Consider the following 60,948-nt stretch of genomic DNA (forward strand, 5'->3'; position numbering starts at 1 on the left):
TGCCGATCCATCATCCAGCTTTTCAACTTGACATTAAAACAGCACACAATCCAAACACAGCTATCATGCAATCTTCCTACTTTGCACCATGAAACTTGTAAATTTAGACATCAATGGTCAGACAACACGCATGCAAAAACTGAACAGCATTTGGGCAAGAGAATGGTGCTAGCAAGCATGAGAGTGACTATTTCATGCACCACAAAAGAAATTTGAGGTATCAAAGACAGAGCTGAGTCATTACAAGAAGATCATAAGCAAGGAAATCAAGGAGATCCGATCATATCAAGCATGCTAACTTCGGCAAGATATTCTGCAATTCATAGTTACAATGCTGCCGCAACTTTCTGCTGCAATTCTTGGCTAACCCAAACATTACTATTGACTCAATCAGCGACAACTTAGAATGAAATAACAAGTTCACCACACATGCTTTCCATTTTTACCATGAAGCCTTAGGCATTAACATATGAGAAACCGGAGGAAATCATTCAACTTTAGCAGATTTCTGAAACTTATCTGATGCCTTAACACTTAGCAAACTCATGCGGCAGCAACAAATTTTAACAACAAAGCAACAAGGATTCACCTCCAAGTTTATTATCAAGACATGGTTGAAACACACAAAAGAAAAGACATCTGAACTGGGGGGAAAAGCTTGCCCAGACATGTTCATCTCATAGTTACAAATTTCTGAACTTTCCATCAAACCGACGGCATAACAGACCAACCCAACAACTTGGAGCAAAATAAAAAAGAGTTCATCAAACATTAACCATCAGATTTTGTTTCTCAAATCAAGATTAACAACGGATTTTTAACACAACACCCAATCCATCGGACTACTAAGGCAGCAAAACAACAACGTATGTTCATAAACAAAACGTAGCAGAAATTTCAGGCCGATTCAATGAAAGTCTGGTTTGTGAGAGAAGTAAAAAAACAAAAAGGAATTACCTTTGACGTCTTTTGGAGCAGATTTCTCCCTTCCTCCCTCTCAACAAGCCCCAGCCATCAGAAACCTTCAGAATTTTCACTCAACCGTAGCTGTCATTTCTTCCAAAAATCTTCCCTGTAGCTTCCTCGCCTTCCTCCTATTCGTTTCAGTTTCTGTCCAACACCTCCGCCGCTATCTCTCTTTGGCCAGCTCTTGGCGTTGCTCTTTTATTTTTCTTCTTAGCTTTTCCTTACAGCCCTTCGCCCTGTTCTCCCTCTCTTGCTCAGATTTTCTCTTGTTCAATCCCCCGCTGCCCTCCTCTCTGTTTTTCTTTTCTGTTTTTCCGATCTCCAGCCCTCACTCAATGCCTCTCTCCATCTCCCCCCCTCTCTCCTAAACTCTCTTGTTTGCGGCTGCCAATCCCTTCTATTTATATCAAGCACTCAACCCTAAAAACCTCAGCCACTTCCTCTGAAATTTGCAGCTAAGGAGCTCCCCAAAGTTCACTTGCAAGCTGCGGCAAAAACGCAGCCTTCATGCTGCGCGTTTTTTTTTTTTTTTTTTTGTTTTGTTTTGTTTTTGTTTTGTTTTGTTTTGTTTTGTTTTTTTTTTTTAAACTTAATAAATACATAATATAAATAATAATAATAACAAAATGACAAAAACCATGTAATAATAATAAGAATGAAAACAAATAAATAATAAAAAAAACAAACTAAATAAATAAAAACAACAAAAATGTCCATTTTTCAATTTTTCTTCATTTTTCCTTTTTTCTTTTTCTCTTTTTTCAAAATAACTTAATAAAAATAACTGAAGTGCAAAAAGGTTGAATGTAAAGAAATAAACATATTTTTGTGAACAAATTTTCTTTTTTTCCTTTCTTTTCCATTGTTTTTTTTCAAGAAAACTAAAAACCTATTTTTCGAATGTTTTTGCTTTTTCTCTCCAGCAACTCTATGCTAACTTAAAATTTAAAAACTAAGACTAAAAGTAAATAAAACTAAAAAAACAAACAAGAATAAATGACAAATGAAATAGATCAACTAAAAGGGCCAAAAATGAACTAAAATAAAATACCACTAAAAATGAGAAACAAACAATAACGAACTAGGATGCAAACAATCTAAAACACACAAAATCATAAAATAGATGCCACATACAAATTATTCAAAAATTTGGTGTCTACAGTTTGCCCCTCTTTGTCTGGGTTTTGAAAAAACTTGAGACAAAGAAGTAGACACCAAATACTTACCTGTGTTATTCGGCTGCAGAAGATTCCAACGAACAGGAATTCTAATACGGGACTGACCCGAACATGAAAAATAAAACGGGACTGACCCGAGCAGGAATTTAAAACGGGACTGACCCGAACAGGAATTTTGAAATCGGGACTGACCCGAACAGGAATTTAAAATTGGGATAGGCCCGAACGGAAATTTAAAAAGGGACTTCACTGGGAAGGTTTAAACAATAAATTGAGTTTTTACCTCGGGGTAGTTCAAATTTTGTACCAAGAGGGAGATTTGATCTCTGTGGCTGAACAAAATGAAATACGCATTAGTGGGACTGACCCCTGGCTAGCGGCGAATGCAGATGAAAGGCACACTAGTGGGACAAACCCAACGGCTAGCGGCGATGAAAATGAAAGGCTCACCAGTGGGACAAACCCAACGGCTGGTGGCAAACGTAATCAAAAGGCACACTAGTGGGACAAACCCAACGGCTAGCGGCGATGAAGATGAAAGGCTCACCAGTGGGACAAACCCAACGGCTGGTGGCAAATGCAATTAAAAGGCACACTAGTGGGACAAACCCAACGGCTAGCGGCGATGAAAATGAAAGGCTCACCAGTGGGACAAACCCAACGGCTGGTGGCAAATGTAATCAAAAGGCACACTAGTGGGACAAACCCAACGGCTAGCGGCGATGAAAATGAAAGGCTCACCAGTGGGACAAACCCAACAGCTGGTGGCAAATGTAATCAAAAGGCACACTAGTGGGACAAACCCAACAGCTGGTGGCAAATGTAATCAAAAGGCACACTAGTGGGACAAACCCAACGGCTAGCGGCGATGAAAATGAAAGGCTCACCAGTGGGACAAACCCAACGGCTGGTGGCAAATGCAATTAAAAGGCACACTAGTGGGACAAACCCAACGGCTAGCGGCGATGAAGATGCAAGGCTCACCAGTGGGACAAACCCAACGGCTAGTGGCAAATGTAATCAAAAGGCACACTAGTGGGACAACCCAACGGCTAGCGGCGATGAAAATGAAAGGCTCACCAGTGGGACAAACCCAACGGCTGGTGGCAAATGTAATCAAAAGGCACACTAGTGGGACAAACCCAACGGCTAGCGGCGATGAAAATGAAAGGCTCACCAGTGGGACAAACCCAACGGCTGGTGGCAAATGCAATTAAAAGGCACACTAGTGGGACAAACCCAACGGCTAGCGGCGATGAAGATGCAAGGCTCACCAGTGGGACAAACCCAACGGCTGGTGGCAAATGTAATCAAAAGGCACACTAGTGGGACAAACCCAACGGCTAGCGGCGATGAAAATGAAAGGCTCACCAGTGGGACAAACCCAACGGCTGGTGGCAAATGCAATTAAAAGGCACACTAGTGGGACAAACCCAACTCCAGTAGCAATAAAATGCTTTTGACAATCGGACAGTGGGATAAAACCCGAGCCTGCCGAGGTCGGAGGGATAAAACCCGTGCCCAACGAAAGTAAAAGCGGTCAGTGGGATAAAACCCGAGCCTGCCGAGGTCGGAGGGATAAAACCCGTGCCCAACGAAAATAAAAGCGGTCAGTGGGAAATAAAAGCGGTCAGTGGGATAAAACCCGAGCCTGCCGTGATGAACTTGATTTGATTTTTGACTTTGATTTTTGATTTTTGATTTTTTTTTCTTTTTTGTTGTTTTTTTTTCTTTTTTCTGATTTTTCCCTTTTGATTTTTTCTCTTTCCTTTCGGATTTTTCCGAGAGAATTTTTCAAACTAATTTGCCCCAGTGTCGGGTCCATTTTTCCCTCCTTCTTCTTGCTTCTCTTTGCAGTATCGGCCTTCCGCCTCATTGGATGCTTTTCGTCATTTTGAACCATGAATACCTGTACAAGGGGTTCATCAAAATATGACATGCATTCAAATCTCTTATTTGGAAAGAACAGCGTGATTGGTTTGACATCCTCAAATGTATTACAAAAATTTTTGCCCCAGTGTGGGCTATTTTGCAAAATCTCTCACATGAAAATTTGCCCCAGTGTAGGTCTATTTAATTGCAAAAAATTTGTTTGAATGACTCTCCATTTATTTGAACAAAGTAAGCAATTGCCTTTCCTAACATAGCATGTGAAGAAAATTGAAATGTCTTGCTTAAACTCATATAGCGAATTTCATGATGAATTTTTCAAAATAATGCCAAATTACGAAAGATTTCTTCCCCACTTTAGCATCAATGCTTTAGGTAATGGGTCACCATTTCTTGTTGGTTCATCTGTCAGGACCAATGATCTGATTTTTGAGGGGGTTAAGGGAAATGAGAAGACGAGATTTGTTTGGTTCTTGTGCCCAAATTTGTAATTCCTTCAATGCCACATCTTAGTGAAAGCAAAGAGTTTGTCACCCTTATTTTTCAAGAAAACTTAGTCAACATACAAGCTTTCTAGGCATGTAACGTATGGGCAGAAGTGATAGCTAAACATGTGGAAACGGGCTATACCCTTATGATCACAAATGATTTGATGAATTTCTTATGAGCATGATCCTCACTTTGGATTGTCATGAAGGAATAAGTCAACGATGGACTTTGTTAGCTTGTAATGTGGCTTGAAAACGATAGCTAAAGAATAAAACTTTCAAGGACATAGCGCTGAAGATCGCATTTTCCCAAAATTGCCCCTATTTTGAACTCGAAGATTCTGAACTTTGTTCGATCACTCAATAGGGACTTCACCATCGAATCCTTTGTATTTCATTTTTCCTTTTTGCTTTTCCGTTTTCTTTTCTTTGATCTGGTGGGTTTTCCATGGTGAGTAGCGTCAACCTCATACTCAAGCAATTCAGAAATACAGCTAAACTTTTCCGGCATCAGAAATTTTCTTGACAGGGCCATCGCAAAGAACAGAAATCAGGACTTTCGGCTTTTGTAATGGGGTCAGGTGGGGTGTTTAGAAAAGTTAAGGGTTGAAGGCAGATTTTAAGAATGGTTTGAAGAATCTGAGATCGCATTGTTGTGTCAACCCTATTTTAGGGTTAAATCAAAATTTGCCCCAGTTTATGCTCAATTGAGGCTTTTTCTCTTTCATTTTCTTTATTCTTTTGATTTTTCGGCTTTCTGCCATTCTTTTGAACTTTCACAAAATTTGCCCCAGTTTACTTTTGAACTGAGGTTCTCTTTTCTTCTTTTGTCTTTTGATTTTGTGACTTTTCACTTTTTCACTTCTTGAAATTTTCCTTTTCAACTAAAACTTGTCCCAGTGTGGGGTTTGCGATTCTCAGGGGTTGCCAAATGAAATATTTTATTCTGAAGGCTCAAAAGGGAAAACTAGGGATAGAATGTCCGATTGGAAAAGAAGATGGCCTGACTTGTATTCCGTTCCTTACAATAACTCTGAAAGGAAACTTTCGTTAATGCGAAAATTTTTTTTTTTTGCATGTATCTGAATTACTGACTGAGGAAGACCCTTGTTCATCCATATTTGTGAGACATAGGCGATCCACGTGGACAAAACTCTTCCTTTTTTCCAAAAATTGGAACCCAAATGGAATCAAATTTCCCCAATTCGCGGTTCCCTTTCCTCTTTTCCTTTTTTTCCTCTCTTTTTTTTTTAATTCCCCAATCTCCTTCCCCAATGTGGGGTGCGATCATATGTGCACTCGAAAAGAACCACCAATTTTTAGCTCAAATGAGGATGCAAGGGGTAAATTGTGTTTGGGTTGTAGAAACGATGGCCAAAGTATCATTCTTACGCTCCATGACAACCAAAGTAGCGAATCTTATTGAAAATCCATTTGAAAACTTTCCAATGTAAGGTAGTGATCATTAAGGCTCTTATTTGAAACGAATTTATTCTTTCAAAGGCTCAAAGGGGAGAGCAACTGATAAAATCTGTATGGATAGAGAAATGAACGCTTGAAGTATCATTCTAAATTTTCAAAACAAACAAGAACAATGCACATTTTGCTTTCACTTAGATGTGAATTGAATCCAATTAGACACCATGGACATTTTTCCAAGCAAAGGTTGCCCCAATTTGCAATTTTATCAATCAATGTGACTGATTTTATTTTGGGGTCAATAGAAGTGACAAAAATATGAATTGTACAGTGAAGGAGAAAAGGTATCTCATTGGGTCTTTTGAGTGACTACTCTTATTTTTTGAGCACGTTTATTGTGTAACTCAGATCCCCAATCTAGTGTACGCGAGGATTTTAGAAAGCATACACTTGTGAATTTTCAGGCTGGAGGTTGAAAAAATCTTAATTTGGTCTTATTTTCTTAAAATTCATCATGAAATCTCCAATGAGCAAAGAATGAAATGTACATGAATATACACAAAACAATAATTGTCCAAAAATTTTATTGTTGAAAAAATTTGAAACAAAATTTCTCGTTCAATTATGATACAGATGAGAAGAGAAACTTGTAAAGAGCTCAAAATATACACTTTTGTCTCCTTTTCTCTTTGGAACAAAATGTATTAACAAATCAAATATACAAAATTTTCCTTTAGAAATAATTACAAAATCTCTCAGATGCTTTAGCGTAGAGCTTCCAGATAGATCTTTTATGTTTTCATTGTAGGATCTGCCCAAGAATCAAATAACACTTGTAATCTTCAAACTTTATTGGATTAAAATTATCATTAGATATAGAAGAATATTTTCGTCTTATTGAAACATTTTTATGAATGCAGGGGAGGGGAAAAACAAAAGAAAAATACCCAGAGTTAGTAGGCAAAACTGCAAAACCGGTATGCATGTCTTATGGGGGAACCCTTTTTGTGCCAAGGGTAGGCCTAACATGAAAATGCAATCCTCTAGGGTAGGCACTATACAATACCTGATGGATCCAATCAGCTTATGGAGTGAAAAATAATTTTGAAAAATTTGGTCAATTGGAATGAGAAGAGACGTTTGTCAAAATGAGGACATCGTCCGAAGGGATTGATCACTTTTGATCGATGCAAGAATTTGCAAAAACGCACGGGTTTGACCTTGACGAACTTCCTATCGAAGAGATTGGAATTCGTTGACCAAATTTTTCAGTGAAGCACGGGTCAAGATCCCAACTGATCAAATGGCTGGATGCAATGGATGGTTTTCTCAAAAATCGACTAAATTTCCCAATTTGAAATTGACATTGAAACCCTGATTGGTCAAATGGGTTGAACGAAATTGACCATTTATTTAAAAATCGACCGGATTACCCTAAAAGGGAAACGGGTCAAATGAATTAAATGAAATTAAAAACTTACTCAAAATTGACCAAATCATCCTTAAAAAGGAATTTGATCGATTGAAATTGAGAATTTTATTCAAAACAAACCGGATCGCCCTAAAAGGGTAAACTGGTCAAATGAATCGGACGAAATTGATGATTTATCGAAAATCTACAAAATTGCCCTAACTAATCAAATGAATTGAATGAAATTGGTGATTTATTCAAAGAACGACCAGATTGCCCTAAAAATGGGTGAATCAGCCAAATGAAATGAAGATTTATTCAAAAATCGATCGGATCACCCAAAAAGGGTAAATTAGTCAAATGAATTGATTGAAATTGATGATTTATTCAAAAATCGATCAAATCACCCAAAAAGGGTAAATTAGTCAAATGAATTGACGATTTATTCAAAATCGACCGGATGACCCTAAAAAGGGTAAATTGGTCAAACGACCCTAAAAAGGGTAAATTGGTCAAATGACCCTAAAAAGGGTAATTTGGTCAAATGATTTGATGATTTATGCAAAAACCGACCCAATCACCCTAAAAGGGTAAATTGGTCCAATGAATTGAATGAAACTGATAGTTTATTCAAAAGTCAACCGAATGACCCTAAAAAGGGTAAATTGGTCAAAAGATGGTTTATTCAAGATTGATTATGAATTGACAAAATGAATCGATTGAATCGGTTGGCCATTGGTGGTTTCAGAAAATTAGTTTATGAGCCTTCTAAAATCACGATTTGGCCTCAATTTATTCATCGTCTCAACAGGAGGAATCATTTGTGAATTTTTTTCAAATTAATGTCCTTTTACGCAAGGGAATTTTACCAATTTTGATAAAATGGCCAAAAAGTGATTATTAGACGCTCATATTCCAAAAAATCACTCTTATGAAGACAATCGGATCCTACCTTACCTCGTGCACTACCCCTTTGGATGATACAAAATGTAAACGTGCAAGTCTCTTTGGATTAAGTATCCGAGACACAAGGCGGTTTATTCCTAACACGGGATCCCCTGAGTGGCATTCCCTTTCTAGGGTTTAATGCATGATGCCAGTTTATTAAAGCGATGTAAATATGTGACAAATACGGCCTAAAGGACATAAATAATGTATCGGGGGGAAAAGGTCTAAAAAAAATGAAATGTATTTATTGAAAATTAAGTGTAATAGCTGAAATTTAAACATGTGAGCTATCTAGTGGGTAAGTCGCTAAAAGAGTGCCAAAGAGGCCTCTTATTGCTAAGGCACATGAATGCAAGCCAAGAAAACAAAAAGAATGGTTAGTGCAATTGATAGTACACATAACACATTGGGAGCAATTAAGAAAAGAAATACAATGAAAGCAATAAAAGGGGTGGAACCCCTTCCCTCGTGCCTAATGTGCTTAAAAGAGGGTGAGGCTGACTCTAACCTAGGAAAATTCTAACATGGATGCATGAGGCTGGGGGCTCGCTAATGCAACTAGACTCGATAAGGTTAAAAAGGTCCCCAAGCCTTCAGACCTAAAGACCAAGGGTCATCACTCCCAAGGCCTTCGATCGGTGGCTCGAGTGATCCCTTAGGTAGCGCTATGGGCGCAGCGCACACCAGCCGCCTACCCAAGGCGATCGATCCTAATCCTACAAGGCGGTGTGGGAAACGCCCACGAAAAATAAAATAAAAAGGGATAACAATAAGTAAACGTGCACGTATGAAGTGTTCCCTATTTTGAGGGAAGGGGTTGAGAACCACGCGAGGCTCTAAAGGTGGCACACACCCCCCCAAATGCAATGCAAGCGCGAGATAAGCAAGTAAACATACATCCAATCAACCAATCATTCATTCGTGAGCGAGGGGGTAGTTTGAGATGCGAGTGAGGCAAAATCCTAAAAAGAAAAAAATGCAACCCTAAAACACCCAAATGTGATATATGAAAAGGTTAAAAGAAGAAAAAGGTTGATTAAATCAAATTTGCTCGGACTCTCGAATGTCCCCAGTGGAGTCGCCAACTGTCGCGCCCCATTTTTTTTTTGAAAAAATAAATAAATGTTAAAAAAAATGTATTTTTGATTTAATTTGTGATTGGAAAATGAATTGTGATTTAAAAGAAAAATGGGTCTAAATGGGGGTTTGAAAATGCGACGATTTGACCCAAAGTTATAGTTTAAAAAGGGTTTTTGAAAAAATGGGAGTCGCCACTTGGTAATGAGTTAAGGTGTACCAAGTCACCTAAAAAATGTATTTTTAAAGAAAAATAGGGAAAAGTAGTGAGAAACCCTTTTTAAACGACTCCTAATCTACGTAAACCAATGAAAAAGGTTCGGGAGTCACATTTGACAAAGGGGAAGGCAAGGATAAAATCCAAGGCACCCCTTTGACCTAGCCAAGGCTAGTTGCATGATTTAATCAAAGATTTTCTTGTTTTAACCAAAGAATTTATTACATTTGGATGCACTACATGAATGCAAAAAGAAGGAAAAAATGCAAACCTAAATTCTAAAATGTCTCTTGTAAGGTTTTTGGTCCCAACCACATGAATTGTGGCGGCCAATAAAGGAAAACCTTATAGAGGTCGATTAATGCAAATGATGGCTAAAGTGCAAGTGTGCAAGTGTATAAAAAGGTGAACGTGTGAAATTGTATAAAAAATCCAAGTGTTTGTGTGCAAGTGTATGAAAAGGTGCATGTGTGAAATTGTATGAAAAATCCAAGTGTTTGTGTGCAAGTGTGTGAAAATAGAATAATGGATATATAAGGTAAAGTGGAATTCCATTTGTGAGGTGAAAATGAGCGCGTGATAGGAAAAATGTAGTGAGAAAGTATGGTTTTGAGAAATGTGAAAAAATGTGGTTAAAAGAGTATGGAAGTGATAAAAATGAAAGTATGACCCTAGGGGAATGCAACAAGTCGGGTACGGGGATGACGCCTAATTCTTCGACTTTGATTTTCCCTCGGATTAGAAGGCGAAACTAGCGTGCTAAGGCTATCAAGTAGCCACACTCGCTCGTTTCCCTTATCGGAAGGGGATTTTCACGCAAATGAACCCTAACTAGCATGAGATGCAAGTCCTAAAGTGAAGGGGAAGGGGTTTGAGGAACATACCAAATGATAAACTAAGGAAAAATGCGTGATATGTGGTGATCATGCACTTAATGAAAAAGGAAAAAAAACCTATTGGGTCTAGCATTGGACTAGCCCATCCTATGAATTCCGACTAGCGTTGGACTAGTGGAAACGATAAAAGAAGCCACAACTAGCGTTGGACTAGTGTGGTGACGTACATTCATCCATTCCATTCATTCATGGTTATGAAAGCAAGTAGACATGCCAAAACGCTCGTAAACACGTAGCACGTAGCACTTAGCATGCTCGACTAGATGCAAGAGCCTACTAAAGCAATTTAACATGTAACAACAAAAGCAAGCAACCAAGGGGAAGGGGAAATGGACCAGATGCTCTACGAGCCCTATCTATTACAAGCCAAGAGGTGTACACATACCCCATTAAAAAGAATAACTTAATGAAAGCAAAAAGTAAATGACATACATAAAAGAAATTAAGGAAAGGCTAAGAAAGCAAAGTAGACATGTGTTTCTCACGTAGCACGTTGGTTCACATAGGAGAGGCACAAAAAGGGATAAAAGAAAATATACCGCCCTTGAAATGAAGCTCTAAATGGAGTGAAATCACTTATTTATCCTCCAAAATAAAAGAAATGGTCAAGGTACCAATTTATTTGAAGAGATTAAAGAAAATAGGCAAACAAGAGCTCGTTCGGTCATAAAGCCCCCAAAGTCATGGCTTAAGTGCAATTGACAAAGCATGGTAGTTAATTTGAAGCAAAGCAAGCAATGAAGTTTCAAAATTAAAACTACCAAGGACTAAATTGAGGAGATTATTCAATTGATTGGGTCCTAGTGGAATAAGGGGGATCTTGAGGGTTTAAAATGCAATTTTCTTTTGGTTCTCATGCATGCATACGTAGAAGATCCATTTTTCTACACCATTTCTGCCGTGAATTTCCTTCCATTTCATCATGCAAATATGTTCATCAAATGCCAGGATTTCTACTATCAATCATTGACTAAACATGCAATGAAACAAGAATTGAAGCTGACCCTCAAGGGTAAAAATTAAACAGCAAAAGAAGGAAAAAGAAAAAGATGCAGCAGGTCTCTCTGCAATTCAAAGAGCCCAGCCACAATCTTCATTTCTTAGTTGTAGGCTTTAGCCTCAAGTGCCGATCCATCATCCAGCTTTTCAACTTGACATTAAAACAGCACACAATCCAAACACAGCTATCATGCAATCTTCCTACTTTGCACCATGAAACTTGTAAATTTAGACATCAATGGTCAGACAACACGCATGCAAAAACTGAACAGCATTTGGGCAAGAGAATGGTGCTAGCAAGCATGAGAGTGACTATTTCATGCACCACAAAAGAAATTTGAGGTATCAAAGACAGAGCTGAGTCATTACAAGAAGATCATAAGCAAGGAAATCAAGGAGATCCGATCATATCAAGCATGCTAACTTCGGCAAGATATTCTGCAATTCATAGTTACAATGCTGCCGCAACTTTCTGCTGCAATTCTTGGCTAACCCAAACATTACTATTGACTCAATCAGCGACAACTTAGAATGAAATAACAAGTTCACCACACATGCTTTCCATTTTTACCATGAAGCCTTAGGCATTAACATATGAGAAACCGGAGGAAATCATTCAACTTTAGCAGATTTCTGAAACTTATCTGATGCCTTAACACTTAGCAAACTCATGCGGCAGCAACAAATTTTAACAACAAAGCAACAAGGATTCACCTCCAAGTTTATTATCAAGACATGGTTGAAACACACAAAAGAAAAGACATCTGAACTGGGGGGAAAAGCTTGCCCAGACATGTTCATCTCATAGTTACAAATTTCTGAACTTTCCATCAAACCGACGGCATAACAGACCAACCCAACAACTTGGAGCAAAATAAAAAAGAGTTCATCAAACATTAACCATCAGATTTTGTTTCTCAAATCAAGATTAACAACGGATTTTTAACACAACACCCAATCCATCGGACTACTAAGGCAGCAAAACAACAACGTATGTTCATAAACAAAACGTAGCAGAAATTTCAGGCCGATTCAATGAAAGTCTGGTTTGTGAGAGAAGTAAAAAAACAAAAAGGAATTACCTTTGACGTCTTTTGGAGCAGATTTCTCCCTTCCTCCCTCTCAACAAGCCCCAGCCATCAGAAACCTTCAGAATTTTCACTCAACCGTAGCTGTCATTTCTTCCAAAAATCTTCCCTGTAGCTTCCTCGCCTTCCTCCTATTCGTTTCAGTTTCTGTCCAACACCTCCGCCGCTATCTCTCTTTGGCCAGCTCTTGGCGTTGCTCTTTTATTTTTCTTCTTAGCTTTTCCTTACAGCCCTTCGCCCTGTTCTCCCTCTCTTGCTCAGATTTTCTCTTGTTCAATCCCCCGCTGCCCTCCTCTCTGTTTTTCTTTTCTGTTTTTCCGATCTCCAGCCCTCACTCAATGCCTCTCTCCATCTCCCCCCCTCTCTCCTAAACTCTCTTGTTTGCGGCTGCCAATCCCTTCTATTTATATCAAGCACTCAACCCTAAAAACCTCAGCCACTTCCTCTGAAATTTGCAGCTAAGGAGCTCCCCAAAGTTCACTTGCAAGCTGCGGCAAAAACGCAGCCTTCATGCTGCGCGTTTTTTTTTTTTTTTTTTTGTTTTGTTTTGTTTTTGTTTTGTTTTGTTTTGTTTTGTTTTTTTTTTTTAAACTTAATAAATACATAATATAAATAATAATAATAACAAAATGACAAAAACCATGTAATAATAATAAGAATGAAAACAAATAAATAATAAAAAAAACAAACTAAATAAATAAAAACAACAAAAATGTCCATTTTTCAATTTTTCTTCATTTTTCCTTTTTTCTTTTTCTCTTTTTTCAAAATAACTTAATAAAAATAACTGAAGTGCAAAAAGGTTGAATGTAAAGAAATAAACATATTTTTGTGAACAAATTTTCTTTTTTTCCTTTCTTTTCCATTGTTTTTTTTCAAGAAAACTAAAAACCTATTTTTCGAATGTTTTTGCTTTTTCTCTCCAGCAACTCTATGCTAACTTAAAATTTAAAAACTAAGACTAAAAGTAAATAAAACTAAAAAAACAAACAAGAATAAATGACAAATGAAATAGATCAACTAAAAGGGCCAAAAATGAACTAAAATAAAATACCACTAAAAATGAGAAACAAACAATAACGAACTAGGATGCAAACAATCTAAAACACACAAAATCATAAAATAGATGCCACATACAAATTATTCAAAAATTTGGTGTCTACAGTTTGCCCCTCTTTGTCTGGGTTTTGAAAAAACTTGAGACAAAGAAGTAGACACCAAATACTTACCTGTGTTATTCGGCTGCAGAAGATTCCAACGAACAGGAATTCTAATACGGGACTGACCCGAACATGAAAAATAAAACGGGACTGACCCGAGCAGGAATTTAAAACGGGACTGACCCGAACAGGAATTTTGAAATCGGGACTGACCCGAACAGGAATTTAAAATTGGGATAGGCCCGAACGGAAATTTAAAAAGGGACTTCACTGGGAAGGTTTAAACAATAAATTGAGTTTTTACCTCGGGGTAGTTCAAATTTTGTACCAAGAGGGAGATTTGATCTCTGTGGCTGAACAAAATGAAATACGCATTAGTGGGACTGACCCCTGGCTAGCGGCGAATGCAGATGAAAGGCACACTAGTGGGACAAACCCAACGGCTAGCGGCGATGAAAATGAAAGGCTCACCAGTGGGACAAACCCAACGGCTGGTGGCAAACGTAATCAAAAGGCACACTAGTGGGACAAACCCAACGGCTAGCGGCGATGAAGATGAAAGGCTCACCAGTGGGACAAACCCAACGGCTGGTGGCAAATGCAATTAAAAGGCACACTAGTGGGACAAACCCAACGGCTAGCGGCGATGAAAATGAAAGGCTCACCAGTGGGACAAACCCAACGGCTGGTGGCAAATGTAATCAAAAGGCACACTAGTGGGACAAACCCAACGGCTAGCGGCGATGAAAATGAAAGGCTCACCAGTGGGACAAACCCAACAGCTGGTGGCAAATGTAATCAAAAGGCACACTAGTGGGACAAACCCAACAGCTGGTGGCAAATGTAATCAAAAGGCACACTAGTGGGACAAACCCAACGGCTAGCGGCGATGAAAATGAAAGGCTCACCAGTGGGACAAACCCAACGGCTGGTGGCAAATGCAATTAAAAGGCACACTAGTGGGACAAACCCAACGGCTAGCGGCGATGAAGATGCAAGGCTCACCAGTGGGACAAACCCAACGGCTAGTGGCAAATGTAATCAAAAGGCACACTAGTGGGACAAGCCCAACGGCTAGCGGCGATGAAGATGCAAGGCTCACCAGTGGGACAAACCCAACGGCTGGTGGCAAATGTAATCAAAAGGCACACTAGTGGGACAAACCCAACGGCTAGCGGCGATGAAAATGAAAGGCTCACCAGTGGGACAAACCCAACGGCTGGTGGCAAATGCAATTAAAAGGCACACTAGTGGGACAAACCCAACGGCTAGCGGCGATGAAGATGCAAGGCTCACCAGTGGGACAAACCCAACGGCTGGTGGCAAATGCAATCAAAAGGCACACTAGTGGGACAAACCCAACGGCTAGCGGCGATGAAGATGAAAGGCTCACCAGTGGGACAAACCCAACGGCTGGTGGCAAATGCAATTAAAAGGCACACTAGTGGGACAAACCCAACTCCAGTAGCAATAAAATGCTTTTGACAATCGGACAGTGGGATAAAACCCGAGCCTGCCGAGGTCGGAGGGATAAAACCCGTGCCCAACGAAAGTAAAAGCGGTCAGTGGGATAAAACCCGAGCCTGCCGAGGTCGGAGGGATAAAACCCGTGCCCAACGAAAATAAAAGCGGTCAGTGGGAAATAAAAGCGGTCAGTGGGATAAAACCCGAGCCTGCCGTGATGAACTTGATTTGATTTTTGACTTTGATTTTTGATTTTTGATTTTTTTTTCTTTTTTGTTGTTTTTTTTTCTTTTTTCTGATTTTTCCCTTTTGATTTTTTCTCTTTCCTTTCGGATTTTTCCGAGAGAATTTTTCAAACTAATTTGCCCCAGTGTCGGGTCCATTTTTCCCTCCTTCTTCTTGCTTCTCTTTGCAGTATCGGCCTTCCGCCTCATTGGATGCTTTTCGTCATTTTGAACCATGAATACCTGTACAAGGGGTTCATCAAAATATGACATGCATTCAAATCTCTTATTTGGAAAGAACAGCGTGATTGGTTTGACATCCTCAAATGTATTACAAAAATTTTTGCCCCAGTGTGGGCTATTTTGCAAAATCTCTCACATGAAAATTTGCCCCAGTGTAGGTCTATTTAATTGCAAAAAATTTGTTTGAATGACTCTCCATTTATTTGAACAAAGTAAGCAATTGCCTTTCCTAACATAGCATGTGAAGAAAATTGAAATGTCTTGCTTAAACTCATATAGCGAATTTCATGATGAATTTTTCAAAATAATGCCAAATTACGAAAGATTTCTTCCCCACTTTAGCATCAATGCTTTAGGTAATGGGTCACCATTTCTTGTTGGTTCATCTGTCAGGACCAATGATCTGATTTTTGAGGGGGTTAAGGGAAATGAGAAGACGAGATTTGTTTGGTTCTTGTGCCCAAATTTGTAATTCCTTCAATGCCACATCTTAGTGAAAGCAAAGAGTTTGTCACCCTTATTTTTCAAGAAAACTTAGTCAACATACAAGCTTTCTAGGCATGTAACGTATGGGCAGAAGTGATAGCTAAACATGTGGAAACGGGCTATACCCTTATGATCACAAATGATTTGATGAATTTCTTATGAGCATGATCCTCACTTTGGATTGTCATGAAGGAATAAGTCAACGATGGACTTTGTTAGCTTGTAATGTGGCTTGAAAACGATAGCTAAAGAATAAAACTTTCAAGGACATAGCGCTGAAGATCGCATTTTCCCAAAATTGCCCCTATTTTGAACTCGAAGATTCTGAACTTTGTTCGATCACTCAATAGGGACTTCACCATCGAATCCTTTGTATTTCATTTTTCCTTTTTGCTTTTCCGTTTTCTTTTCTTTGATCTGGTGGGTTTTCCATGGTGAGTAGCGTCAACCTCATACTCAAGCAATTCAGAAATACAGCTAAACTTTTCCGGCATCAGAAATTTTCTTGACAGGGCCATCGCAAAGAACAGAAATCAGGACTTTCGGCTTTTGTAATGGGGTCAGGTGGGGTGTTTAGAAAAGTTAAGGGTTGAAGGCAGATTTTAAGAATGGTTTGAAGAATCTGAGATCGCATTGTTGTGTCAACCCTATTTTAGGGTTAAATCAAAATTTGCCCCAGTTTATGCTCAATTGAGGCTTTTTCTCTTTCATTTTCTTTATTCTTTTGATTTTTCGGCTTTCTGCCATTCTTTTGAACTTTCACAAAATTTGCCCCAGTTTACTTTTGAACTGAGGTTCTCTTTTCTTCTTTTGTCTTTTGATTTTGTGACTTTTCACTTTTTCACTTCTTGAAATTTTCCTTTTCAACTAAAACTTGTCCCAGTGTGGGGTTTGCGATTCTCAGGGGTTGCCAAATGAAATATTTTATTCTGAAGGCTCAAAAGGGAAAACTAGGGATAGAATGTCCGATTGGAAAAGAAGATGGCCTGACTTGTATTCCGTTCCTTACAATAACTCTGAAAGGAAACTTTCGTTAATGCGAAAATTTTTTTTTTTTGCATGTATCTGAATTACTGACTGAGGAAGACCCTTGTTCATCCATATTTGTGAGACATAGGCGATCCACGTGGACAAAACTCTTCCTTTTTTCCAAAAATTGGAACCCAAATGGAATCAAATTTCCCCAATTCGCGGTTCCCTTTCCTCTTTTCCTTTTTTTCCTCTCTTTTTTTTTTTAATTCCCCAATCTCCTTCCCCAATGTGGGGTGCGATCATATGTGCACTCGAAAAGAACCACCAATTTTTAGCTCAAATGAGGATGCAAGGGGTAAATTGTGTTTGGGTTGTAGAAACGATGGCCAAAGTATCATTCTTACGCTCCATGACAACCAAAGTAGCGAATCTTATTGAAAATCCATTTGAAAACTTTCCAATGTAAGGTAGTGATCATTAAGGCTCTTATTTGAAACGAATTTATTCTTTCAAAGGCTCAAAGGGGAGAGCAACTGATAAAATCTGTATGGATAGAGAAATGAACGCTTGAAGTATCATTCTAAATTTTCAAAACAAACAAGAACAATGCACATTTTGCTTTCACTTAGATGTGAATTGAATCCAATTAGACACCATGGACATTTTTCCAAGCAAAGGTTGCCCCAATTTGCAATTTTATCAATCAATGTGACTGATTTTATTTTGGGGTCAATAGAAGTGACAAAAATATGAATTGTACAGTGAAGGAGAAAAGGTATCTCATTGGGTCTTTTGAGTGACTACTCTTATTTTTTGAGCACGTTTATTGTGTAACTCAGATCCCCAATCTAGTGTACGCGAGGATTTTAGAAAGCATACACTTGTGAATTTTCAGGCTGGAGGTTGAAAAAATCTTAATTTGGTCTTATTTTCTTAAAATTCATCATGAAATCTCCAATGAGCAAAGAATGAAATGTACATGAATATACACAAAACAATAATTGTCCAAAAATTTTATTGTTGAAAAAATTTGAAACAAAATTTCTCGTTCAATTATGATACAGATGAGAAGAGAAACTTGTAAAGAGCTCAAAATATACACTTTTGTCTCCTTTTCTCTTTGGAACAAAATGTATTAACAAATCAAATATACAAAATTTTCCTTTAGAAATAATTACAAAATCTCTCAGATGCTTTAGCGTAGAGCTTCCAGATAGATCTTTTATGTTTTCATTGTAGGATCTGCCCAAGAATCAAATAACACTTGTAATCTTCAAACTTTATTGGATTAAAATTATCATTAGATATAGAAGAATATTTTCGTCTTATTGAAACATTTTTATGAATGCAGGGGAGGGGAAAAACAAAAGAAAAATACCCAGAGTTAGTAGGCAAAACTGCAAAACCGGTATGCATGTCTTATGGGGGAACCCTTTTTGTGCCAAGGGTAGGCCTAACATGAAAATGCAATCCTCTAGGGTAGGCACTATACAATACCTGATGGATCCAATCAGCTTATGGAGTGAAAAATAATTTTGAAAAATTTGGTCAATTGGAATGAGAAGAGACGTTTGTCAAAATGAGGACATCGTCCGAAGGGATTGATCACTTTTGATCGATGCAAGAATTTGCAAAAACGCACGGGTTTGACCTTGACGAACTTCCTATCGAAGAGATTGGAATTCGTTGACCAAATTTTTCAGTGAAGCACGGGTCAAGATCCCAACTGATCAAATGGCTGGATGCAATGGATGGTTTTCTCAAAAATCGACTAAATTTCCCAATTTGAAATTGACATTGAAACCCTGATTGGTCAAATGGGTTGAACGAAATTGACCATTTATTTAAAAATCGACCGGATTACCCTAAAAGGGAAACGGGTCAAATGAATTAAATGAAATTAAAAACTTACTCAAAATTGACCAAATCATCCTTAAAAAGGAATTTGATCGATTGAAATTGAGAATTTTATTCAAAACAAACCGGATCGCCCTAAAAGGGTAAACTGGTCAAATGAATCGGACGAAATTGATGATTTATCGAAAATCTACAAAATTGCCCTAACTAATCAAATGAATTGAATGAAATTGGTGATTTATTCAAAGAACGACCAGATTGCCCTAAAAATGGGTGAATCAGCCAAATGAAATGAAGATTTATTCAAAAATCGATCGGATCACCCAAAAAGGGTAAATTAGTCAAATGAATTGATTGAAATTGATGATTTATTCAAAAATCGATCAAATCACCCAAAAAGGGTAAATTAGTCAAATGAATTGACGATTTATTCAAAATCGACCGGATGACCCTAAAAAGGGTAAATTGGTCAAACGACCCTAAAAAGGGTAAATTGGTCAAATGACCCTAAAAAGGGTAATTTGGTCAAATGATTTGATGATTTATGCAAAAACCGACCCAATCACCCTAAAAGGGTAAATTGGTCCAATGAATTGAATGAAACTGATAGTTTATTCAAAAGTCAACCGAATGACCCTAAAAAGGGTAAATTGGTCAAAAGATGGTTTATTCAAGATTGATTATGAATTGACAAAATGAATCGATTGAATCGGTTGGCCATTGGTGGTTTCAGAAAATTAGTTTATGAGCCTTCTAAAATCACGATTTGGCCTCAATTTATTCATCGTCTCAACAGGAGGAATCATTTGTGAATTTTTTTCAAATTAATGTCCTTTTACGCAAGGGAATTTTACCAATTTTGATAAAATGGCCAAAAAGTGATTATTAGACGCTCATATTCCAAAAAATCACTCTTATGAAGACAATCGGATCCTACCTTACCTCGTGCACTACCCCTTTGGATGATACAAAATGTAAACGTGCAAGTCTCTTTGGATTAAGTATCCGAGACACAAGGCGGTTTATTCCTAACACGGGATCCCCTGAGTGGCATTCCCTTTCTAGGGTTTAATGCATGATGCCAGTTTATTAAAGCGATGTAAATATGTGACAAATACGGCCTAAAGGACATAAATAATGTATCGGGGGGAAAAGGTCTAAAAAAAATGAAATGTATTTATTGAAAATTAAGTGTAATAGCTGAAATTTAAACATGTGAGCTATCTAGTGGGTAAGTCGCTAAAAGAGTGCCAAAGAGGCCTCTTATTGCTAAGGCACATGAATGCAAGCCAAGAAAACAAAAAGAATGGTTAGTGCAATTGATAGTACACATAACACATTGGGAGCAATTAAGAAAAGAAATACAATGAAAGCAATAAAAGGGGTGGAACCCCTTCCCTCGTGCCTAATGTGCTTAAAAGAGGGTGAGGCTGACTCTAACCTAGGAAAATTCTAACATGGATGCATGAGGCTGGGGGCTCGCTAATGCAACTAGACTCGATAAGGTTAAAAAGGTCCCCAAGCCTTCAGACCTAAAGACCAAGGGTCATCACTCCCAAGGCCTTCGATCGGTGGCTCGAGTGATCCCTTAGGTAGCGCTATGGGCGCAGCGCACACCAGCCGCCTACCCAAGGCGATCGATCCTAATCCTACAAGGCGGTGTGGGAAACGCCCACGAAAAATAAAATAAAAAGGGATAACAATAAGTAAACGTGCACGTATGAAGTGTTCCCTATTTTGAGGGAAGGGGTTGAGAACCACGCGAGGCTCTAAAGGTGGCACACACCCCCCCAAATGCAATGCAAGCGCGAGATAAGCAAGTAAACATACATCCAATCAACCAATCATTCATTCGTGAGCGAGGGGGTAGTTTGAGATGCGAGTGAGGCAAAATCCTAAAAAGAAAAAAATGCAACCCTAAAACACCCAAATGTGATATATGAAAAGGTTAAAAGAAGAAAAAGGTTGATTAAATCAAATTTGCTCGGACTCTCGAATGTCCCCAGTGGAGTCGCCAACTGTCGCGCCCCATTTTTTTTTTGAAAAAATAAATAAATGTTAAAAAAAATGTATTTTTGATTTAATTTGTGATTGGAAAATGAATTGTGATTTAAAAGAAAAATGGGTCTAAATGGGGGTTTGAAAATGCGACGATTTGACCCAAAGTTATAGTTTAAAAAGGGTTTTTGAAAAAATGGGAGTCGCCACTTGGTAATGAGTTAAGGTGTACCAAGTCACCTAAAAAATGTATTTTTAAAGAAAAATAGGGAAAAGTAGTGAGAAACCCTTTTTAAACGACTCCTAATCTACGTAAACCAATGAAAAAGGTTCGGGAGTCACATTTGACAAAGGGGAAGGCAAGGATAAAATCCAAGGCACCCCTTTGACCTAGCCAAGGCTAGTTGCATGATTTAATCAAAGATTTTCTTGTTTTAACCAAAGAATTTATTACATTTGGATGCACTACATGAATGCAAAAAGAAGGAAAAAATGCAAACCTAAATTCTAAAATGTCTCTTGTAAGGTTTTTGGTCCCAACCACATGAATTGTGGCGGCCAATAAAGGAAAACCTTATAGAGGTCGATTAATGCAAATGATGGCTAAAGTGCAAGTGTGCAAGTGTATAAAAAGGTGAACGTGTGAAATTGTATAAAAAATCCAAGTGTTTGTGTGCAAGTGTATGAAAAGGTGCATGTGTGAAATTGTATGAAAAATCCAAGTGTTTGTGTGCAAGTGTGTGAAAATAGAATAATGGATATATAAGGTAAAGTGGAATTCCATTTGTGAGGTGAAAATGAGCGCGTGATAGGAAAAATGTAGTGAGAAAGTATGGTTTTGAGAAATGTGAAAAAATGTGGTTAAAAGAGTATGGAAGTGATAAAAATGAAAGTATGACCCTAGGGGAATGCAACAAGTCGGGTACGGGGATGACGCCTAATTCTTCGACTTTGATTTTCCCTCGGATTAGAAGGCGAAACTAGCGTGCTAAGGCTATCAAGTAGCCACACTCGCTCGTTTCCCTTATCGGAAGGGGATTTTCACGCAAATGAACCCTAACTAGCATGAGATGCAAGTCCTAAAGTGAAGGGGAAGGGGTTTGAGGAACATACCAAATGATAAACTAAGGAAAAATGCGTGATATGTGGTGATCATGCACTTAATGAAAAAGGAAAAAAAACCTATTGGGTCTAGCATTGGACTAGCCCATCCTATGAATTCCGACTAGCGTTGGACTAGTGGAAACGATAAAAGAAGCCACAACTAGCGTTGGACTAGTGTGGTGACGTACATTCATCCATTCCATTCATTCATGGTTATGAAAGCAAGTAGACATGCCAAAACGCTCGTAAACACGTAGCACGTAGCACTTAGCATGCTCGACTAGATGCAAGAGCCTACTAAAGCAATTTAACATGTAACAACAAAAGCAAGCAACCAAGGGGAAGGGGAAATGGACCAGATGCTCTACGAGCCCTATCTATTACAAGCCAAGAGGTGTACACATACCCCATTAAAAAGAATAACTTAATGAAAGCAAAAAGTAAATGACATACATAAAAGAAATTAAGGAAAGGCTAAGAAAGCAAAGTAGACATGTGTTTCTCACGTAGCACGTTGGTTCACATAGGAGAGGCACAAAAAGGGATAAAAGAAAATATACCGCCCTTGAAATGAAGCTCTAAATGGAGTGAAATCACTTATTTATCCTCCAAAATAAAAGAAATGGTCAAGGTACCAATTTATTTGAAGAGATTAAAGAAAATAGGCAAACAAGAGCTCGTTCGGTCATAAAGCCCCCAAAGTCATGGCTTAAGTGCAATTGACAAAGCATGGTAGTTAATTTGAAGCAAAGCAAGCAATGAAGTTTCAAAATTAAAACTACCAAGGACTAAATTGAGGAGATTATTCAATTGATTGGGTCCTAGTGGAATAAGGGGGATCTTGAGGGTTTAAAATGCAATTTTCTTTTGGTTCTCATGCATGCATACGTAGAAGATCCATTTTTCTACACCATTTCTGCCGTGAATTTCCTTCCATTTCATCATGCAAATATGTTCATCAAATGCCAGGATTTCTACTATCAATCATTGACTAAACATGCAATGAAACAAGAATTGAAGCTGACCCTCAAGGGTAAAAATTAAACAGCAAAAGAAGGAAAAAGAAAAAGATGCAGCAGGTCTCTCTGCAATTCAAAGAGCCCAGCCACAATCTTCATTTCTTAGTTGTAGGCTTTAGCCTCAAGTGCCGATCCATCATCCAGCTTTTCAACTTGACATTAAAACAGCACACAATCCAAACACAGCTATCATGCAATCTTCCTACTTTGCACCATGAAACTTGTAAATTTAGACATCAATGGTCAGACAACACGCATGCAAAAACTGAACAGCATTTGGGCAAGAGAATGGTGCTAGCAAGCATGAGAGTGACTATTTCATGCACCACAAAAGAAATTTGAGGTATCAAAGACAGAGCTGAGTCATTACAAGAAGATCATAAGCAAGGAAATCAAGGAGATCCGATCATATCAAGCATGCTAACTTCGGCAAGATATTCTGCAATTCATAGTTACAATGCTGCCGCAACTTTCTGCTGCAATTCTTGGCTAACCCAAACATTACTATTGACTCAATCAGCGACAACTTAGAATGAAATAACAAGTTCACCACACATGCTTTCCATTTTTACCATGAAGCCTTAGGCATTAACATATGAGAAACCGGAGGAAATCATTCAACTTTAGCAGATTTCTGAAACTTATCTGATGCCTTAACACTTAGCAAACTCATGCGGCAGCAACAAATTTTAACAGCAAAGCAACAAGGATTCACCTCCAAGTTTATTATCAAGACATGGTTGAAACACACAAAAGAAAAGACATCTGAACTGGGGGGAAAAGCTTGCCCAGACATGTTCATCTCATAGTTACAAATTTCTGAACTTTCCATCAAACCGACGGCATAACAGACCAACCCAACAACTTGGAGCAAAATAAAAAAGAGTTCATCAAACATTAACCATCAGATTTTGTTTCTCAAATCAAGATTAACAACGGATTTTTAACACAACACCCAATCCATCGGACTACTAAGGCAGCAAAACAACAACGTATGTTCATAAACAAAACGTAGCAGAAATTTCAGGCCGATTCAATGAAAGTCTGGTTTGTGAGAGAAGTAAAAAAACAAAAAGGAATTACCTTTGACGTCTTTTGGAGCAGATTTCTCCCTTCCTCCCTCTCAACAAGCCCCAGCCATCAGAAACCTTCAGAATTTTCACTCAACCGTAGCTGTCATTTCTTCCAAAAATCTTCCCTGTAGCTTCCTCGCCTTCCTCCTATTCGTTTCAGTTTCTGTCCAACACCTCCGCCGCTATCTCTCTTTGGCCAGCTCTTGGCGTTGCTCTTTTATTTTTCTTCTTAGCTTTTCCTTACAGCCCTTCGCCCTGTTCTCCCTCTCTTGCTCAGATTTTCTCTTGTTCAATCCCCCGCTGCCCTCCTCTCTGTTTTTCTTTTCTGTTTTTCCGATCTCCAGCCCTCACTCAATGCCTCTCTCCATCTCCCCCCCTCTCTCCTAAACTCTCTTGTTTGCGGCTGCCAATCCCTTCTATTTATATCAAGCACTCAACCCTAAAAACCTCAGCCACTTCCTCTGAAATTTGCAGCTAAGGAGCTCCCCAAAGTTCACTTGCAAGCTGCGGCAAAAACGCAGCCTTCATGCTGCGCGTTTTTTTTTTTTTTTTTTTTTTTTGTTTTGTTTTTGTTTTGTTTTGTTTTGTTTTGTTTTTTTTTTTTAAACTTAATAAATACATAATATAAATAATAATAATAACAAAATGACAAAAACCATGTAATAATAATAAGAATGAAAACAAATAAATAATAAAAAAAACAAACTAAATAAATAAAAACAACAAAAATGTCCATTTTTCAATTTTTCTTCATTTTTCCTTTTTTCTTTTTCTCTTTTTTCAAAATAACTTAATAAAAATAACTGAAGTGCAAAAAGGTTGAATGTAAAGAAATAAACATATTTTTGTGAACAAATTTTCTTTTTTTCCTTTCTTTTCCATTGTTTTTTTTCAAGAAAACTAAAAACCTATTTTTCGAATGTTTTTGCTTTTTCTCTCCAGCAACTCTATGCTAACTTAAAATTTAAAAACTAAGACTAAAAGTAAATAAAACTAAAAAAACAAACAAGAATAAATGACAAATGAAATAGATCAACTAAAAGGGCCAAAAATGAACTAAAATAAAATACCACTAAAAATGAGAAACAAACAATAACGAACTAGGATGCAAACAATCTAAAACACACAAAATCATAAAATAGATGCCACATACAAATTATTCAAAAATTTGGTGTCTACAGTTTGCCCCTCTTTGTCTGGGTTTTGAAAAAACTTGAGACAAAGAAGTAGACACCAAATACTTACCTGTGTTATTCGGCTGCAGAAGATTCCAACGAACAGGAATTCTAATACGGGACTGACCCGAACATGAAAAATAAAACGGGACTGACCCGAGCAGGAATTTAAAACGGGACTGACCCGAACAGGAATTTTGAAATCGGGACTGACCCGAACAGGAATTTAAAATTGGGATAGGCCCGAACGGAAATTTAAAAAGGGACTTCACTGGGAAGGTTTAAACAATAAATTGAGTTTTTACCTCGGGGTAGTTCAAATTTTGTACCAAGAGGGAGATTTGATCTCTGTGGCTGAACAAAATGAAATACGCATTAGTGGGACTGACCCCTGGCTAGCGGCGAATGCAGATGAAAGGCACACTAGTGGGACAAACCCAACGGCTAGCGGCGATGAAAATGAAAGGCTCACCAGTGGGACAAACCCAACGGCTGGTGGCAAACGTAATCAAAAGGCACACTAGTGGGACAAACCCAACGGCTAGCGGCGATGATGAAAGGCTCACCAGTGGGACAAACCCAACGGCTGGTGGCAAATGCAATTAAAAGGCACACTAGTGGGACAAACCCAACGGCTAGCGGCGATGAAAATGAAAGGCTCACCAGTGGACAAACCCAACGGCTGGTGGCAAATGTAATCAAAAGGCACACTAGTGGGACAAACCCAACGGCTAGCGGCGATGAAAATGAAAGGCTCACCAGTGGGACAAACCCAACGGCTGGTGGCAAATGTAATCAAAAGGCACACTAGTGGGACAAACCCAACGGCTAGCGGCGATGAAAATGAAAGGCTCACCAGTGGGACAAACCCAACAGCTGGTGGCAAATGTAATCAAAAGGCACACTAGTGGGACAAACCCAACAGCTGGTGGCAAATGTAATCAAAAGGCACACTAGTGGGACAAACCCAACGGCTAGCGGCGATGAAAATGAAAGGCTCACCAGTGGGACAAACCCAACGGCTGGTGGCAAATGCAATTAAAAGGCACACTAGTGGGACAAGCCCAACGGCTAGCGGCGATGAAGATGCAAGGCTCACCAGTGGGACAAACCCAACGGCTGGTGGCAAATGTAATCAAAAGGCACACTAGTGGGACAAACCCAACGGCTAGCGGCGATGAAACAAGGCTCACCAGTGGGACAAACCCAACGGCTGGTGGCAAATGCAAAAGGCACACTAGTGGGACAAACCCAACGGCTAGCGGCGATGAAAGGCTCACCAGTGGGACAAACCCAACGGCTGGTGGCAAATGCAATTAAAAGGCACACTAGTGGGACAAACCCAACTCCAGTAGCAATAAAATGCTTTTGACAATCGGACAGTGGGATAAAACCCGAGCCTGCCGAGGTCGGAGGGATAAAACCCGTGCCCAACGAAAGTAAAAGCGGTCAGTGGGATAAAACCCGAGCCTGCCGAGGTCGGAGGGATAAAACCCGTGCCCAACGAAAATAAAAGCGGTCAGTGGGAAATAAAAGCGGTCAGTGGGATAAAACCCGAGCCTGCCGTGATGAACTTGATTTGATTTTTGACTTTGATTTTTGATTTTTGATTTTTTTTTCTTTTTTGTTGTTTTTTTTTCTTTTTTCTGATTTTTCCCTTTTGATTTTTTCTCTTTCCTTTCGGATTTTTCCGAGAGAATTTTTCAAACTAATTTGCCCCAGTGTCGGGTCCATTTTTCCCTCCTTCTTCTTGCTTCTCTTTGCAGTATCGGCCTTCCGCCTCATTGGATGCTTTTCGTCATTTTGAACCATGAATACCTGTACAAGGGGTTCATCAAAATATGACATGCATTCAAATCTCTTATTTGGAAAGAACAGCGTGATTGGTTTGACATCCTCAAATGTATTACAAAAATTTTTGCCCCAGTGTGGGCTATTTTGCAAAATCTCTCACATGAAAATTTGCCCCAGTGTAGGTCTATTTAATTGCAAAAAATTTGTTTGAATGACTCTCCATTTATTTGAACAAAGTAAGCAATTGCCTTTCCTAACATAGCATGTGAAGAAAATTGAAATGTCTTGCTTAAACTCATATAGCGAATTTCATGATGAATTTTTCAAAATAATGCCAAATTACGAAAGATTTCTTCCCCACTTTAGCATCAATGCTTTAGGTAATGGGTCACCATTTCTTGTTGGTTCATCTGTCAGGACCAATGATCTGATTTTTGAGGGGGTTAAGGGAAATGAGAAGACGAGATTTGTTTGGTTCTTGTGCCCAAATTTGTAATTCCTTCAATGCCACATCTTAGTGAAAGCAAAGAGTTTGTCACCCTTATTTTTCAAGAAAACTTAGTCAACATACAAGCTTTCTAGGCATGTAACGTATGGGCAGAAGTGATAGCTAAACATGTGGAAACGGGCTATACCCTTATGATCACAAATGATTTGATGAATTTCTTATGAGCATGATCCTCACTTTGGATTGTCATGAAGGAATAAGTCAACGATGGACTTTGTTAGCTTGTAATGTGGCTTGAAAACGATAGCTAAAGAATAAAACTTTCAAGGACATAGCGCTGAAGATCGCATTTTCCCAAAATTGCCCCTATTTTGAACTCGAAGATTCTGAACTTTGTTCGATCACTCAATAGGGACTTCACCATCGAATCCTTTGTATTTCATTTTTCCTTTTTGCTTTTCCGTTTTCTTTTCTTTGATCTGGTGGGTTTTCCATGGTGAGTAGCGTCAACCTCATACTCAAGCAATTCAGAAATACAGCTAAACTTTTCCGGCATCAGAAATTTTCTTGACAGGGCCATCGCAAAGAACAGAAATCAGGACTTTCGGCTTTTGTAATGGGGTCAGGTGGGGTGTTTAGAAAAGTTAAGGGTTGAAGGCAGATTTTAAGAATGGTTTGAAGAATCTGAGATCGCATTGTTGTGTCAACCCTATTTTAGGGTTAAATCAAAATTTGCCCCAGTTTATGCTCAATTGAGGCTTTTTCTCTTTCATTTTCTTTATTCTTTTGATTTTTCGGCTTTCTGCCATTCTTTTGAACTTTCACAAAATTTGCCCCAGTTTACTTTTGAACTGAGGTTCTCTTTTCTTCTTTTGTCTTTTGATTTTGTGACTTTTCACTTTTTCACTTCTTGAAATTTTCCTTTTCAACTAAAACTTGTCCCAGTGTGGGGTTTGCGATTCTCAGGGGTTGCCAAATGAAATATTTTATTCTGAAGGCTCAAAAGGGAAAACTAGGGATAGAATGTCCGATTGGAAAAGAAGATGGCCTGACTTGTATTCCGTTCCTTACAATAACTCTGAAAGGAAACTTTCGTTAATGCGAAAATTTTTTTTTTTTGCATGTATCTGAATTACTGACTGAGGAAGACCCTTGTTCATCCATATTTGTGAGACATAGGCGATCCACGTGGACAAAACTCTTCCTTTTTTCCAAAAATTGGAACCCAAATGGAATCAAATTTCCCCAATTCGCGGTTCCCTTTCCTCTTTTCCTTTTTTTCCTCTCTTTTTTTTTTAATTCCCCAATCTCCTTCCCCAATGTGGGGTGCGATCATATGTGCACTCGAAAAGAACCACCAATTTTTAGCTCAAATGAGGATGCAAGGGGTAAATTGTGTTTGGGTTGTAGAAACGATGGCCAAAGTATCATTCTTACGCTCCATGACAACCAAAGTAGCGAATCTTATTGAAAATCCATTTGAAAACTTTCCAATGTAAGGTAGTGATCATTAAGGCTCTTATTTGAAACGAATTTATTCTTTCAAAGGCTCAAAGGGGAGAGCAACTGATAAAATCTGTATGGATAGAGAAATGAACGCTTGAAGTATCATTCTAAATTTTCAAAACAAACAAGAACAATGCACATTTTGCTTTCACTTAGATGTGAATTGAATCCAATTAGACACCATGGACATTTTTCCAAGCAAAGGTTGCCCCAATTTGCAATTTTATCAATCAATGTGACTGATTTTATTTTGGGGTCAATAGAAGTGACAAAAATATGAATTGTACAGTGAAGGAGAAAAGGTATCTCATTGGGTCTTTTGAGTGACTACTCTTATTTTTTGAGCACGTTTATTGTGTAACTCAGATCCCCAATCTAGTGTACGCGAGGATTTTAGAAAGCATACACTTGTGAATTTTCAGGCTGGAGGTTGAAAAAATCTTAATTTGGTCTTATTTTCTTAAAATTCATCATGAAATCTCCAATGAGCAAAGAATGAAATGTACATGAATATACACAAAACAATAATTGTCCAAAAATTTTATTGTTGAAAAAATTTGAAACAAAATTTCTCGTTCAATTATGATACAGATGAGAAGAGAAACTTGTAAAGAGCTCAAAATATACACTTTTGTCTCCTTTTCTCTTTGGAACAAAATGTATTAACAAATCAAATATACAAAATTTTCCTTTAGAAATAATTACAAAATCTCTCAGATGCTTTAGCGTAGAGCTTCCAGATAGATCTTTTATGTTTTCATTGTAGGATCTGCCCAAGAATCAAATAACACTTGTAATCTTCAAACTTTATTGGATTAAAATTATCATTAGATATAGAAGAATATTTTCGTCTTATTGAAACATTTTTATGAATGCAGGGGAGGGGAAAAACAAAAGAAAAATACCCAGAGTTAGTAGGCAAAACTGCAAAACCGGTATGCATGTCTTATGGGGGAACCCTTTTTGTGCCAAGGGTAGGCCTAACATGAAAATGCAATCCTCTAGGGTAGGCACTATACAATACCTGATGGATCCAATCAGCTTATGGAGTGAAAAATAATTTTGAAAAATTTGGTCAATTGGAATGAGAAGAGACGTTTGTCAAAATGAGGACATCGTCCGAAGGGATTGATCACTTTTGATCGATGCAAGAATTTGCAAAAACGCACGGGTTTGACCTTGACGAACTTCCTATCGAAGAGATTGGAATTCGTTGACCAAATTTTTCAGTGAAGCACGGGTCAAGATCCCAACTGATCAAATGGCTGGATGCAATGGATGGTTTTCTCAAAAATCGACTAAATTTCCCAATTTGAAATTGACATTGAAACCCTGATTGGTCAAATGGGTTGAACGAAATTGACCATTTATTTAAAAATCGACCGGATTACCCTAAAAGGGAAACGGGTCAAATGAATTAAATGAAATTAAAAACTTACTCAAAATTGACCAAATCATCCTTAAAAAGGAATTTGATCGATTGAAATTGAGAATTTTATTCAAAACAAACCGGATCGCCCTAAAAGGGTAAACTGGTCAAATGAATCGGACGAAATTGATGATTTATCGAAAATCTACAAAATTGCCCTAACTAATCAAATGAATTGAATGAAATTGGTGATTTATTCAAAGAACGACCAGATTGCCCTAAAAATGGGTGAATCAGCCAAATGAAATGAAGATTTATTCAAAAATCGATCGGATCACCCAAAAAGGGTAAATTAGTCAAATGAATTGATTGAAATTGATGATTTATTCAAAAATCGATCAAATCACCCAAAAAGGGTAAATTAGTCAAATGAATTGACGATTTATTCAAAATCGACCGGATGACCCTAAAAAGGGTAAATTGGTCAAACGACCCTAAAAAGGGTAAATTGGTCAAATGACCCTAAAAAGGGTAATTTGGTCAAATGATTTGATGATTTATGCAAAAACCGACCCAATCACCCTAAAAGGGTAAATTGGTCCAATGAATTGAATGAAACTGATAGTTTATTCAAAAGTCAACCGAATGACCCTAAAAAGGGTAAATTGGTCAAAAGATGGTTTATTCAAGATTGATTATGAATTGACAAAATGAATCGATTGAATCGGTTGGCCATTGGTGGTTTCAGAAAATTAGTTTATGAGCCTTCTAAAATCACGATTTGGCCTCAATTTATTCATCGTCTCAACAGGAGGAATCATTTGTGAATTTTTTTCAAATTAATGTCCTTTTACGCAAGGGAATTTTACCAATTTTGATAAAATGGCCAAAAAGTGATTATTAGACGCTCATATTCCAAAAAATCACTCTTATGAAGACAATCGGATCCTACCTTACCTCGTGCACTACCCCTTTGGATGATACAAAATGTAAACGTGCAAGTCTCTTTGGATTAAGTATCCGAGACACAAGGCGGTTTATTCCTAACACGGGATCCCCTGAGTGGCATTCCCTTTCTAGGGTTTAATGCATGATGCCAGTTTATTAAAGCGATGTAAATATGTGACAAATACGGCCTAAAGGACATAAATAATGTATCGGGGGGAAAAGGTCTAAAAAAAATGAAATGTATTTATTGAAAATTAAGTGTAATAGCTGAAATTTAAACATGTGAGCTATCTAGTGGGTAAGTCGCTAAAAGAGTGCCAAAGAGGCCTCTTATTGCTAAGGCACATGAATGCAAGCCAAGAAAATAAAAAGAATGGTTAGTGCAATTGATAGTACACATAACACATTGGGAGCAATTAAGAAAAGAAATACAATGAAAGCAATAAAAGGGGTGGAACCCCTTCCCTCGTGCCTAATGTGCTTAAAAGAGGGTGAGGCTGACTCTAACCTAGGAAAATTCTAACATGGATGCATGAGGCTGGGGGCTCGCTAATGCAACTAGACTCGATAAGGTTAAAAAGGTCCCCAAGCCTTCAGACCTAAAGACCAAGGGTCATCACTCCCAAGGCCTTCGATCGGTGGCTCGAGTGATCCCTTAGGTAGCGCTATGGGCGCAGCGCACACCAGCCGCCTACCCAAGGCGATCGATCCTAATCCTACAAGGCGGTGTGGGAAACGCCCACGAAAAATAAAATAAAAAGGGATAACAATAAGTAAACGTGCACGTATGAAGTGTTCCCTATTTTGAGGGAAGGGGTTGAGAACCACGCGAGGCTCTAAAGGTGGCACACACCCCCCCAAATGCAATGCAAGCGCGAGATAAGCAAGTAAACATACATCCAATCAACCAATCATTCATTCGTGAGCGAGGGGGTAGTTTGAGATGCGAGTGAGGCAAAATCCTAAAAAGAAAAAAATGCAACCCTAAAACACCCAAATGTGATATATGAAAAGGTTAAAAGAAGAAAAAGGTTGATTAAATCAAATTTGCTCGGACTCTCGAATGTCCCCAGTGGAGTCGCCAACTGTCGCGCCCCATTTTTTTTTTGAAAAAATAAATAAATGTTAAAAAAATGTATTTTTGATTTAATTTGTGATTGGAAAATGAATTGTGATTTAAAAGAAAAATGGGTCTAAATGGGGGTTTGAAAATGCGACGATTTGACCCAAAGTTATAGTTTAAAAAGGGTTTTTGAAAAAATGGGAGTCGCCACTTGGTAATGAGTTAAGGTGTACCAAGTCACCTAAAAAATGTATTTTTAAAGAAAAATAGGGAAAAGTAGTGAGAAACCCTTTTTAAACGACTCCTAATCTACGTAAACCAATGAAAAAGGTTCGGGAGTCACATTTGACAAAGGGGAAGGCAAGGATAAAATCCAAGGCACCCCTTTGACCTAGCCAAGGCTAGTTGCATGATTTAATCAAAGATTTTCTTGTTTTAACCAAAGAATTTATTACATTTGGATGCACTACATGAATGCAAAAAGAAGGAAAAAATGCAAACCTAAATTCTAAAATGTCTCTTGTAAGGTTTTTGGTCCCAACCACATGAATTGTGGCGGCCAATAAAGGAAAACCTTATAGAGGTCGATTAATGCAAATGATGGCTAAAGTGCAAGTGTGCAAGTGTATAAAAAGGTGAACGTGTGAAATTGTATAAAAAATCCAAGTGTTTGTGTGCAAGTGTATGAAAAGGTGCATGTGTGAAATTGTATGAAAAATCCAAGTGTTTGTGTGCAAGTGTGTGAAAATAGAATAATGGATATATAAGGTAAAGTGGAATTCCATTTGTGAGGTGAAAATGAGCGCGTGATAGGAAAAATGTAGTGAGAAAGTATGGTTTTGAGAAATGTGAAAAAATGTGGTTAAAAGAGTATGGAAGTGATAAAAATGAAAGTATGACCCTAGGGGAATGCAACAAGTCGGGTACGGGGATGACGCCTAATTCTTCGACTTTGATTTTCCCTCGGATTAGAAGGCGAAACTAGCGTGCTAAGGCTATCAAGTAGCCACACTCGCTCGTTTCCCTTATCGGAAGGGGATTTTCACGCAAATGAACCCTAACTAGCATGAGATGCAAGTCCTAAAGTGAAGGGGAAGGGGTTTGAGGAACATACCAAATGATAAACTAAGGAAAAATGCGTGATATGTGGTGATCATGCACTTAATGAAAAAGGAAAAAAAACCTATTGGGTCTAGCATTGGACTAGCCCATCCTATGAATTCCGACTAGCGTTGGACTAGTGGAAACGATAAAAGAAGCCACAACTAGCGTTGGACTAGTGTGGTGACGTACATTCATCCATTCCATTCATTCATGGTTATGAAAGCAAGTAGACATGCCAAAACGCTCGTAAACACGTAGCACGTAGCACTTAGCATGCTCGACTAGATGCAAGAGCCTACTAAAGCAATTTAACATGTAACAACAAAAGCAAGCAACCAAGGGGAAGGGGAAATGGACCAGATGCTCTACGAGCCCTATCTATTACAAGCCAAGAGGTGTACACATACCCCATTAAAAAGAATAACTTAATGAAAGCAAAAAGTAAATGACATACATAAAAGAAATTAAGGAAAGGCTAAGAAAGCAAAGTAGACATGTGTTTCTCACGTAGCACGTTGGTTCACATAGGAGAGGCACAAAAAGGGATAAAAGAAAATATACCGCCCTTGAAATGAAGCTCTAAATGGAGTGAAATCACTTATTTATCCTCCAAAATAAAAGAAATGGTCAAGGTACCAATTTATTTGAAGAGATTAAAGAAAATAGGCAAACAAGAGCTCGTTCGGTCATAAAGCCCCCAAAGTCATGGCTTAAGTGCAATTGACAAAGCATGGTAGTTAATTTGAAGCAAAGCAAGCAATGAAGTTTCAAAATTAAAACTACCAAGGACTAAATTGAGGAGATTATTCAATTGATTGGGTCCTAGTGGAATAAGGGGGATCTTGAGGGTTTAAAATGCAATTTTCTTTTGGTTCTCATGCATGCATACGTAGAAGATCCATTTTTCTACACCATTTCTGCCGTGAATTTCCTTCCATTTCATCATGCAAATATGTTCATCAAATGCCAGGATTTCTACTATCAATCATTGACTAAACATGCAATGAAACAAGAATTGAAGCTGACCCTCAAGGGTAAAAATTAAACAGCAAAAGAAGGAAAAAGAAAAAGATGCAGCAGGTCTCTCTGCAATTCAAAGAGCCCAGCCACAATCTTCATTTCTTAGTTGTAGGCTTTAGCCTCAAGTGCCGATCCATCATCCAGCTTTTCAACTTGACATTAAAACAGCACACAATCCAAACACAGCTATCATGCAATCTTCCTACTTTGCACCATGAAACTTGTAAATTTAGACATCAATGGTCAGACAACACGCATGCAAAAACTGAACAGCATTTGGGCAAGAGAATGGTGCTAGCAAGCATGAGAGTGACTATTTCATGCACCACAAAAGAAATTTGAGGTATCAAAGACAGAGCTGAGTCATTACAAGAAGATCATAAGCAAGGAAATCAAGGAGATCCGATCATATCAAGCATGCTAACTTCGGCAAGATATTCTGCAATTCATAGTTACAATGCTGCCGCAACTTTCTGCTGCAATTCTTGGCTAACCCAAACATTACTATTGACTCAATCAGCGACAACTTAGAATGAAATAACAAGTTCACCACACATGCTTTCCATTTTTACCATGAAGCCTTAGGCATTAACATATGAGAAACCGGAGGAAATCATTCAACTTTAGCAGATTTCTGAAACTTATCTGATGCCTTAACACTTAGCAAACTCATGCGGCAGCAACAAATTTTAACAGCAAAGCAACAAGGATTCACCTCCAAGTTTATTATCAAGACATGGTTGAAACACACAAAAGAAAAGACATCTGAACTGGGGGGAAAAGCTTGCCCAGACATGTTCATCTCATAGTTACAAATTTCTGAACTTTCCATCAAACCGACGGCATAACAGACCAACCCAACAACTTGGAGCAAAATAAAAAAGAGTTCATCAAACATTAACCATCAGATTTCGTTTCTCAAATCAAGATTAACAACGGATTTTTAACACAACACCCAATCCATCGGACTACTAAGGCAGCAAAACAACAACGTATGTTCATAAACAAAACGTAGCAGAAATTTCAGGCCGATTCAATGAAAGTCTGGTTTGTGAGAGAAGTAAAAAAACAAAAAGGAATTACCTTTGACGTCTTTTGGAGCAGATTTCTCCCTTCCTCCCTCTCAACAAGCCCCAGCCATCAGAAACCTTCAGAATTTTCACTCAACCGTAGCTGTCATTTCTTCCAAAAATCTTCCCTGTAGCTTCCTCGCCTTCCTCCTATTCGTTTCAGTTTCTGTCCAACACCTCCGCCGCTATCTCTCTTTGGCCAGCTCTTGGCGTTGCTCTTTTATTTTTCTTCTTAGCTTTTCCTTACAGCCCTTCGCCCTGTTCTCCCTCTCTTGCTCAGATTTTCTCTTGTTCAATCCCCCGCTGCCCTCCTCTCTGTTTTTCTTTTCTGTTTTTCCGATCTCCAGCCCTCACTCAATGCCTCTCTCCATCTCCCCCCCTCTCTCCTAAACTCTCTTGTTTGCGGCTGCCAATCCCTTCTATTTATATCAAGCACTCAACCCTAAAAACCTCAGCCACTTCCTCTGAAATTTGCAGCTAAGGAGCTCCCCAAAGTTCACTTGCAAGCTGCGGCAAAAACGCAGCCTTCATGCTGCGCGTTTTTTTTTTTTTTTTTTTGTTTTTGTTTTGTTTTTGTTTTGTTTTGTTTTTGTTTTGTTTTTTTTTTTTAAACTTAATAAATACATAATATAAATAATAATAATAACAAAATGACAAAAACCATGTAATAATAATAAGAATGAAAACAAATAAATAATAAAAAAAACAAACTAAATAAATAAAAACAACAAAAATGTCCATTTTTCAATTTTTCTTCATTTTTCCTTTTTTCTTTTTCTCTTTTTTCAAAATAACTTAATAAAAATAACTGAAGTGCAAAAAGGTTGAATGTAAAGAAATAAACATATTTTTGTGAACAAATTTTCTTTTTTTCCTTTCTTTTCCATTGTTTTTTTCCAAGAAAACTAAAAACCTATTTTTCGAATGTTTTTGCTTTTTCTCTCCAGCAACTCTATGCTAACTTAAAATTTAAAAACTAAGACTAAAAGTAAATAAAACTAAAAAAACAAACAAGAATAAATGACAAATGAAATAGATCAACTAAAAGGGCCAAAAATGAACTAAAATAAAATACCACTAAAAATGAGAAACAAACAATAACGAACTAGGATGCAAACAATCTAAAACACACAAAATCATGAAATAGATGCCACATACAAATTATTCAAAAATTTGGTGTCTACAGTGAAGGCTCACTCCTTCCTCACCCCAAACATACTTTGGTTGAGCAAAGGAATTTTACTACTTTCCAAGTAAACCCTCAACTAGCTACAATTGAAAGCTTACCCACTCAATTAAGAACTACTTTATACAAGTGAGGCAACCTTTATGAAGGTTTTACCACTCTAAGTGATAGGTTCACCTTCACCAAGGTTTTACTCCTCCTAGAGAGTAACCTTCACTTGAGCAACCTCACAACCCAACTTTCCCAACCCCTTATACAACCAACAAAGAATATTTCTACTCAAAGATCTCACTTGTAAGCTTGTATATAGTGTTGGCAAAAAGTCTGTGTCTTCTTGTGCTTTGGGGTATTTATAGAAGGTGAGAAATGGCTCCAAAAGGCTCTCCAACGGTCAAATATTAAATGCTGTCCGAACCATTTGCTCTGCATCCGAACCATGCATCCGAACCACCTATCGGACGTCCGAACCATTTGTTCTGCGTCCGAACCCTGCGTCCGATAGAAGTCAGAATGTTCAACTTTCATTCTTTTTGTGTCGGACGGCCGAAGCAATGAATGAGCGTCCGATCCAAGCGTCCGAAGAGTATCGTCGTTTGTCGGACGTCCGATCCTCTATCGAGCGTCCAAACCTTCAAAATTCTTAACTTCTCTTTGATTCAAATCTTTTCGATTCTCTTTTAGATCAATGACCTGTTCTAACAAATTTCTCACATAAAAACATTAGTCCAAATCTACATTTTGGTTTGTTAATCATCAAAATCAAGGACTGATCAACCAAGGTCAACATTAGCCAAGAAAAAGCAAGTAATAATGGAGCAATTAAACCACACAAGATAATTAAATGAAATGAAAAGCAAATAAACAAAGATAGACAAACTAATGTATAGTGGTTAGGGCACAACCCTCCTTGGTGCCAACATCCATTCCCAAGCTTCTCCAAGCTTGGAATTCAATCAATTATGTACTTCTTCCAATATTGCTGAAACAAACCAACTTGTACGAAGTAGGACTCGGTCTATGTTTACACTAATTTTTCCTACTCTAGTTGAGTTAAAAGAGTTTTACAACTTTTCCTAATTAACCCTCTCGAAACTACAATTGAACGCCCACGCAACTAATGAAATACTTACACTTTTTAGTTTCACAAAGAGTACAAGTACATCACACACGAGTATTTCTCTCAAAATTACTCTTATAAAACTTATAGTCTGTGTAGGTCAAACCTCTAAACAAGATCAGGCTTTAAGATATTTATAGGACCCCAAAATCTGGTCCAACATACCCCTAATGGTCAAACATTAAATGTTGAAAAAACTAGCCATCAAAGATGTTAGACATTGGATTGATTAAGCAGCGTCCGATGCACACATCCTATCAATGCTGAGAAGGATTCTTGATTAGATGTTGGAACAACCGCCAGAAATACTTCTTCATCCGAGAGTGCATCTGACAGGAGAACAGAGAGCTCCAAACTTGGTCTAGAATTTTTCAAACAGCCGATGAGTGGCTTTTGCATCCAAGACTCAATTCGATCATAAGAGTGATGTTCCTTCCATTTACTTCGAACAGCCAATGCCGTAACCAGTTGTCCGAAGGTACATCCCATGCTGAGCTATATTTCTTTTGTACTATTTCAAATAGCACCGATCAAAGTTTCCGGATACTGGTATTTTTAAATATTATCTGTCTTGAGTGGTTTTAGAGACAAACAAACAAATTAACAAAAAAAATGATTAGAGGATAAAATGCAAAACATACTATACCTTAAAGAGGTTTATTGGAATTAACCTTTGGGGTATAAATGTCTTTTTGATATTTTCGTTACATAATGTTAGAGTTGACTAACATTTAGAAGAAATAAAAAAAAAATTAACATTAAGGGGTAAAGTGCAAAACTGATTAAACTTAAAGGGAGCTTTTGCGATTAACCTTTTAAATTAATTTAATAATCCATATGTCTAAAGAATTTTTAGTGCACAAACTTTGCCTCTCTTGGTCTCAAGTAAGCCTGTAAAACCGGCGCACTGGCTTAACCCGTCAGATTGGACTTCGGCCCAATCGCTTGCATACATGGTTCTGCAGATATAGTCGCTTGGACTCGTTCATGGACCTAGTCCCGTGGACTTCATTATACATTTACTTGGACCCATGGCTTGGTCTGTGGACTTGGTTCAGAAATAAGATTTTAGCGGACTTGGGTTTTGAGCATGCATCCTCGACTTGCTTCTCGGACACATGTTCTTTTGTGCACCCAAAAAACAAAATGGAAAAAAGGCAGACCGTTATGGAATAGCTTGTAATATTTGCAGGAGGACCCAAAACTATCAGCAACCATTCCAGGCAGATTAAAGCGTTTAACAAAAAAGCTGTTTTCGAAATAAAAATCGCCAAAGTCATCAGAATCCCGAAGCACAGGCATAGACGGACGCAGATGAACCATTAACTTAAGGGTTGAGGCCTCAAAGGAGAAAAGATAACATAGCGTGCCTATGTAAATATTGCCACCGAACCTGGCATGGGTTCCATTTCTAGCATTGAGTTTCTGCTTAAAAGGTACATCGCATCCAAGATTTCGACAAAATACTGAAACCCTGGTCAAGTTCCCAACAAATCCATTTGTGGTGATGGGATCATTGAATGATATATGAACATTTAAAGAATATTAATCCGTTTAACTCCTAAAATAAGTGTACATCCGAAAGTCAGGTGAGGACCTGTTCCAACTAGGGCATAGCTACCAATTTGATGTCAACATCTCAAGAAACAAGATTTCCAGCAGACTGATATGGTCATAAACTTCAAATCTTTCGCAACAGTGTATGTTCTGATCCGAACATGATCCAATATTCCAAAAGAACTTGAGCAAAAGCATCTTGACCAAAATGACATCTTTTCTTCCAGCAATTTTAGCAAAAGCTCTTCCACTCTCTGCCATTCAGGTTTCACCTAGCGATAAGACCTATAGCTAGTTCGATCTGCCAGAAGCACAATGCCATTAGTGTTGTTGATAGGAGGCTCTCAACTAATAGGAATCTCCAAATTGTCATCACCCATGTGTGAAGCTTCAGCGGATTCACTAATGACCATCGGAGTGTCTTCATCAGGCATGCCAACTTTTTCTACTGAAATGCAAGCAGATACTTTACTATAGCAGCCAGAATGAGCATCATCTCCATTTACAGTTCCATCTTCAGTTTGACAAGAAAGATCAGGTTTCGCAATTCCATTTATTTGATAGGTGGTGTTGCAACTGGATATGTGGTCATCTACTTCCATTGATACTTTATCCCCTCGCTTGATAAACTTATTCTGCGAGCGTTTCTCAAGAAAACCAGGAGGGAAAAGTGGCTTTACCTTTGCTCTACAGCGCTTTCCATCTGCTTTTCTTTCTGCATCTTTAACACCATTAGAAGACAACATGCCATCCACAACTTTTACAGCCTTATGCCTAGGATTAGCAATTTTTGTTTCAAGGACCTCACTGGTGCTTGGCTTCACAGCAGCAACATCAGGGAGCATTCCTTCTCTTTCATAAGCATGATTTTCAGTGGCCACCACAATATCTTGCTGTGATGAATGTCCCGGAAAAAGTTCTTCAGGAGTTCTTCCAGAGCATGTACTTTCATCCTTAATATTGAACAAATTAGATGATGGTTTCATTTGGGAAACATCAGCTGAACTGTTATATGCAATCTTTGAGGCATTATTCTGTGAGACAATACCATGAGCATGACCAAGATGAGCAGCTTCTTCCCCAGCTGCAGCCGAACCTGAAATCTGACAAAGTTCACCCTCCACTGAAACAGAAGAATTTCCCTCCAAATCTACCATCATCTCTAAATGCTCATTTGCAACATCAGAATTACTTGTAGAAGAGACGCCTTCTCCCAAGCTGGCAATCTCAGACTTTGTATTTGCTTCAGATGGCAATACAACAGAATCAACACACTTATCAGTTGACCCATTACGAGATAAGCATTCAACTGGGTGTTCTGCAGAAGGCTCTACTTTATCTAATTCTGCATTTTTGCTCTTCTCCTCCTTTAGAGGTTCAACTGGATATAAGCTTGATGATCTTGCACAGATCCTGTTAAAAGCAAAACCACTTAAAATATTTACTTTATATGATACAACAAAAATTTTTGGTACATACTGAACAGCAGGTGTTTCAGAATCACTTGGCTTTAAAAGATATAGAGGACCTCGCGGACCAAATAAAAGGTAGGACACCATTTGAACCAAATTATTCTGGCCCTAGATGAAAGATCAGCATTTACCCACAAGCAAATATTTCAGTTCAGTTGTTCTAAGAGTCACAGAGATACACCTCCATCACTAGAAAAAGTACACGTGCCATTTTACTTCTTCCTCATAGGATGACAAGGGTCTTATACCTACCATGTTAATTGTGTAAGAATATATTACACTGCACAACAATATTGGCAGCTGTATGCTGCAAGTCGCTTTGGCAATTTTACTCCAAAAGTAGCAGAAGGCCAGAAAATGCATCTGCTCTTCAAGCTAATTCATCTACAACATCACTTTTGACTCTTTCACAACACCCCAACTCCTGATCTTATGTTTCCACAGCTTATACTATCAAAAGGAGCAAAGATTTTGTTTTTAAAAGGAAAAAAATTATCAAAATGTAAGCATACTTTGCAGATTGTTTGTCTGATTAATAGAGCAATAGAAAATATCGGAAATTCACTTAAGTAAGGACACTGATGACAGAGAGAAGATTATCAGTGGGAAACTTTTTTCCAAGGACAGCTTTAAAATCTTTTACCTCCACCACCACCTCTTTGCCCTCTGTTTTCCCCCTCCCCCAGTCCCCTTGTGCACGATCAGATCTGGAGGGGAGGGGGAGGCGTGGGGTGAGGGGAGAGAAAGAGGAAGAGTGGGTGAGAGAAGAGAGGGGAGGGAGGAGAGGAAAGAGGAAGGGTGGTGATGGGGAGGGAGGAGGAGGGGTGACAAGAGCAAGGGGAAAAATGTAGGTGGTGGGGGGGAGGAATGGAGGGAGGGAGGTAATGGAGAAAGGTAGATGGTGGCTGCCAGGGGGTGTGAAAGGGGAAGAGGCTGTGGTGTTGCTGCATTTTGGGTTGTTTTCCTGTATTCTCTTTTTGGAGGTGTTACTGTAGATGTGCATCTAAAATACATGTCTGTCAAAAAACAGGATTCTGTACGGACGTATGATGTTACAGCCTGCTAAATGCACCAATATGGTTATGACTCTGCAACCATAAAAGTTCTACACGGTTAAAGCTTACAGTAAATTCTCTTGAAAGGAAGTCAGATCTACTGGAGAAGTTTGAATAAACATCTTATAGTTGCCTCTGCAATAATATTTAAGAATACTAGACATCCTACAATAAACTTGCTAATACTTTCTTCCTTGGACATTGGAAAAACTGTTGTTATACAATTAATCATTCTTAAATCTATTTTTACAATAAAAGAGGAGCTGATGTTTCTTCATCTCCATGTCTTGTTGGATTAATTTCTCCAAGTCAAACAGGTAAAACCATATAATTCAAACCACATACTGACGCAACTTAGCCCAATTGCAACTGCCATCACCATTATAATTGCTTAAATTTCAATCAAAGTATGATACCAAGTAATAAAAAACAAATAAGTTAAAACTGATCGTACAAGCTGAATAACTAAATCAATCATGAATATGCGATCAATCAAATATAACCTATTTCTGACATGACTGAAATATGGTGAAGCCTAAATGCATTTGTTTTGAGATGACATCATATGTTGCAATTGGCAACTCTAGCAGTAAAGTTTGCACCTAAGAGAATTTAAGTGAGAGAAATACCTGCTATACAATAGCATATAAGCTCCTTGAGAAAGCACTTCATCCAAATCAACCCTGACAACCTGAAAAGGAAGTTGGATTAGTTAATTTAATAAAAAATTTGTATGTACCAGAAAATTGATGCACAGTAAGTTATACGCATGAAATCAAGGGAGCACTTTCCACTGAATGCATATCTCATATATGATATCAGACTAGACAAATCAGGAAAAAACAGTAATTGGTCACTAGATGTAAATTACATGATTAGTTTCACAAAAAAGAGGCACAAAGAAGGTAGCATGAAACCCTTGGTTAAGATATAAAGAAAACATACATTACAATAAGGTTCTGCAATCAAGAAAGCAATTAAACACTAAAAACACATTTATAGTAAGTCACAATAAGCAAAATTAAAATGCATGCATGCCCAAACAGAGAAATCTCTACCTTACAGTCATCAATTCTGTACCACTTTCCACGAAAATCTTTGATGTAGCAGATGTAATGGCCAAAAAAAGAGGCATTAAGCATGTCCACATGAACAATAACTGCATATAGTTTGTAAATATCATTGTTTCCTCCTGTCTCACTCATGTAAGGTCTAAGATCCAAGGTTTCGGGGAAAGCAACCCTCTTGTTCAGCTTTCCAAACCTGCCACTCTGCAGAAGGCAAGGATTTAGAGGAGACAGCACTAAACCAACATTGTGTTTACTAAATTGAAAGGGACAAGCCCTAGAGCATATCAGAATTCAGACAGCACTACCATATGAGCATGATATTTCAAATTTGGTTTAAAAGGTGTCATGCCAGTGAACATGTTTTCAAGAGAAAATCTTCCTTTAGCTTCTGGCCATCCAGTGGTATTCTCAGCGCTCCCAAGGAAGCAAGCAGCTCAAAATCTGGTCACTACTAACTTCACAAGAACTCGCACGACTCAAATTTTTCTTGAGCTTAAGCTGAAGCTCATGTCTGAGCAGCTCAAGAACCAATTCAAGCTTTAAGTTTTAGCAACATACTTTACAAGACAAAGCTTGAGGTGTAATTCATTATTGCTCATCTCCTTAAATTATGAATGTTTATTTCATACAAATAAATATTATTATGTAATGCATTGTGATTTCTTAAGTAACAAAAAAAGCAAACACACAAGAAGCGAAACTATCAAGCTCATATTTGAGTGGCTCGGGAACCAACACCTCAAATTTAAACCATGAAAGAGAAAGCTTGACGTGTAATCAATTGTTTCTTGTTTTATGAAAAAGTGTTATATATCTACTAGCATATCTGATTGGCTAAATATAAATAATTCACAAAGGTCTGCAAAGGATTACTTAACAGTCACTTAAGTGATGAGAAAAAAACAAATACTAAAGAACAATATCAGTTGCCCAGGTCTCTATGCTGCCCACATTTCAATTTCCCTTTTACCTCTCCTTCAAAGTTGACAGAGAGAGGAAGAGAGAGAGAGAGAGAGAGCTCAGCTAGGTCTTAGATCAGTGTTATCAGAATGGGTCCACAAAAGTCAAAGGGCTGCAAGCAAGTAAATTTATTTAGTTCTGAAAGGTTATAAGAATCAACCAATATTCAGTACATGATGAACAAAATGATGTCTCAAATGGGATAAGTCACTTATTTTTCTTCCAAAATGGACATGCAAACTCATCACTCATGGTATAGAAGTAGTGATATTTCCACCCAGCTGAGAGAGTTGTCCAAGGTTTCCCAAGTATATTGTGGATTTAGAAACAAATTATGAAAGTAAAAAAAGATGATACAAAACATACCTGGAACCTTTTTAAGGCAATTGTAAGTATATTTGGGGCATGCCGAACTGTTAGCCGCTTCCACGCCATGACATAGTCATTGCATCTGCATGCACAAAGCACCCCATCTGTTAAGTCATATAGAGGCAAGAAACCCCATAACTTTGAACAATATGCAGACTAAATCAAACTAATAACCTACCTAACCAAACAAGGGAAAAAGCTACTTTTTTATTAACAAGACTTTTAGTTGTGGGACCACTTGTATGTAGAAAATGAAAATGCTGTAGAAAATGAAAATGCAAGACTTGGCACAAAAGCTCAAGTCCGTTGCAAGAGATGTTTCAGTGAGCAGAGATAACTACAACAGCAAGAGCATGGACAATCAAACCAGGTATCTGCTCAGCTAGAAACAAATTAGTCAATTTCATAGCCAGGAATTTAAGGTGAGACGTACGAGCACAAAGATATAAGAGAATGATACTTCAGTAGGGTTAACTCTCATATATCATGTTGCAACTTTATTTTTTTGTCCTCTATCAAATATTAAAAGCAAAAAGAATATTAACTAGAGTTTGGGAAGATAAATTGGTAAAAGTCTCATGCAAACAGTAGTTTCCTGTTTGTCTCTTACATGCAGTAACTAGAGACTATTTCCAAACAGATGATCCACTAATTCAACTGGTAGAGGATTATAAATGGATAAAGTTTTTGGTTTCGATTGGAGATTAGGAATAGATGGACTTGTTATAGGACTTATTTTACTAATGAGATTCATCACAAATTTAGCGACTTTAGCAGCTTAGCCGGTTCGAGATGCCCAGATAATGAATCAAGAAATATCCTGGAATTTGGAACTCAGGATAGACTGAGAGCTTGAACATTTACAGGTTCTGTTCTCTAAAAGCTTGAGTTTTCGTCATACTGTCATACAAATAATAAATGAAAAGAAAGGGAAAAGTCAAAAGTGCGCAAGATTCAATTGAGTGAATACCATGACACAGTAAATGGACGCAAAAGAGGTCGAAAGTCATTTGAAACACAAAGGTAACCAGGAAAGTAAGCCTGCTTAGACTAAATAAAGATGCTGTTAAACTTCTGCATACATTGATATGCTAAAAAATATCATTTTTGAGACTAAAAAATAAAGAAGAGAAGAGCATGCCATAGCCTAGAATGATCATTTCAAACAGCAGTATGCCTTAAAGACTCTCCATTCTAAGCCAAACACATTGTTTGAGACTATTATTCTCACTTTCAACTTTTGCTCTACCATCAAATTATGTAATTAAAAAAAAGGAAGGAACCATTTGAACCTTGTCATGGATTCTGGATCCTTTCAATCAAATACAGAATTTTAACACAGTTCTTTGTGCTAAAACAACATGAAAAAGCAAAAGAAGAACATCATCCAGCTCCAAACACATCCCAAACAAAGTGCTACACAACATACAACACTTCAATTGGCTAATAGTTGCAAACAGAATTCTAACTCATCAAGCATAATCTTCAGCCTAAATAGTTACAAAAATGCAAACAATGTTAAATCATGAGTTTCAACATAAAACCCATCTTCCATATGAATGAAGACCCAAAAAAACTATAAACAAAAAGAGCAATTAATATGGTACACAACATAGGAAGCTAAAAGACATCAAATTTAAGTTGTAAACTAGAAAGAAACATGAGTCATATCACAAGATGCATTGGAGACCAAAAAAACTGTAAACAAAAAGAGTAATTAATATGGTATACAATGTACAAAGCTAAAAGACTTCAAATTTAAATTGTAAACCAAGAAAGAAACATGAGTCATATCAGAAGATGCATACCCATCACATTTATACATGTTATCCCCATGGAGCCATTCTTTGGCAGTGAACTGGTCCAAGCATTCTTCCAGAGATGCAGAATCCCCGTGAATTTCAACAGTTAAATCCAACATATTTTCAAACTGATTTGAAACATTGTTGCATTTCGTACAAATCACCTTCAAAAGAAAGAAGATCAAAAACAGAAAATCAGAAAAGAAAAAGGAAAAGAGAAGTGAAACCACGAATACAAAAAACACAGATGCAGAAAGTGAAAACACAATGATGGACAAACAAAGGTGTACAAGCATGCAAATCTTCCAGCTAGAACAAATTCAACTAACCCATCAAGTTTCCTAGCTATAATTTGAGTACATTATGCGAACGATTTCCTTTCTAGCATGTGAAACCACTAATGATGAATCCTAGTCATTGTGAGGTTTTGTCTACACGCCTTTATGCTCTATTCTTGTTATGAAGCACGCAAACAGCTTGAAAAACAGCTATACACTAGGAACTTTGAAAACTTTTACCAAGGAACTACCTGTGATTGGAGGTGACCACCAAAAATATGCTGGATAAGAGTTGTCTCCTGAGAGGTAGGATGGACAGCCCTTTCACCACCAAACTCATCAAGGCACACTGATTGCATGGTATCAATCGCAAACCTGCATTACAGTTGAATTTTATCAAATATATCAAATATCAAAGGTCAAAAATATGCAGTTCACTTGAATAGGGAGCTTTCAAGTACATATAACACATACCTCATAAATTCATGAGCATCCTCTTGTTTTCCATAGCCAAGATTACCACCAATATTTGGTAGTCGAGAAAGAATGTTAATGGGTGAAAAAGGATGTAAACTTTCACTAGCTCTTTCAACATGAGTTTGAAATTCACATAAAAAGCACGAGTCATTCCTCCTACCTGAGGAACAAGGAGGAAAGTATACATTAAACAAGGACAGTTTAATAATCAATCCAAGGAAAAAATTGAGGAACAGTAACAGTCATGCAATTACATTCTCTCCTGTGGCCCTTTTTCAACAAGAATGCAACGAGTGGCCTAGTGTAGGCAAGGCATTGTAGAACCACATTTGCAAAGCAGCTGCACAATGGACAAAACAAAGATAAACTTCCTTTCTTAAAATGTTAAAGCAAAAATGAGTTTTGAAATATCCCTAAGCTGAGAGAAATTTAGGTTGTCATACCTGTTTCCACAATTTAATAGTCCACAAGGAGGAAAGCCAGGTTTGTCCCAATTGAAGAGTTCAACAAATTCCTCATAAGGGAAAAGTATCTGACAACATGGATACACCAAGGTTATGATTAGGCAATAATCCCTTAATAAAATTGCAAGATATGTTAAGCAAAAGTGACTCACTTTTTTTGTCTGGTGGAGAACTTTTGAGGATCCACCAGGATTAACCAATGAAACAGTGGAAGAAGCTCTTCTTCCTCCCAGCAGAGATCTGCCAGATAATTGGAAATCCTTGCACTTTAACTTGTGCTCAGATCTCCAGTGCGATCTTTGGCAAACTTCAGAGCTAGAAGACAGAAGATAAAATGACAGATTAAGCTCTATAAATCAGAAAGAGTTGAAAAAAAAAAAAAAAAGAACACTTAAACATCTGCTGTTGCATGAAAAAAAACTAAGGCATGCAATTTTGAAGCAAAATATCAAACAAATGGGTAATAGTAGATTCAAATTAATTAAAAGCATGAACACACATATGAACCACCAAACAGTGCAAATAAGGATGGCAATGGGGCAGGCACCAACGAGCAACCGCCTCTCTGGGGTCTACATGCGGCAGGGTGAAGGGGGTACACAGGCAGAATGGGGACACAAAAATCCCCAGCACCATCTCATCCCCCACATAAGGTGTCTGTTTTAAATTTATGTAATGAATGTGTATTATTTTAATAGTAATACTTATTTTACGTGTGTATGTATATGTATATGTGTGTGTCTACATGCAGTATATGAAGGATCTTGTTTTCTTTGTTACACTGATATATAAAGTGTTTTTTATATATTTGATTGATTTAATAAAGTTTCACAACTATTTTATCTAAGTACTTTGAACTTTTGATATAGTCTTCCTGTTTTTTTTTTCCACATTTTGAAATATTTTTATACAGTTTCAACTTTATGTAAAAGTTTGACTGGTAGTTTCTTAATGTTCTATTTGTTTATTATGCTTAACTTTTTCATAGTTCCAATAAATAAATAAAGAAGCTCAACAGTGAACACTTAAAGGTGGATTCTGGCAGATGCAAGATGGTGGCGGGCTGGGGATGGGGGTTAAGTAGGCCGGAGAGGTGACGGGGCAGGCATTAAATTTTCTAGGTGGGGAGCAAAATGGAGGAGTGTAACCCTGCCCCATTGCCATTCCTAAGCAGAACAGAAAAATGGGCACCAACAATGTAGATGGAAGATTTTACTGGATCTAATTTGGGTGCTTCACATGTACATGGCACATAAAAGGTACTAAAGAATACGCAAAAGCCATTTTGGTCAGACGATGATCAAAATCACTTTTCCAGGAAGAATAATAACCTAAGCATTAAACAAAAGAGCATGCAGACAATACAATTTCAGCTTACAACTAGACTAAATCCTATCGACTACTTGAGATCTTGCTACAAGGCAACAAAAAAACAAATAGGATGAGAGGGTAAAGACTTTAGCTTCAAACTGAAACAGCATTTAGACACTGGCGCAATGAGATTTCATAAGTGAAGCGCCATAGAAGTTGCTACTCCGGCAGCCCTTTTACATTCTATGGTGCAAGGGTCAAATATGAATCTCAGGATTAATGAAGTAATGGAGAAGAGATAAGAGGGGAATCTACAGTCTCACCTAGGGTTCTTAAGAATAAGACCCAGAAAAAAAATCCACAATTTACTCAAAAGAAGTAACGGATTGACACCATGTCAGAAAGTAAATCTTAATTTAAAAACTCCTTTCTTCCAGTTCGTTCCACGTCCTTGTACAATGGAGGTATACTTGGTAGTGGCCAATAATTAACATTGCTCCATAAAGGCCACCAGTTGAAGCTTTTTTACCATGACATATTAAAATTTGCAGAATGTAACATCCAAGTCAGTCAACTAAGTTATAGCACGTCATACAGGTGAGTTTCTCAGCTTGTGTAGACTGAAGTAGAAAAAATGAATAAGTAGACAATGCTGGGCTTGAGCCATGGTTGCAAACTTGGACTTTAGAGGTTTAATTTAATGGCCTAGTAGATCTTTGGCATCAGCTTTTCTGTTCTGCATCAGTTGGGCTAAATCAGACATACAACAGGGGGTCATATCAATAACAAAACAAAACAGACACATTGTTTGGTGTGCTTTCCTTGCAAAATTTAAACTCTGATGAAAAGGAAAGTCATCTACAATTACTCATGAGTACCTACAACAAACTTACGTTAATAACTGCACAAATGAGTAAAACCTACGCAAAATTTTGTTATGTCAAGATGAACTTGAACGAAATACATTTATAAATCCCCATGCATTTCCTAACATGCAAATGCAACAAGCGTGCCCCAGTAACCAATTTCAGTGAACTAAAGCAAATATAATAAGACATTGAAAATCCAATAGTCTCCTACGTGGCAACTGATACTTGATGTCTGGAAATCTATTAATTTTGTATCAGCAGACACATACACGGCATAGCTATCTCAGAAAATGAAGCAAGATATGCAACAAAACGCGCCATCTAATAATGAGAAGGTGCCAATAGCTTTTACAAAATCAGCAATCAAATAAGAGGCTTTTTGCTACGGTTAATGAGTGCAACCATACATTTTGTGCTTGCGCAAATTGATTATCAACACTTAAAAGGTTTCTTCAATAACAGGAGGTATTTGAAAACCAATAATTTCCTTAAAAATCAAATTTTCAAATTAAAGTTTCAGAATGCTTAATCAGACTTAACAGGAGCCAATTAAACTTTAATGTGACACAGTAAATGGGCTTGACTAGCAGGCCCCTGCAGTTTTGCTCCATCTTCTTGTTTTATCAAAGCCTGAGGCCAGCTGTAGAAATTGCTTTATACTAGACATGCTGTCATTCTGGTCTCCAAATTTTTACCATGCACAAAAATGTTACTAATAGATAAAGTACAGAGCCCTAAGCCTGCAGACCTCAAATGAATTAAACTTGCTAAGAACCTTGTTTTGAAGAAATGAAAGCCCTGCATCTTCATTTCTCCTCTCTCTTATGCTCCAGAGGATCTAAAGCCTCTGCATACTATTCACTATGTTTTTTTATCAATTTCTTGCAAGTTAGATGCAACTACACAGATACAAAGAATTGCAGGATTGCCTATTACAGAGGTCTAAAAGATTTTGTTCCCTGTTCTCTAGAATGAAAATGATACCACAAACATATCATTCATTGAACTTCCATACAGTTGGAACTTGATGTCCAAACAGGCAAGAAACACTTGCCAGGAAAAGCATCCAGACAGCTGTTTAGGTTTAATACAATTGATTGGCTTTAGACTGGAGCAACTAATGTGAGGTTTGAAAAGGGTAGGACTTTAATAGTAAGAAAGCTCGGTAAAGGGCTTAATTTTTTGTTCCAGTAGAAAGCCCTGGTCTTTTTAAAGGTGACATGATAAAATGAACTAGGGAGACAGCATTGTTGAACTTGTAACACCTTTAGTTTCACAACCTTTATTTTAAGTACTTTTTCTGTGACTTTTAGATAATTATTTAATTACAAAGCAAAGTGGTTAAACATAAGTTTACCTGAAAACTTGTCCAAATAGAGTTCCGTTTACCCTTCACATCAAAATTTTTTTGGGTGTGTCCGAAAAAATAAAAAATAAAAAAAATTACAAAAAAAGCAAAGAATCATATAATTTGGGTGTGGCTGTATAAAGATGGTGAGAAATTAGGTGAGAGAGTTGTTCCACATTAGCTTTACTTTCCCAGCATACAGTCAGGATGCAAATTTTAATTAAAAGTTAACCGTGGGATAAGATGAAGCAGGGCAAAGGCAAAAATGTTAAGAGTCAACATCTACTACAAATGCATACCATTTGAGAGATGACCTTAGATTTGACATTCAGACAATTACTGGACTTCAAGTACTTGTAACAATATTCTTAAGTATGTCGATACCATTCACCTTTCCAGACTATTTCTAATATAGGCAGCTTTTAAATCTAGAATGCTGACTTAGATCTTTATCCATTACCACCATCATATCCAAGACCATGAACAATCCTTTTCTGTGCGCTTTTTCAGTTTCTATTGTAAGTCATGTGTGTTTTCAATTCCAAATTCATCGATGATCACACTTATTAGACTGCCCATTATACTAACCAAAAATACAAAAAGTAACGACCTTACAGTTGCCACTTTTAAACATAAGGATGCACATTTATGACTCCCAGAAAACAAAATACTCACAGGAAAGAGGATCTTCTAGACCACATCATAACAATATAAATTAGGAATGTGGCAGAGCAGAAAACAAGACAAGTCATCAAATCAATCCACACACAAACAGCCATTGTTATTGGGGTTTAAGTAAGTTACTCTGCCCATAATACTGTTTTACTGGTATCGCAGAGCAAACAAAAGCAACACATGCTTTAGGTTGCGCACAAAAGCTTCCAGCAGAAAACTTATGAGATGTATGGCTGTGTTTATCCCAACTCAACACAGAGCATGCCCCAGGGGAAGTATTACACACTTTCTTTGTACTTCTCTAAGCACGTTGACCTTAATCGAAACCTAAATGACATTGAGCTAAATACCCTTTTGAAAAAGAAAAACTTGACTAAACATTAGATTCATATGACACATGTTAGCCGCAACATTATCACCAAAGTGAATTAACAGGAAATCAAATAAATTAACTCTATCTACATTACACCAAACTAAACCCTTGGCTAAATTCCAAGACAACATTCACAAACAAATATGAAAAGATGAGAAAGCAACTAAGAAAGAAAAGAAAGCAGCAACAATAACCAAATCTGAAATTCATGAACAGTCCAACCAACTTTGAAAATAAATAAATAAATCATCTAGAAATAACAAAATAAAAATTGAATGAATTCCGGTAACAAAATAAATGCAAATGGGATAAATGAAAAAGAAAAAAAAACTTTAACCAACAGATAAAAGAAACTAGGAAAAACTATGGCTACTATCTTTCATTCAACTACGAACCATTATAAACCTTCGCTTAAAAAAATCAAAATAATACGTAAGCATCCTACAGCTGGAGAAGAAAGGGGGGAAAACTCAATCTTTTCCTATCTTATTGCCCACTCAAAAATTCAATCTTTTTCACGCTAGCAAATGAAAAAAGAAGAAAAAATCAAAAAGGAAAACTAAGAAAAATTCAAGAACAGTAACTGAACAGTACATAACCATCTTACAGATGGAGAAAAAGGAGAAAAAATTCAAAATTCAATCCTTTCTTCAATCTTATTGCCCACTCAAAAGTTCAATCATTTCTCACAAAAGAAAATAACAGAAGAAGGAAAAAAATCAATTAAAAAAAGAAAAGAAAAGCAAGAACAGTAACTGAACAGCACATAACCATCTTACAGATGGAGAAAAAGGGAAAAAATTCAAAATTCAATCATTTCTCACAAAAGAAAATAACAGATGAAGGAAAAAAATCAATAAAAAAAGAAAAGCAAGAAAAATTAAAACAGTAACTCAGCATTACATAACCATCTTACAGCTGAAGAAGAAGGGAAAAAAATTTAAAAATTCAATCTTTTTTCAATCTTACTGCCCACTAAAAAATTCAATCATTTGCACAAAAGAAAAAAAAAAGAAGGAAGTAAAAAATCAAAAAAGAAAAGTACAGAAAAAATTCACGAGCTTACCAGTACATAACCATCTTACAGCCTGAGCATTTCTTCTTAGTACGATTCCCGCAAACGGCACAGGCGTCGTCTTCCAACGCCGGCGCCGCCGTGCCACGTGTCACCTCCTCCGTCGCCCTACTCGTCGTCGTCATCATCATCATATGATTATTACTACTACTATTATTACAGTTCCTACTGTTCTTCTCCGCCGCCGTTGAAGCAATAGCAGAGGACCACTCAGAAACGTCGTCGTTGTCGGGGTCGCTGTCCTCGGCGAGGAAATACTTGGAGGCCGTGTTTTTGACAAGGTGGAGCAATCCGAAGGCCACAATAAAAACGGTGACGACGAATTGCAATAGCCAATTCAGATCCACCGCCGCGAGGAGCGACATTCAATTTCATCGATCTTTCTGTTTTATTTTATTTTTTTCAGTTTCTAAACTAAATAATAGTAGTGTATTATTTACATCTAGGGTTTCTTCCTATTATCACTCACTAGCTATTGTTCTGCTACTTCTATATAGTCCTACAAGTTTCCAATTATGTATCCATGCATTTAAATTTCATAACCGAAAAAGGAAATTCAACCTAATTATTACTAGTAATATTTAATACTGGTAATACTATCATTCTAGGTAGGAAGAAATGAAATTGTTAATTTTGTCACTAATTGATGCGACAACGGTTATAATTGTAATTATGGTAGGAAATTTGATTGGGTTTACAATTGGAATTATGGGAGTATATTCTTGCAATCTTGTATCTAAATATTGATGGTTTGAATGATTTAAATAAATAAGGTTAAGGATAGAGATTTTTTTCAGGAAAATGGTCGTGTTTGGCAAATGAGTTTTTTAGGTATTTATCTAAAATTTTACTGTAATTTTGTAATATACTATGAAAATTGTAAAACAAATTTTGAAGTGTGTAAATTTTTGGATATTTTAAAATATATAATTTAAATAAAATATGTATATTCTTGCAATCTTGTATTTAAATATTGATGGTGTGAACACTTTAAATAACTGAGATTAAGGGTAGAAATTTTTTCAAGAAAATGTTATTTACACTTCCTTTTTTGTTAGTTATACCCCCACTATCATTTTTATTATATAATTTTCATTTGTTAGATTATATGGTATAACAAAATATGGAGTATAAATAATATTTTTTATTTTTGATACGAATAAATTTTGATAAATAATACATCATAATTTAAATTTTAAATTCACTTCTTTGTCAATATATTATACATCTATACTATTTGACAGGGCAAAACAAAAAAAATATTTACACTTACAACGTATATAATAATAATCCTAAATAAATAAGTTTTGGGTGACTTTTGGTTTTTATTTTTGTTTCACTTCTTTCTTTTTTGTGCCTTTCTTTTTTTTGGTTGGCGTGAGGGTTGGGGGAAGAATAGGAATAGGTTTTTTTGATTTACGTGTTTTTGACTGATTGATTGGGAAAGCCAGGAAGTGGAGGCAAGGAAGGATGCGTGTGTGGGGGTTTTCGGCAATTCGGGAAAAGTCAAGGGTTTTAGTTGGGTGGTAGGAATATTAAAGGGAGGAAAACTTGGGTGATTTGATTACCCAAACTTTAAGAACTCATAAATGGGGGAAATTTGAGTTTTGATCCTCAAGATAGATAAAAATGCACTTCTCAGAGATTTAAAGAAATCAATTTGCTCCAGTTTTATTAGGATCAAATTTATCCCTCGTGGTTGTCCTAACAAATCATTATGGACTATCATGTCAAGTTTCTTTTCTAATCACAATTTGAGAGTTAGAGACTACTATGTTTTGTCAATCTCATCAAAATTGAAGACAAGAAGGAAGTTTTTAGGAAAAGCGTATCTATTGATAATATTTTCAAATTTTACCATATCTTTAAGACTTTAACAAAATCGTTTTTGCCAATCGTCCTTTTGCCATCAACATTAGAAACATTATGTACTATTATGCCAATTTTCATTTTCTAGGCACACCTAGAAAATTTAACGACTATATTTGTCAATTTTCTCTCTTTGGTCAATATTGAAGGCAAAACGATAGGACAAACTGTACTGTACAACTCTGAACTTGTATCATTTTTTCACTTTGCGCCCTTAACTTCAAATTTGAACACTTTGCACCTTAAATTCTTAATTTTGGATACTTTGTCCCTTAAACTCTCAAGTTTATTTCATTTAAATCCAATCAATAACTACTTTTGCAAAATTAACAGTATAGAGGACTCAACAAATCAATGATAATATGCTAAAACTATTCCAAATGTGCCAAGGTACCATAGCAAAAATAAAACAATACATTATCATTAAGGATAAACAATGAGGAGCTATCATGATTGAACTCCAAACCACAAAGGAAGTTTTCTGTATTTTACGTTAATTTGTACTATCTATTATCTCGTTTGTTTTGCTAACTATATTAATAATTGAGACCATATTAATAAATGATAATGTGCTAAAATGGTCAAAAAAGTTAAGGAACCATAGTTAGAACAAAATGGTTTGTTCTCATTAACTTTCACTGCCCCTTATCTCATTAATTTTGCTAGCGTAATTATTGATTGGATTTAAATAGGATAAACTTGAGAGTTTAGGGTGCAAAGTATTCAAAATTAAGAATTTAAGGTGTAAAATATCGAAAATTAAATTTTATAGTGCAAAGTGAAAAGGTGATACAAGTTAGTGGCGCAAAGTGGAATTAATCCCAAAATGATATCTTTGGTCAATTATAGTTGAAAATGAGTGATATTGAATTCATGGAGCATTTATTGTCATTCAAGAGCATTTATCTATAAACTTGACTTTTAAAAAATAAAGCTAATCATGACATAAGTTAACTTCCCTTTTTCTTTTTCTTTTTTTTTTTTTGACCTCCTCGCTTTAAAAACAAAAAATTCTTAGCCGTTTCATCCTATATTTCTTCTCACTTCTCTTCTTTTTTTTTTTCCACTCAATATTCCAAATCAAGAGAATATCTCCTTCTTTCCCCTATCTTCACTTCTTTTCTCTGCAAATTCCTCCATCCAACAAATTGTAGGGACTTATAGCCTAGTGTCTGAATATTTGAAGACTAAAACTATATTTCTCACTTAAAAGTGACAATTTCCTTTTCCTCTTATGATTAAACTAATTATACAAGCCAAACTATAACGGAGGCAAGAAAAGTGAGCAATTCGACACATTGATGGTGAATATCACTTGTTGGCCGTAAACAACTTAATAGGGAAGAGGCACATTAGATGGATTGATTCCTTATTCCTTATTCCGTAAACAAGTTTGGTTTGAAGATAACAAGGAATTTTTTAGCAAAAACAAATCTGTTCATAATATTTCCAACTTTTACCAAAGTCATAATGATTTTGAACCACACGAATGCCTTGAAAAGCCTGCATTTGGTCTCTCAACATAAAGGCACTAAAACTAGCTAATTGAAGGCCCATATATCAGAATTTTCAACATACTTTTAACAGTTATTGTTGAATACAAAGCTTTGCAAAAGTAAAATAAGAATCGCTTCAATGGCACAAAATCTTACGCATGTCATATTTCTAAAAACCACACAATGCCAAAAGCCATGTGAGCATCCGACAGCAGCCAATCTTCAAGTTCAATTACATGTCTTGAATATTGAGATACTTTTATCCAGACATTATACTCATTGGCCGATAATAAACATTGATTTGTTGAAGTCTATAAATTGTTGAACAACCACCAATATGCAGTTCTTGCTTAAGAAATGGAAAATCTATCAGGTTTTGTAAAATAGTAATCACTGATGATGATCATGGCTAGGATCTAGATCTCGTCACAATTTTAAACTTACATTAGGGTTTTATCTTCGTTGAAATACGATAATCGGACGGATGAAAGCAACCTTCAGGAAGAAGGGCTAAACAAAATAATCAGGTTCAAGCCTACTATCAACACCATTTTTAGAAGGCCTCCTGTTGAAGATAGCCGCAAACAAACTGCCAGTCATGTGAAAAATCTTCCCTTTTTTCTTTCATTTTCATTCTCAAAAAAATAGGGCGTGAGACCTCCATAAGATGTGCTTCCATTTGAAAGTAAAAGGATGAATAAACACTACATATGACCCAATAAATTTGCTAAAATAATGAAAATCTGTGGTATATATTTTGTTCCTGCGAATGAACCCCTAGCCATCTAATCTATATTTGGAACTTAAACCAAAGTTATGATGCCTATGGTAGTTGTTTATAGTGAAATTTACAGCGTGTTATTTTTATTCTGTTACTTTGCATATAGGTGTAACTTTTCCTATGACATGCTTATCTTTAGGGTGCATTTGGTTCATAGATTGGATGAAAAGGGATTACTTATTTTCGAATTATTCATTCTAGATTGCATTAGTTTTGGATGAGTAATCTTATTATCTAATGTTTGATTGATTTTATATTTTGAATGTTTTAGAAAATATGCTCATCCTATGGTCGGAGATAAAATGAGGTAGGATTACTTACGTATAGATCAAAATGCTCTTTTTAGGAAACTCACAATTAAGGGTGTTCGGGTTTTAGTAAACCCAAACTTGGCATATAAAAGGTTACAAACACGCGTGTGTGCGCACACACACACACATATATTTGTATGTGTGTGTGTATACTGCTCAATTTCAATATGAACTTGATCTTTAGTAACACAGATCTGTGAATTTTGTGTGATCTAAACCCAAACCAACATATAAGTTTTTTTCTTTTTTTGTTCTGGGCCGAGTTCGACCTTATTAAATTGGTTCACAAGTCTCATTTCACATGTATTATAACCTTTTATGAATTAAATTTGACTAAGAAAATATGGATATATAATTAACTAGGAGGATTATGTGTTGTGAATTTTAAACTGATTTACCTTATTTTTGAGACTTGTGAATTTGGCCCCTACTTTTGTTCTGATTTTCCCCTACTTAAAATTTTAGACTGATTTACCCTTACTTTGGACAATTAGACTGATTTACCCCTACGAAAAGTGTATCTTAAATTTTAGAATGATTTACCTCGGGGTAAATCAGTCTAAAACTCACAAGTCTAAAAAATTCGCAAAAGTGTGTGTATTGCTTATCAATGCATAGAATTATCAACTACTTGAACGGCCAATTGTCCGCAAACTTCCTACAAAGTGTAAGGCCAAATTGCTAGTACAAAAAAAGTTAGCGGCTTGCATCCTAACCTAAACTGGCCAATAATGCAATGGCGGAGCCACAGTGCTAGGATTTTTGGCTTGGGGCAGACCCATGTATACCACTATTTTTACGAGTATAATCTTATAACTTTGGCTTGCATGTTAAATTTTCTTTTTATTTTTGATGCTTAACTGTCCAATCATTGATCTAATTTTATTCATTGTATAAGTTTTCAATTAAATTCTATGTCCACAAGTTTTTTTTACCACTAGATTATTTTAATAAAACAAGAGTAAATTTAATTGTATGAAACGTTAATAAGGAAGCTGTAAATTATTGCAAACTAGATTTACAGCTTCCTTATTAACGCTTCGAAATTGAATTTCGAATTTAAATTTTAAATTCAAATTGCAACAGTGCCTGCGCAAAGAGCCGCTTCCTGCCTCGCAAGAACAGCCTTGCTCTCCGCCGAGGTTGGGGCCACAGTGCACGAGCGCACTGTGGAGACGTTAATAAGGAAGATATTAAAATTTTAATAAGGAAGCTAATTTTAATAAACTAATTACTCATTTTTCTATCTGCTCATTTTTACAATCCTAAGGGGCAAAAATATGGCCTGACTATTCTACAGTTTCAACCTTTGAACAGCGAATCATATTTTGAAAAAACAAAAGTATACAAAAGTAATAGAAATGTAAATGTTGGCTTTATATGCTTAGGGAGAATACTTTTTGAAATATACAAATTTTATTAGTTTTAACTTCACATATAGAAGATCATACGCATGCAGAACCAAGGACTTAATATTCAAATTTTCTAAACAAAAAATGAAGAGGAAAATGAAATAATTAATTGAAAATTGTATGCAATTTAGCTTTGAAGAAATTTTGTTAACATAATAGATAAAATTTTAGCAAGTCAATATGTAATGTTAAAGCTATTAACAACAAGTTGAACTTTATAAATCAATAGCCAAATAGTAAGGTCAAAAATATTTAAAGAGCAGCAAAAGTTCAAATTTTCATAAAGTAAAAGTTAAGTGGAGGGGGACAAGAAATTTTGTTAAATCTAAGGAGGTGCGAGAGAGATTTTTAATGGAAAATTTTAAAATCTCTTAGTGGTTAATCGAAAAATCTCAAAACTTCGGAGCGGCTTAACCCCTGCGGCCCTGCCGGGGCTCTGGCCTTGCCTATAAATAAGCAGAGTGCTTTCATTGTGCCAAAAAATGGTAAAACGAAAATTTGAAATCGTTAATAAGAAAATAAATTATGTAAGCATGGATTTTCCACAATACTTTCACAACACCATTAACAACATGGCATAGCATTTTGAATCCAGGTCAAGGCACATTATCTAGAGTTGGCAGGCAAAGTTCACCCTTTCCAGCTAAGTTTCAGTTTAGCGCATACAGTTGAGACCCTCTGTACTATTACTACTCAGGTCAAATTCAGTACCAGTCTCACTTATTACGTGAAGATAAAGAAAACTTAAATAAATAGCACATAACAATTTAAATAATAGGATATTTGGTATAAATATAACGCTAAATTACTACTGAAAAGTGGCATTGAGAATCCCATATGCTAGCATGCACTTCACAACAGTTAGAGAAAGCTAAAATTACTTAGTGCATATATAACAAATTAAATAAATAGCACAAACAACTTAAATAATAGGACATTTGGTATAAATATAGCACTGAATTGCTACTGAAAAGTGGCATTGAAAATCTCATATACTAGCATGCACTTCACAACAGTTTGAGAAAGCTAAAATTACTCAGTGCATACATAACAACTTAAATAAATAGTACATAACAACTTAAATAATAGGACATTTGGTATAAATATAGCACTGAATTGCTACTGAAAAATGGCATTGAAAATCCCATTTACTAGCATGCACTTCACAACAGTTTGAGAAAGCTAAAATTACTCAGTACATACATTGGTATGCACTTCATAACAGCTACAGAGGAAGCTAACATTAGATAGCCCTCGAGCTTCAGAAAGATTTTTTCCTAGCTTTCCATATCTTCCCATATACAGAATAAGGGATCAATCTAAATTCTAAAGAGGCACTGCCTTTGCTGAGGTATTAGAAGAATTGGTCCACCAAGAGTCAAAGTAAAGTGGCAGAGAAGAACCAGAGCCTACCTAATTGAGGAGTTAAGACTCAAAAACACCCTAGACCTTCCAAGTATGAGAACACTATATATGGTGTTCAGTCAGAGAACTGAAAAACGAAAATGTAATTAATTAAATGTTCTCATTGGTTATAAACTCGGGTATATCAAATCTAATAATGTAGTAACAAGTTAGTAATAAAGTCAGAGCTTTGTTTACAAAAAGAGGAAAACTCATAGCTATGCAGTTTCAATTAGTTTGACAAAGACAAAAGTTGAAACCAATATCAAGCCAGGCATTTAGATAGAATATCTAACAAGAAAGGAATATGACGTAAACAACAAAATTTTACCCATCCGGAACTTGAAAAAAAATGGAGATTCAATATGAATTAAAGTTTTCTACTAATTGTATAAAAAACCGCCCTATATATGCAAGTTGTAAATATCAATACTAAACGGAGAATATGCGTTGTAAATCTAGACCTACTTGCATAGAAATAACGCTGACTGAAAATCCATGCAATGTTCAATAAGAAAAGAACTTGTCAAAAAGTTTTAGGAT

At 36.9% G+C, this 60,948-nt stretch overlaps 1 protein-coding gene across 3 annotated transcripts; it reads right to left on the reverse strand.

Moving 5' to 3' along the window:
• Positions 1-39,344: 39,344 nt before the first annotated feature.
• On the reverse strand, positions 39,345-53,636 carry LOC113706959 (ubiquitin carboxyl-terminal hydrolase 18). 3 transcript variants are annotated; one of them, XM_027229057.2, is made up of 11 exons: positions 53,124-53,635; positions 47,634-47,796; positions 47,461-47,549; positions 47,272-47,357; positions 47,015-47,177; positions 46,792-46,915; positions 46,269-46,426; positions 44,458-44,542; positions 43,120-43,332; positions 42,691-42,752; positions 39,345-40,947 (listed from the first exon to the last, which is right to left on the reverse strand). In XM_027229057.2, the coding sequence occupies exons 1-11, from the start codon at positions 53,495-53,497 to the stop codon at positions 39,879-39,881; spliced, it is 2,586 nt and encodes an 861-aa protein (XP_027084858.1). In that variant the 5' UTR covers positions 53,498-53,635; the 3' UTR covers positions 39,345-39,878. The 3 variants fall into 3 exon arrangements, with proteins under 3 accessions (XP_027084858.1, XP_071919109.1, XP_071919108.1); XM_072063008.1 differs by lacking the exon at positions 53,124-53,635 and adding an exon at positions 52,646-52,660; XM_072063007.1 differs by lacking the exon at positions 43,120-43,332 and having other exon boundaries at positions 53,124-53,636.
• Positions 53,637-60,948: the final 7,312 nt, after the last annotated feature.

The sequence above is a fragment of the Coffea arabica genome, chromosome 8c (assembly GCF_036785885.1).
Source record: "Coffea arabica cultivar ET-39 chromosome 8c, Coffea Arabica ET-39 HiFi, whole genome shotgun sequence".
Taxonomy (NCBI): Eukaryota; Viridiplantae; Streptophyta; class Magnoliopsida; order Gentianales; family Rubiaceae; genus Coffea; species Coffea arabica.

Bases quoted from the DNA above. Each gene is read 5' to 3' on its own strand.
- LOC113706959 (XM_027229057.2), bottom strand. From the start codon at position 53,497: ATGTCGCTCCTCGCGGCGGTGGATCTGAATTGGCTATTGCAATTCGTC. The intron at 46,916-47,014 runs GTATGTGTTATA...ACTGTAATGCAG, and splicing joins GATGCTCATGAATTTATGAG to GTTTGCGATTGATACCATGC. The intron at 42,753-43,119 runs GTAGAGATTTCT...CTTCCTTTTCAG, and splicing joins ACAGAATTGATGACTGTAAG to GTTGTCAGGGTTGATTTGGA.